Raw genomic sequence first — 72089 nt, forward strand, 5'->3', positions numbered from 1 at the left:
ATTTAAATCTGATTTTCTGGTGTGGCTTTTTCAATTTTCCCGGCTCTAATTGAGAATAGGCTTTGAACTAGCGTGCATGGGCCCACCCGATTTTGTGGTAAAAAAATGCATCAGCAAAGTAAATTCTGCTCCCCTGATCAGCGTTGTTTGTTATCCAAGGTTTAAAGTATCCCACGTTATCATACGATATTAACAATACGTATTCATATTTGACCCAACTAATACGATACCATGCGATATGTATCCATATTTGACCCAACTAATACGATACATTTCGATACGTCTTCCATTAAATTACACTAAAATACATTAGCCCAAGCGATACAATATTCGATACAGGACGATACGTCTCTTAAAATCACCTAACCGATACGATACTCGATACCGATACTTTAAACCCTAGTGCTATCTAATGACTAGTAAGGAAAAACCATTCACCAAGTTTTGGATCTTCTATTATGATGGATAAAGATCCGTGCTTCCTTCACATTTCTGCGTCAAACATTACGAGAGATGATTCAGTTTCGACTTTTCTTATTAGAATCTAAAGATATGCCCCTCCTAATGTGTTGTGGGGAGGTGTGAGAAGAGCATGAACTTCTACCCTACTAAGTAAATAATATAAAATAAAAGTAAATGTAAAATGTTGGATTTTTTTTTTTTTAGGGGTGGGGGGGGGGGGCAAGATAAAATGTCCTATGTATTTATAAGTGAAAATAAAAAAGAATTAAGTCAGATTGTTACAAAGACATTAATTTGAAAGAAAAAACTAAAAAAAAAAACTGAACCTAGGGTTTCCATATTTATCCCTACTCAATCAAGAATCATCATCTTAAGTCAATTTACCATTGAAGAAGATATTTCTTTTCCTTGTTGTTAGGTTTGCCAATACATTTGTCTTTCGTACCCAATTCGGTTTCCATGTGATATGCTTCACATGTGACTATAGAGAGTACTATAGAATTTACTATTTTTGTATTGAAATCAAAGTAGCGGAAAAGAAGCTTTAGGTTCATGGCTCTCTCCATCCTAATCATTACCGCTAAAATCTTTGCCTCATAGTTGGTACACAACCCTAGATGCATATGAAAGTGATCTACAACTAGACCTGATACGGAAGATTCCTATTCGATCGGGTCTGACGCGGATGTGGCTCCACATGCTAGTTAGTCAGGACATATGCCGACCACCCCGACCAAGGCGTACCGTATGCTGGACTAATATAGCAACCGTTCTCAATGGGAAATGTCAACTCAATCACTGATTGAGCATGACCAACGACATGGAGGCATAATTTTAGGAGAAACAACAGCCTTCGTCGGGTAAGCTTACCAAGTACGTAAAAGGTAATACCTTACAGTATAAAAAGAGGGACATACCCCTGCGGTAAGGATCGAAGACATTCTGAGCATTATCTTGTGTTGCTTTTACATAAGAATTCTTCTTGCTCATCATCTGACTTAGCCATCGAAGGCGGCTACCCGGCACACGAGCCGGCCCGCATCTAACCTTTCTTGCAAGACTCATCGTCCTGAATACGAGAGGAGTCTCAGTCAATCTAGAAGTTTAACTGAGACGCATCAAGACCTGTAAATGGATAACCCAAATCCACCTCCGAATTCACTTTCATATTCGTTTAAAAGTGTCCATACTCGAAAATTTTCTTACCGGAAAATATCCGTCCGTTAAGCAGCTAAATTCAGATTCGGATAATTGCTTATCGGATCGGAAAATATCCGGATAGAGTAAAATATTCAACATAATTTTATTTGAAAATAGATGATAATCATATTTGGAAACCAGCAATCGGTCCGATCCGTTTACAAGTCTATCTACAACTGTATCATCACGAATCAAACCTCCTGCACCTCCCTTCCCTGGGTTCCAATAGAGTAACCATCAATATTCAATTTATGCAAACCCCTTCGCAAGTCGATTCTAGAATACCTCCTCCACCCAGGCTACCTCTGCACCGCGACCCCTGTGCCTAACCTTTTGTTTCCAATAAGATCTACTTGAAGCATCCATGCCACTTTACATGGGCTCAATTGTAGTCCTCTCTTGGTGTCCCACCCCAACCATTCAATCGGTCTAGGTTACCCAAAGACAAATTGGTCTAAACTTTCCCTCAAACCTTGTAAGTTATGTTTCATCCATATTGTACATATGACCATAACTAAACATCTCAGCCATACCTTCTTTAACATCATGTTCCTACTCTTATCACTCAACCATTTAATCCATTCCTCCAATGTATCTTTCTCCACCCACCCCATATCAAGCAATGCAAACTCTTTTGTCATTATACACGTGTAAAATGTTATTTCAATCAAAATATATAAATTAATCATAATAAATTTGTTTTTTTGGTAATATTTACTTTGGTGAATTGAATAAATGAAATCGAAAAGATTTAAGGGCATTTTGGTCATAAATATGACTAAACTAACGAAAATTATTTGAATATTAGTAGTGTATCCTTAGTTTATCTTTTTTCCGATACTACAATGGAGGCAAATGCAAAATGTTAATTTTTTTTTTTGGATCAATCATAACTTAGGCCGACTTAAGGGGATCTAAATGAAAATTGCTCTTTATTTTTTCTAAGTTTTTCCTATATGCTGCGTTTGTTTGCAAAGGTGGGTTGGAAAAAAATGGGTGGAAAAAAAAAAACATGTGGGTCCCATCTATAATGGGGTGAGGGAGAAGAAAAGGAAAGGAAAGGGTTTTGTGAAAAAGTGATAGTGGTGGGCCTCACTTTTTACTTTTCCCGACTTTCCCACAAAGTCCCACAAAATATATGGGGTTTTAAAATGGCTTGGGGTGGAAAAGTTGAGCTGCCACATCAGCAGACAAGTTTATTTGATTCAAGGAAACTTGTCTCTTACTTTTCCACCCCAAGCAACCAAACAATATACCATTTTGGGATTTAAGGGAAAAGTAAGAAATCTACACTATTTTCAAGAATTTTCCCACCCCACCTTTATTTCAGCAAACAAACGCAGCCCGAGTGAGAGACACCCAAGTAAGGGAAGTGGTGTTGATCCATTCATTTGCCTCCCCCTCTTTTGGTAACAATCGATTCATTTTCAACTCTATAGATATATTTTACTTAGGAGCATTAAAAGAGGGGAAAAAGACTAATGAGTTGGGATAATCTGCCTCGGAGGATAGAAGATTGTGCTCTCTTTACATTTTTTTGCCACATGTTTAAGACAAGGGTTTATGTATAGTCTATTTTGTCAATGCTTAGATGTAAATCGTCCTCCTAAATATATAGTGAAATGATGTAAATAAGCATAATCACCTAGAAGATCCAACTCCAGTTAACAATGTGTGTGGGGAGGGAGGGGTGGGTTGGTTGGAAAATTGTTGCAAGGTAGTTATGACTTATAACTACCTACCATAAATAGAGTCGGGATCATCTCCCCGTCGGGGTCTCCCTGATGGCTTCCCGACCACAAAAACAGTGGGGCCCACGAGTGAAACACTTTTTGAATTTTTCTTTTACCTATGGGCCCCACTCTGTTTTTGTGGTTGGGAAGCCGTCGGGGAGATGATCCCGACTCCCATAAATACGATAGGTGGGGCGTTAGAGGAGAGGGTCGTGCTTCAGTGCTGCGCATTAAATGCGCAGCACGGTGAAGCGCACGGTCGAGATCGAAATCAAGGTCGAGATAAATGCGCAGCATGCAAGTCACACTATAGAGGAGATGGGTTTCAAATACAAAACACTCAAGAAAAAAAAATGTCCTCACACACTTTTAACTAAAATAAAGGAATGGCTTTTATGATTATAAACCCAATAATATGCATGAAAGTTTAACATGTTCTCTCTAACAAGTGAGCTCAACGATTAACTTTGTAGAACAACTAAAGAAGAAATTAGACCAATGGTGGAGATGGAAAAAAAGAAGAGAATAATCTATTTGGAAAGAAGAAATGAGAAAAAGAGAGCTAGAGGTATAAGAAAATCAAGTATACATAGAATGCTCAATGGTAAATTTTGTGAACAAACAAACTCATTGGTTGATCGATCGGTTAATTGGTTTCTTTCTTTGAGTCTATTTTTATCAATTTGTTCAAAGGGTAGCAATTTCGTTGCTGACATCTAGCAATAAGGCATTGTCTGTTGTTTGAATAACAAAATCATGTTCCGTTACACAAAGTCTCAAAGGCATTACTTGTTCACACTTGCTTTCAGTATATTCTCTTACTGTCAAGGTCAAGGAGAAACCTTATATTTGAGCAAATTCTAGCGTTAATTAATAAGATAAATTGTTTGTTAAAACGGTTCATTCTTTTGTTCTTTAAGTTATGAAAAACCTGTGAGAAAAATGGCTTTGGAATTGTTTTTGTGGAGTCCGTAAGACATGTTTTGTCCGAAGAAAATAAACTTGATAAAACGGTTTTGATGACGAAGGTTTCTATAGACCACCCTAACCCCCAACCCTACTAGTATACTCCCTCCCTCTACCTTGTGTACTCATTTGAAAACAATATTTTTCAGTTTGTGGGTCCTATTAAGTAGACATGTATACAGATCGGATTCAACTCGGATATATTATAATCCAAATCCGATTAACAAAACTGCTATCCGATCCGATGGAAATTTAAAGAAGGCATCCGAATCCGAAACTTTTCTAGATATTTGATAATAATCCAATCCGATATTGATTAGTGATTGTTATTTAATTTTTTTATTTATTTATTTCCGATTATCGATTATCGGTTTCTGAATCCGATTATCAACATTTTTTAAAAGAAAATAATACTTAATACTTTACTTTAACATGATAATTTTCGATTTTTAATTACTTGGTTATCGAGGTTTCCGAATTCGATTATCATCAATTTTTAGAGAAAAAATGTTGAATACTTTATTGTATCCGGATATTAGCAGATTTAATAAGCAATTATCCGAATCGGACAGATACAAATATTTTGCAGTAAGAAAACTTTCGGATACGGACACCCTTTATGAATACGAATGAGAATTCGGAGGCAAATTTCAACTATCCATTTACAGGTCTACCATTAAGAATATTTATTGGACAAATTTATCAAACACCTCATTCCAAACGGAGAACGGTTTCTTAGCACAGAAATATGTACAGACAGATTTCATACAACAACAAGAACTAATCTTTCAGAACGGAAAACGTTTAGCAAAGGCATTTGGAACAGCTGGCCTATTTTTGTGTTTTTCAAAAACTGGACCGGAGGAAAACGTTGACGTTTCTAACTTTCTTCTATTCTGTTTGAGTCCAGTGGAAGAACAGAGGGTGAAAAAGATTGACTTGTTCCCAACAATCCAATACAAAGCTCTCTCTCTTGTCTGAATCTTCCCTGCAAATTGGTTCTTCTGAAACTGGATTCCATTATCCAACCTACGCAAGCACAGACACAAAGCTCGTCCACCAGGTAACTTTGATGCCCTTTCTCTTTACTATATGTTCAGTTGGCTTTTCTCTCTCTCTATGTAACGAACAGTGGGTGGTAACCTGCAAATCCCTTGACTGATGCTTGTCTGTCACTATCGTTGTATCTCTGTAACCCTAAAATTCCACCTAACTTCCCATCTTTTCCTTTAGGGTCTTCCTTCAATCAAATCGGATACTGGAACAAAGAAACTACGTAAACATTTTCCCCCTTTTCCCTCTTCTTCACCTTTTTGGCCTTCTTCGATCAAATCTTGATTGCCAAAGATTACCTCTATTTTTTTTTCTTCTTTACTTGATTCTTGTATTTCTGTATTTCATTTTTGGGATTGATTCTTCTTGGCTCGTCTCGAATTGGGTGCGATTTTGAATCAAAAAAATTCCAAGGGATCAGGGATTTATAGTCTGTAACGTGCAAATTTAGGGTTTTGAGTTCTTGTTGTCCTCAATGTTTCTTTGATTATTGTCTGAATTTATTTGGCTCTTTTCCGTGGACCTGCATTGGGCTTTTGAAGGCCATTACTGATCCTTCATTTTGTAGTCTTACCATTAGGAGTCACGCATTTGATATTTTGGTATTAAAATATGGTTCGTTTGACAACTGTGTTTGTTAGAGTTGGTGAATTGTTACTTTGACATTGTTCCCTCTGAAGAATTCTTTTTCCTGTTATTGTTGCTATGCCAATTGTGTTCTCTTGTGTCAGAATTTTCTGGAGCTTATCTTTATCATCAGTAACCCTTATGATTGTTTTCAGAGTTGCATACTGTTATAATTTTTTGATTATCTAAATTGTGCCTGGAAAGTTGTCTTATTTGTGTCAACTTGATGCTGATCACTTTATGATAGCGTGTTTGTTGAATAACTCTGTTGAACTGTCATAACAAACCTGGTTTTATGCCACTAGAAAGTTCACAGGATTAGCTTCATTTCAGCTTTTTCTCTGTGTACATATTTATGATTTTCAAGTTGATGAGGCTTCAGTACTCCATTGCTGCTGGCAGCATGTGGTTGCTCTTTTGCTTTATACTTTTTAAATTCGTTAAGTTACTTTATATATTTGAGACTTTAATGTGTTTGCTTTTGGTTATCATCCCCAAAGAAGAATAACAGAAAGATCGAACTCAAGGAAGGATTTGTTTATTGTATGCCATCCCATTGTTTGTAATTGATTTTTTCTCTATCCCCCTCTTATGTTATGTTTTATATCCCCCCAATTTTTAATAGGTTATTAAAAGTTAATGTCAAAGTCTGGTTTGTTATCAGTTTTGGCTTTTTGAGTTATGACTATTCAACTGCTTGCACCTGTTACATAGTTTGGAATTGCAGAATTCAGCTACTTTGAAGAATTAAGTGCATTTCTGTTAACTTGATTGAAAAAAAGAAAAGAAAAAGGAAGTACTTAGCTGAGTGAAGTTTTACTGTGTCCTGTTAAATGTCCTGATCTTAGATTTTAGCTTCACTAGATATTCCTTGGTGCTTCGTCCTTTCCTTCTTTTTTGAGAGAAGTATCTTCCAAAATTGATTAATATGTTTCTTGTGTTTGGAACATGAAATGAGATCAGTGCCATGTGTATTCTACAACTAATCATTGCCATGTGTAATTATTTCAATGCGATGCTGATCACACTGTGATAATATGTTTGTTGAGCTTATTTATTTTGTGCTGAATGTATTTAGCTTAAATGAATTTATGAATTTGTCAATCGTTGATTCTTGTCAATCTACTAGAGGTCTAGTTATATTTTAAATGTTTGGTTGTTAGCAGAATGACATCTTCTTCAGTCCCGAATGAGGCAGAAAAATGGTCTCGAAGAGAGAAAAGTTCTATTGGTAATATTAATGGTTGACCAAGTAAAAATTGGAAATAAGATATAACAATAAAAGATGTAATTTTCATCTACCCCCTTTTTAGATATCATAATGTAATGTACCTTCCCCATTTTGAGGAAACATCAACAACCTTGTCCCAACTAAATGGGGTCGGTTACATGGATTCTTGCCTTCCAATCAATTCTGTTTGAGGCCATGCCAGATACAAGGCCTAAGCTATGCATATCCTTTCTCACCACTTCTCTTAAGGTTATCTTAGGTCTATCCCTAGCTCTTCTAGTTCCTTTAATTTGAATTATATCACTTCTTTGTACAAAGGCATTTATAGGTCTCCGTTGAACATGGCCGTGCCACTTCAAACGACTTTCCCGAAGCTTATCACTTATGGGAGCAACTCCTAGACCAACTCTAATATGATCATTCCTAGTTTTGCCACTCATCCATCTTAGCATCCTCATTTATGCTACACCGAGTTTATCTATATGATTCTTTTTAATTGCCTAACATTTTGCACTGTACATCATAGCTGGTTGAATGACAGTCCCATAGAATTTTCCTTTAAGCTTTAATGGAATACGACGATCACACAAGACCCCAAACACACCTCTCCACTTCATCCACCCTATTTTAATTCTTTGGGAAACATCATCCTATATGTCACCTCTTTTATTTAGGATTGAACCTGGGTACCTAAAAGAATCACTTTGAGGAATCTCCTTCTTGTCAAGTTTCACCACCTCATCGTCTGTCCGATCATGACTAAAGAAAAGACTTACCCTTGTTATATCATTTCATATAACCCGTTCAATTGACTGTGCTACCCTTACATTCCTCCTCTTCTTCTCCTTCTCCCTCCGGCTTCTTAAATCGTCACTACCTCTGAACAGTTATGGTTCCTGCTGATGCTGCACCCTGTAAAGCATCAAAAGTTTGTGCTTGCTTTTTCCTTTTCTTGTTCTAATCACGAAGAGCAAAACCAACGCAGGTTTGCACCTTCTTCTAGCACCAAATCACTGCAATGGTCATTGCCATTACACAAGACCTAAAGGAATGATACAGCTTACTCCTGGTCAATGGGATTACCAGTACTGAATGTGGTAGAAAGCACACTAACAAGGTCTTGAATGGAGTTGATAACTTTCTTTTCTGGATTGTTTTGTGTCAAATTTACAAGGATGGCAATCCATTTTTTGGTCCACAAGGAAAGCATGAAGCCCTTCAAGGATGCCAGCTGAGAAGAGGATGGGAATGTTAGAGGGGTAAATGGAGAGATTGTAAAAGCAATAAAGGGCATCAAGCATGTACTGCGGTTCAGATTCATTTTGCAGGAGACGTACCTAGAAGGGAATTGCTTGGTTTGAATCAATGATTGGCATCACTTCCTCAACGCATGAGAGGTTGAGGTTGAGAGCTGTTGTAGATCGGTATGACATTGACTTGAGGTGATTGTCAGATAACATACTTATTTTGTTCCCGAAAAGAATGGAATCCTTGAAAAAAATAATAATGGAAAAGTGGGTTTGTCATTGAAGAGAGTCTCAAGGAAGAAGTAGGCTCCCTTTTTCTTTTCACAATTTAAGGCTTGGCATAAAGGGTAGAGGGCTAGACTTACCCATTGTTGAGGGTAGTTCAGGGACTAGGTGAGATATATAACCTGCTGATGTCATCACTTAATAGGAATCAACTAACAGAGTTGGTTAATTTTATACTAGAGCATAGAAGTGGGTGGTATCTGATAGTCTCAAAATGAGGTAGCTCATTATATTAGGCTATTTAGAAAGCACATTGATGAATTTTTGTAATTATAATTATTACTAATAAACATAATTTTTTTGGGTAAACTAACAAACATAATGACATTTATGTAACTATTTTATAGAAAGAAGAGTGATTTTGTGAAATGTCTGCCAAATACTGTTTTTCTTCCTCTTTTGTTCATGGATTAGAATTATTACAGTTTATCAAACATATTTCTTTTCCACAGGACTAGTCTCTTCACAGCATGGAATAAAAAAAGAACAGTTCCGTGAAAAAAGCATTCTCCTAGAATGGAAGCATTACCAAACAGGCCCTTGATGGCATGTGTATGATACACATAAATACAACAATTTCCTATTTTAACTAATAAAAGGGCTCCTATTCGCACTAGCACTCAATAAAGCAAAACCACTGTCCTCTGAGTATCCTATTTTAACTCAAACTCTTAACGACTAATCCTGTTTGCTAAATTTATTCTTTATGAGCTTATAAATTAGGTCCATTATGTTTAACACAAAAAATAAAGGCCCAACCTATAAGATAACTTCCCAAAGGTCAATTTCAGCCCATTGGACTGTCGTGGTGACTTATGGGACTTTTGGTCTGGGATATAGGCTTCCATATGGGATGCATCATGCAAGTGTAATAAAATTGCATCGGTTCCCTCTCGGTTGAAAATAACCATAGCTATAATGGAGCCTAGGTGATTCAAAGTGTTGGAGAGGGTGAAAAAGCAATGTGACACTAATAAGCCCCTAGTATTTCAGGTGCACACCTGCAGACATAGTAAAAGGTACAGGGAATCATCCAAGTCAGTCCATGTAGAAGAACATCCAGCTGAAGAGAAAAGGGGACATATGTTTAGAAGAGATTGGGGGATGGCCATACACCCATGCACATAAGAGCAGGATTCACGGTTCAAGATCTCGGGAGATCTTGCCGAGATCTTGCTTTTGTGAGGTCTGGAAATGAGATTATGGCGAGTCTCACAAAATGCAAAATCTCAACTAAGATCTTGGATCCAAGATCTCAAATTAAATCCATTTTTCGAGTGAGACAGGTCGAGATCGACCTCTCTCACCTTCTCTTGCTTTCCAACTCGCCGAGACCATAGAAACCTTATTTTTTGTTGGATTGATGTTAGAGATTGATCTGCAGCAGGGTTAAGCACATCTGCATTAAGAAAGGAAGATCAATAATCCTAAGGCTTAAAATGATATAAGGCTTCTATAGCCCCAAGGGCTACCTCCTGCACCTTTGTTGGGGCGGCCCCCCCGGACCCCCACCAGCTCCTCAGGGAGCGGGACCCCCGTGTGCGTCAAGGGGAAGGTCGTTGGCAACAGAATGTAAAGCATGATCACACTTAACACTTTTGTTATGATTTATGATGGTTGAATTATTGTATTCTTGAGAGTCGAGAATGTGATGTTCTATTGTACTCACATGAATGGAATTTTGTTGGTATTTAAGTTTTTTGATATATCTTATCACTTGCTTTTCATTTATATGTGCTAATGATTTATTATTTCATGTTTTATAACCTTGCATGTTCATTCCTGCAACATTTTGGTTTCAAACTTAGGGTTGAGTTAGAACTCATATTTAGGGTTGTTTTCTCACAAGTCTAAGGCCACTAGTGTGTTTAGAAAGCTTAAAATAGGCTTAATACCTACTTTGATACCAACTTAACCCTTAACCCCTTGAGATGGGCCCTAGAGTTCACTTGAGTTGGCCGAGGAAAAGATGCTTGATCTCGAGCGAGATCTCGCTCTCTCAAGGGTGAGATTTCCCTCGAGAGCGAGATTTTGAACCTTGGCAGGGTTTGATAATGTTTAGAGAAAGGTGGGACATGTGGAGGAAGGATATTGGTGGGGGGGGGGGGAGAGAGGTCATTACAAGAAGGCATTGCTTTTTTTGGAGCTAAGGGGGAAGGGAAGATTTATTGAGGTTTGCACAAGTTGGACTTGCAGCAGGGAGTGTTAGTCTCTAGGGTAGGTTGTAGGAAAGAGGTGTTACTGAGTTGGAGTTGTATTCATTGATTTATTGTATCACATTGACTTGAATATTATGAGAGTTATTTCCTCTTCCATTGAGGTGTTCTGTGTTTGTGTGTATTGAGCTGCTTTGTGTTAGTGCGTATGCTGCTGTCTAAGTAATTCGCTATTGAATGTATTGGGTAGTCAACAAATTGGTATTAGAGTGTGTTTTAACCTAAGGAATGATTAGAAGTTGAATAGAGAATTGTGTAGATGAACTTGAGTCCATTTTGCAGGAGCTTCAGGGGTAGATGTTAGCTCTCAACTTTAAGTTGGGTTCCCTAGCTCGGCATATAGAGAAAGAGGAGCAGAGTAATAACGAATTCAAAATGAGTTGAAGACTTACATGTTAAGAGGGAAGGCTATGGAGGTAGAGTCATGATCATCGGATGTCATGGTGGGAAGGAGACCTGCAGCCTCCAACCCTTGTCAGGGGACAATGCATAAGAGGACCATCTAGGTCTTGATGGCAAAATAGGAGGGCGGCACAGTTTCTACCCATGACATTTGGAGATGATCGGATGGGGTGGATTGCTAGGGCAGAGAGGTACTTCACCCTCAATGGACTCGGTGTGTAGGAGATTAGGTAGCCACCATTACTCGAACGACATGATATTAGGGAGGATGCAATTCAAGGAATTGAATGAACCCATCTCAAACTTGGGTAGCGCTCAAAGAGGAGTTGATCCAGCATTTTGGCTCACCTCAGATGAAGACTCCTCAAAAGGAACTGATAGGGCTGAGGTAGACCGGTTTGGTTATAGAATACAAAAAATGCTTTGAGGTGTTGACACCAGCTATAGGTGCCCGAGATGTGGAGGATGTGGAGTGGCTCATGGGGAGTTTTCATGGATGGACTTGGGGAAGATGTTCGCATAGACGTGAGGCTGTTCTCACCCTCAACTTTGGGCCAAATGATATGGTTGGTCCATTTAGTGGAGGCTAAGAACTGGGCTATGAGAGGGTAGAAGAAGCCCATCAGAAACCAACCCAATCTCTAGGCTAGCAAAGGGGTCCAATGTTTTGTCAATATTGGGTACCTAACCTACCTGAAACCGGGTATGGACCAATGGGGGATGCTAGAACAAGGACTAATATAGGAGCCTTGACATGCCAAATCCATATCGAACTGAGGACTAGCTTTTGGACCCCTGTAACTTGCTCAAATGGGGACAAACCCCAAACCTAGTAGTGACAACAAGTCACGGTGGTTGACGCCGAAGGTGATCAGACCAAAAATGGACAAAGGGCTTGGTTTCAATTGTAATGCCCCCTATACCTGATTGCATCAATGCCCCTTTAGGCAACTTCGTGTGCGACTGATGCTCGAAGACAAAAAAGACCTTGTGGTAAAGGCAAATGGAGTTGCAGAGGAGATGCCAGAAGAAGCTGAGCTATTGAATAACTCATTGTTAAGGCTTGATTCACCTAGCCGATAAAGTTGAGAGGTAGAATCAATGGTAGTGAAGTGGTGATTTTGGTGGACCATGGTGCAACCAACACCTTCATGGCTTAGAACTTGTGGAACCTCTTGGTTTTAAGGTACAAGGGAAGGAGTTTCAGGTGATTTTTTTGAGCAATGTATAGAGTATGTGGCAGACAAGGGTTGTGCCTTCATGTTTCGATTACCATTGACGGAGTAACCTTTGTGTAGAACCTCCTCTTGTTCAAGCTTGGTAGTGTTAATGTCATCCTAGGTGTGGAGTGCCTATCAAGACTTGGGGAAGTCAGGAGCAACTGGTAACTCCAAATTATGAGCTTTGATTGGCTAGAGAACATGTGAAGATTTGTAGAGACCTTCCCTTACTATGACTTGAGACAACCATGAGGTGGTTGTGGCAATCGATGCAAGCCAGCAATGGGGGAATTTGGCTAAAACCATTAACCATAGACTTGAGTGTCGCAGGAGAACCCGAAAACTCATAGGTGAAGGAGTTGGAATTCGAGCAACTATTTGTTGAGCCAATAGGGTTGCCCCCTTAGAGATCCCAGATCCCACGATCACTCCATCCACTTAGTGGATGGCAGCTCCCCGCGGAACGTATGACCTTACCACTACTCCCACTCTTTGAACAATGAAGTTAAAAGACTGGTAGGGGAGCTGTTGGCAGCAGGGCTGATATGGCCAATATTAGCCTATACTTGATCCCGGTTATGCTTGTACAAAAGGATGGCAGGGGTAATGTTGCGCAAACTATCAGGCTCTCAACATGCTAACCATACCTAATAAATTTCCCATACCCGCAATTGACGAGCTAGTGGATGAGATGAGTGGAGCCGCGGTATTCAGCAAGCTTGACTTGAAGTTAGGCTACCATTAGATTTGGGTAGCGGAGAGGGATTTGAAGAAGACAACCTTTTGGACTCTCAATGGGCACTGCAAGCAAGGTTTAAAGTATCGCGTATTGCGTATCGCGTATGTATTGGTTGAGTTATTTTAAGAGACATCTCGGTTTGTATTGTATTGTATCGAAGATACGTATCAATGGGTGAATAATATAATATAAATGATCACAATATCTATGAAAATAAACTAATTTAAATAGAAAACAATAGACTATCTTGAGAAATAAGGAAAATGGCCATAAGAATAAAAAATCATCTTTTAATTGAGAGATTGAAATGTCCAACCCATTATCTTGTAACTGCTAGTCATATGGCTTACAGATTGCCTTGAAGCAGTTCATGCCTTCAAAGATTCAAGGTTTCACCAATTTTTAAATTACTACAAAAGGGGTCTTGAAATACAAGACAAATTACATCATTGATCCATTTAAAACAATAAAAAATCGCTTAATGTAGGATAACTATGCGTGGACTAACACATATTTTGATATTAGATCCTTATTTTCCAGATGTGTGCACAAAAGACCATCGTTATCGTAGTCTTTGACAATAACACATTTTTCAGTTTGAACATTTAGTTCCCCTAAGTTTTGGGGGTGTGCAAATCTAGGAAATTTCTCCCCATGTACAAGATTCAGTGTCAATAGGCAAGTTGGCCTACTATCTACACAAATAGTAAGAAACACAAGAGTTTGCAACTCATTTCCACCTATGCAACTTGTCATGAAACTTGCCTTTTTCCCTCTTTTAAGATGGATCGATACTTATTGGTATTTATTATATCGCAATGTATCAGTGTGTGTCGCATCGTATCGGCATGTATCGGCCGATACATTGAGAGATGCGAGAGACGATTTGAAAAAACAAAAGTTTAGATACATATAAGCCTATATCGTATCGCAGGCTTGCGATACCGATACGATACGATATGGGCTGATACTTTAAACCTTGACTGCGAGTTTCTTATATTGTCCTTTGGGCTTTCGAATGCACCTTCCCACATTCCAAGCAATCATCAATGAGGTATTTAGTGACCACTTGAGAAGATTTGTGTTAGTATTTTTTGACAATATTTTGGTATTTAGTAAGTCAATGAAGAACAATTGGTACCCCCATGGTCCACAATATTTTGTTGGCACAACATTTCGGTGAACCAAAAGAAATGCCTATTTCTAGTAGCCAAGCTAGAGTACTTCGGCTATACAATAATGGTTAATAGAGTGACAGTGGATTGGCAAAAAATCCAATGCATGATTGATTGGTCCCAACCAATAAATTTTTGAGCATTCAGGGGACTTTTGGGCTTTGGGTACTACAGAAGATCCATTAAGGATTACCTGAAGGTTGCAACCGTGCTCATAAATCTGTTGAGAAGAATGTTTCCCATGGTTTGAGATCTCGTGAGGTCTCGCTTTTTTCAAATGGCGAGATGAGATGATGGGCAAGATGAGATCTCGCCTATCTCGCTAGATCTTTCCCAAATCTCGCCATATCTTGTTGGATCTCTCAACTCTCACCGTTTTTTTTGGGGATTTTAGCTGGGTTTTCACTCACACCTACATTTAGCACATCTACAACCCCAAAGGAAGATCAGTCATTCTATGTTTGTCTTATGAACTTATTAGTTATGACTTACGAATAATGACTTATATATAACTTCTAATGGTTTTATAATTTTATTATTCTATTTTCGAGAGTTGAGATTGTGTCATATGGATGGAATTCTGATGACATTTATTTGATGTATTTGATACATTTGCTTTTCATTTATATGCCTTAAAGGTTCTATATTACATATTATATAACCTTACATTTCCCAATCCTGCAGCATTTCAATTTCACACTTAGGGTCAACTAAGAACTTATACTTACGGTGTTTTTCTCACAAATCCAAGGCCACCAATGTGTTCAGAAGGCCTAAAATTAGGCTAAGTACCAAGTTTGAGCCCGACTTGGACCTTAAAACCCACCGAGATGGGCCATTGAGTTGGCCAAAAAAAAAAAAGACCATATCTCGATCGAGATCTTAAGGGGCTAGATCCTTGGCAAGAGCGAGTTCTTGAACCATGTGCTTTCCTTTGGGATGAAATAACTACCAAGCGTTTTTAGCTTTGAAGGTTGTATGACCACGTTACCTGTATTAGTGGTGTTTGACTTCTCCAAGGAGTTTGATGTGGAGATGGATGCATCAAGATTAGGATTAGGTGCTATCCTTATGCAAGAGGGACACCACACCTATTAAAGTCAGGTGTTATCCACTTGTGTCCAAGCTAAGTCAGTGCATGAGAAAGAGTTGATAGCGATTGTTCTAGCTATCCAAAAATGGTGTTATTACCTGATCGGGCGACACTTCAAGTTTAGGATGGACTGAAGAAGCTTGAAGTACTTATTGGACCAACAGGAGCGTGGTGGAGGACCTACCTCCTTCTACTTCTTTCTTCTGTCTCCCATCAGTAGGAGTCCCCTGCCGATGTATTCCTGCAAAAGATCATGAAGCCTTATCTTGCGTTTTTGTTTAGGGATTTCTCTTTTGGTTAAATTGGATATGCTATCTCCCACCCTCTGATGTCAGCCTTCCTTCCTGTTTACCACCGGAAAAGTATATAAGTTGCCTTAATGAGCTTTGAGTTGCCTTACGGGCCCTCGCCCGCTGCTTCTAACTATGATAGTGTGGCGTTTGATTTTTCACTTTCGGAACGCCTTACCTTGATTTCAAGGATAAGGCTGTGATGAGCCGAGCGAAGGTTGTTGAGTTGGACGCTCAGGGAAAGGTGACGAAGAAAAAAATACTGATTCAAAGAGAGTGGGCATCACTAGTAAAAGACTAGGACGAAGGCGCACTCTCTCTAAGAGCAATAGGACTGTGATTCCTCATTCCAAAAAGAAAAGGAGGCAGGAAGAGCCCGAGAAGAAGGGAAAAAGCAAGAAGGAAAGAAAGCCTGTCAATCGAGTAGGTGCTTTTGGATCATCTCTTGGGATTTTGGGTTGTTTTACTCTCTTTCAAACAGTAGACTTTTCAACCATTTTTGCTCGTGCTAGTGCCCCCATAAATTCTTGGATTTCTTGCAATATGAGATTGAAAGCAAAAGTAGATAGTGAAACTGTTGGGGTATAATTTTGAGATAATCTGTTGACTAGGCAGTGAGAACCATAGAAGAACGAAATGCCTGCAATTTTGAAAACCGAAGAAATTCCAATTTTTTCGGAAAAGTTATAGGTTTCGACCAAAGTTTTGGAAATTTCGACCATTTCGGAGGTTTAGTCCAAAATTTCGACCATCTTGACTGAAATTTTGACCATTTCAACATTCCAACTTGTTTTCCCTCAATTTTTGTTGATTTATCTTCCATTTTCACCTAATTTCCACGACTCCTTTGCCTTTAAGCACCTCTTTCGCTCATCTTTTGCCTCCAAACACCTCCAAAGCCACAACAGCTACAAAAGAAACTTAGACAACAATAGAATGTGAAGCATGAGCCATACCCAACAGTTCCAACTTCCCTTTTTTTTTTTTGTTTTATTTTGTTCATGTCTTCAATGATCTTGTATTGCCTTGAAATTAATATATGTTTAGCCTAGGACTATGATCTATGATTATGTTTTGCTAAATTTATTTTTTTATTATTTGCTACCATTTTTTTCATTTTCTGATTTTAATAATTATTTTCTAAATTATGTATGTTTTCAAAAATACATGTATATATGATATATGGGCTTCAACTTAGTATATGTGAGACACCATCACTTGATCTAGTTGGTCATTTTATTTTATTGACTTGTTATATATATAACCATTCTATCAAACAATTCATGTATGCTGATGATTCTATGCCTGTATGTAATATAGTTTGTACTTGTTGGAACCAGTCATTTGTTAGTATACTTGAATGATACATTTTTAGTGGTTTTTTTTTTTTTTGTTTTGGCAAAACATTAGTTCTATTGTATTTATTATGCTTTAAATAACTAGGAGGCAATAAATCAAATGAGATGGACGTCATATAAGGTCTGAAACCTAGGGTCGAAATTAAAAAAAAAACCATATGTTTCGACCGAAATTCCAGCCTTTTCTTGGGTCGAAATCTTGGTTTTGACTGAAATTTGTTACTTGGTGAGAACAAGGCTGCAGATGCTCTTTTTAGGTAGTTGGATAGTGATACAACTCTCTTCTCTATCGGTGGCGATGTGGCAAGGCAATGACGGGTTGGACGAAGAGATCTAGGTTCCGGGTCACCGTAGAGGGTGATTTAGGCCTACTCAATGGCTCAAAAGCATTCCCTAATTATTAGTTGAGGAATGGGACTCGGTTTTTTCAGAAACAGACTCGTCATACTTGGAGACTCCTAATTAATTTTAAAGCTGCTGTCCGAGTTCCATTCTACCGCTTTTGGGTGCCACTCAAGATTCCTATGCACCTAGAAACGTCTTTCAGGGGGTGCTCTATTAGCTCGGGACGAAAACTGCAGTCTCAAAATTTGTGGCCAGCTGTGACACCTGCCAGCACAATAAACATTGGTCCATAAAACCTGCGAGGCTCCTCCAGCTTTGACCCATTCTGGATCGTATTTGGGAGGATATCTGTATGGACTTCATTAAGGGTTTGCCTAAGACCAGAGGTGGGGATATCGTGTTGGTGGTGATCAATCGACTCTCTGAGTATGGGGCGTGTCATGTTGATGATTTACCCATACTCGACGAAGGAGGTGGCAATGGTTTTCAGCAGGGAGGTGATATGAACACATGGGATTCTTAGGTCTATTGTTTCAGATAAGGATTGAGTTTTCATCAGCAATTTTTGGATGGAACTCTTTAAACTGGTAGGCACTCACCTAAAGTTCAACAACACCTTTAACCACTAACAGATCAACAGACAGAGGTGGTCAATCGATGTTTGGGGATTTATTTCAGATGTATTTCTGTTTGTTAGTCAAGGGATTAGAGCAATTGGCTTGCATGGGCGGAAAATTTGTATAACACCACTTACCACTCAGCAACGAAAATGACCTCATTTCGAGTAGTGTATGGTTGAGAACCACGGGGCGCTATTGAGGTTAGGGGGAGGCCATTTCTAGGTCGATGAGGCTGACGTGTTTCTCCAAGAATGCGACCAGTTGTTAGACGAGCTCAAGACCGCAAGTGCCCTTCATTTGATCAACACTGATGTGAGGTGAGCTACCAAGTAGGGGAGGAGGTCTTCCCTTACAACATCAGTTTAGGCAATTAGCTAAATGACCTAATGAGAAGCTCAGTCATCATTACCATGGACCATATCCAATCAGTGAACAAGTAGGGCCAGTTGCCTTTCTTACCTAGATTATTGGCTTATGTGGTATAATGTAGGATCTAAACCCGTGAGGACAAGCACTTCCATGTTGCAGTCCATTTGCGTGGATACCCTTGGAATGGAACTCGAATCCTCTTAGATGAAAGAAGGGGTTTCCATAGACCTAGACATTGTCGAGACAGAAAGGAGAAAAGTTCCAACACCAATTTGCAGGGATTTTACCAGAAGGTGACGAAGGTTATCTCCCACTTCTAGATGAAAACCCATCTGGTTGATTGGGCCAATTTGCCAGTTGATACACTTACGTTTGTATGAAATTAACTTAGATTACCCCATTTACCTCTCCTAGTTACTGTCCAAGACCCAACCGATGCCCCTTATTCCAATTATAGACATTTAAGAGAAAAGAGAAGGAGAAAACCAGACCTTGCTGAAAATCCACTGAAGGCTGCCAAAAAACATTGAGAAACACCAGATTCAGGTAGCTCTTGCCATCCTCTACCGGCTCATCCCATTTTATAAGAATTGGAGATTCCAAGCTAGAGAATCTATTGATCTGAGCTAGATTTAGGGGGAAACCATGGAGAATTTGCAAACAGTGATTAGATCTATGATCTCCTCATCAAATGGGGGTGGAATTGACCCAAGGTAGTTGGGATTTGAAAAAGATGAGTCCCTATTCACTTGTAGACCCTGCTTCTTCTAGAATTGATGGTTTACCATTCAATTTCGTAAATTATTGGTCAATTGTACTATCATATGTGTTCATAAACTTGAAATTTAGTTGTGTGAATCAAGGGAAGCTCCATTGAAGTTCAGGGTCAAAAGCCTCAAATTCTTGAAGTCAATTTGATAGCGGCAGTGATCAGCTGATTCACCAGTTGATAGCCAATTGACTGGCTGACAACAAGCTTGTTGACCGGTCATGTTGGCAGCAACATCAAGAGTTGGGGATGAGGGTGAGAATTATGCTGGGCTCCTACATGTATGTTAACTCTTATATAATGTGTCTAGGGGTAGAACAACGCAATTGGGGAGGGCTTATGACGAATCATACCTTGAACCAACTAGTTGAGCTTCACACTTAAGGTGAGGGGATTTATGTCATGAATACATTTATGATGGATCATGGTAATGGATGAGAATGAATGCGGAATTGGGTATGAATATGTGAATTATGGCATCTTGAGAATTTCATGAATGGCCGCATGGGAATGGATATGAGCATGTTTCATTGTATAGCATCATGTTAAGAATGCATGGTTGGGTAACCCTTCCAACAAGGGTGATGGTGTTGGGCAACCTGTGGCATGGATGATGGGGTACTATATGATGTGATGTGCTTGGGGTGTCATCTTATGTGTTTCTTGAAGCGATGGCCAAATCCATGAGGGGCCATAAGGTAACATGGGTATACCATTCACTAGGTTATTTGGGGCTTTCCAAAGTGAAGTTGAATTTGTGAGGGGGTCTCAAGGTACTCTAGTAGGGTCATCGAGGGTTTTAGCTGAAAGCAAAGGTCGAATTTGTGTGGGCTAGTGTTCCATATATCAAGTAGCATGTTGAGTAGTTGGCCAATGAATGGTTAGCATTCTCCTGATGTCACGACCTTTACCAACAGGTCATAGGTCTTAGGTGATCCGTGGTAATTGAGTGGTGGGTGTTGTTGAGAGGACACTCACATGGGTTTCCCAAGTGAAGGTTGAATTTGTGAGGGGCCCCAAGACAACATGAGGATACCATTAACTGAGCTGTGGCATTGTACACCCCAAAGCAAAGGCCGAATCATGAGGGATATCTGACAGTTTAGTAGGGTTATCAGGGGGGTGACTAGCCCTAAAGCGAAGGCTGATTCCATGATGGTTGGCTTGCAATGAGATAGATGTGACAGGTAATTAGTAGACTTGCATCGATATAGTTGTAACTGCATTTTTGTGACATATAGGTTATGGACATCTCATTCATCTATGCTGTTCTTGTTTCTTCCCTTCATGAGTTCTGTAGAACTTGCATTCTTGGAAATCTCTCTTTTTAGTTGATAGTGTAGGCATAGATGCCCCTGCAGAGCAGGTTATGGGATGGATGGATATGGTGAGGGTGAGACCATCGGACATGATAACATGGAGCATGAGGTGTCCTATGTGTATGTGCCTTTTCTCAAAAGACTTGAGATGGCGGGACTGATATGTTATTTCTCTTATATTTGATACACTTTATTGTGGATATACATGGGTATGTAATTTGGTAATTTGGGATTGAGATGACTATTATACGGATATTTTAGACTTCTCTTTAGCAAGGTTTAAAGTGTCGGCATTGAGTGTCGTATTGCTCAGGTGATTTTAAAAGAGATATTGTCTCGTATTGAGTGTTGTATTGTACTGGCCAATGTATTTCAGTGCAATCCAATAGAGAGACGTATTGATATGTATCATATCGATTGTATCCAATATGGATACGTATTTGCTAGTATCATTTCATATTGTAGGATACTTTAAACCTTGCTCTTTTGTATTATTTACCTCCTATAGATAATTCATGCTTTTCATTAGTTATGTGCCTTCAATTCTTGCTTCATGGTTTGACTTGTATGGTTCTGGTATAGCATCGATGATCCAGATGGGAATCCGATGGGGGGTGGCAGCGGATCACACTATTGGAACTGGCTCGTTTAGGGTGGGTGTGACTAACCTACAAGCTTCTTCTATCACCCATGTCCATGGTGCACCCGGTTTTCCATGTTTCTCAGCTGAAGAAAGTGATTGGACCCCATGTAACCTGTCAGCCACTCCCCTTCTTCCTAGTGGAGGAGTGCAAGCTGAAGCTTATTCCGGAGGAGTTAGTCACTTGTTACTCACCACAAGGGGCTCTTGAGGTCTTTACTCAGTGGAGGAACTTACCCTCCTGCAAAAACACATGGGAAGCTTATGCTGAAATAAGGTCCCAGTTTCTGGAATTCCACTGAGGACAAGCTGAAACTATAGGAGGGAATTTTGATAAGCCCCTAATATCCCAGGTGTACACTCACAGAAATAGGAGGAACTACAGGGAATCCACACCAGTGCATGTGGAAGAACATTCTAGCTAAAAGGAAAATGGGACACATGTGGAAACTGGGACCTTATGCTGAAATAAGGTCCCAGTTTCTGGAATTCCACTGAGGACAAGCTGAAACTATAGGAGGGAATTTTGATAAGCCCCTAATATCCCAGGTGTACACTCACAGAAATAGGAGGAACTACAGGGAATCCACACCAGTGCATGTGGAAGAACATTCTAGCTAAAAGGAAAATGGGACACATGTTTAAAAGAGATTGGGGGATGCCCACACCCATGCACATAGTAGCAAGGTCTTATCTGTTCTGAGAAAGGTGGGACACGTGGAGGAAGGGGAATGGAGGGGAGAGAGAGATCATTAGAGGAAGGCACTGTTTTATTGGTGGCATCTATGCAGTATCCGAGCCATCCCAGTCCAAGAACAAGTCCAAGACCAAGTGGAGGGTCAAGGAACTCCCTAGGGTTGCTGCCCAGTGGCTTAGTTCTAATTTAATTTGCAATCCTTCAGTGTACTTGATTGCTCAGTGGCAGAATTGTGATTCTGTCCACTTGAGGGGCATATTTGGTATGTAGTTTTTTTTAAAACTAGTTTAAGTCAGTCCTTGTACACGTCTAATTATGAAGGCCTATTAGTAATAGAAGTCCCTTAGAATAAGCTTGGAAATACAAGTCCAATTGGGAATTCCAGCCCCTGGTTTATATGGATGGACCTTCCACTCGATGGGGAGAGATCAGATTTGGATGAATGAATGCAAGCTTCCTTTCTAGCACTCATGTGTGTTTTTGTTTTGGTTCTGTCAATGAGTTTAAAGATCCAAGCCAAGGAAGTTTCTAAGGGAAATTGAGCTTATGAATCTTGACTGTGGCTGTATAGGAACATGATTTTAACATGAGGCATCACGTTTACATAATTTTGGTGGGATTTTGGATTCTATCAAGCTTAATTAGAGGTTTTAGAGGCCTAGCTGAAACTGGGACTTAGGAGCTTCAGTTGTTACAGCAAGCATTCATTCACTTTCCCTCTTTCCTTCTTTTTTCTCTCTCCTTGCTCCTTCCCTTTCCCATAATTCTTCTCTATGTTCTTTTCTCTAATTCCCCTCTTGTCCGCTTTCCTTTTTCTCTATTTCTATTGTGGTCTCGCGTACATAGCAGTCCCATTTTCCGATCTCCTTACACATTAGCATGACATAGGTTCCTAGCCTTGCCACCTAGTACCATGTGTTAAGGTCATTTGATCATTATATTTGATTTCAACTCCTAAACCATTTTATTTATGTTTTCTTTAGCTTTCACTTTTAGTATGCCACCTATCAATCCAGGTTAAGTAATAGTCTCTTGCCAAGACACAAGGCTAGTGACTCGTATACTAAGACAAGCTTATGGGCCTTAATAATTTAACCTATGGGCCCTTAGCTAATTCCGTTGATTTATATAATGGGTCCATAAAACCATATATATATATATACAATGAGAAGTATCAATGTTTTCATGTGTATGCATTGTTTAGATATGTGGATCCAATTTCGTCTACATATATAGTCCGGCATGTATGAATCAAGGAGATTAGTTTGTGTTAGGTTTTAGTAAAAAATAATGTGCTATTGTGTTTATTTGCCTCAAATTAGGCTATACACAAAAAATCAGACCCCAAAACCACCTAAAACCCACCGAAACATGCGAGCTAATGTTACATGTTTTGCCAAAATTTCGGTCGCAATTCCTGTATCTAGTTGAGACGAGACAAAATTTTGAACTAGGATTCCATTGTAGGCCTTTCATCATCTTGTTCCTTTTGAGCTTGGGCCCATCTGAAATTATTGTTCATGGATGGGTTTTTGGCTAATTGAATTATAGTCCATCAAAGATATGGGCTTCAATTTTGGGTCAAAGTGGTACAGATTCAGTTGGACCATCTTGAGTCGTCTCATAAATCCTTTAGGGATATCATCCAGTAAAATAAATTTATTCAAAAAGGCAGGTTAGCATAGTATTAAATAATAAAATAAAAGATGTGGGGCATTACAAAATCAACTAGCCGGACGTTGCACTTTCAACCTCAGTTAGTGATTGGATAGTGCTGCATGCTGCGAGTTACTTTTTGGAGAAACCTTTCATAACTCATCAACCAGCAACTAGAAAAGGCAAACTTTGAAGAGTTATTATAACCTAGGAAACATACCCTCGACTAGGGTACTTTCCATCCTCATTAGATGCATTACCTATCTCTTATTTGTTTCCATAAGAGTTAGGCCTAGTGTTTGGGTGATCTATTATTTTCCTATTGCTGGAAATTGTGCATAACATACAGTTAGTTTGGGAAGATCCTGCCACGGAATGACTTCCTAGTTTTCTAGTTGGGAACTGGTTTTACATTGAAGGAGATTCAATATCTTTATTCATATATCTGGTATATACTTGTGTGGCCATAGTTGTCAAGGTGTTTTCTTGATGTTCAGGTGGATTTTGGGCCCAATTTGACTGCTGCCTTGCACCTATTTATGCCAAATATCATTTGACACTTAAAGATATTTGTCATAAATAGGCAAACATTCCCTATTTGAATCCAATAAAAATGATTAATAAATTAAATTTTAAAAGGGTAATAGTAAACTGTTTCCAGGGGTTGCACAGGGCCTAGGGTTACTATCCCCAGACACCTCTAATTGAACCAGGGGTATTTTGGTCATTTATGTAAAAATTGTGGAGTCCTAGGCCAGGGTCCCATTGAGTCCAGATTGTTATGAGGACCCTAGATGTAGTTTTATTTTCTTATTTGAGTCGTTATTTTGTATTGAAGAGTCCTTGTCTAAGTGTGATTCCTAGGTTGTGTTGGAATTCCTTAGTTTCATTCTAATTCTTGTTAGGACTCCATATCTATTCTTAGATTCCAAATTGAATACTTCTAGAGTAAGATATGATAAGAGTCCTTGTTTAAGCTAGACTTTAGTCAAGTTAGAGTTAGAGTTAGAATTAGAGTGTTAGTTTGAAATCAAGTTGGTTTCCTAAGTCGAGTCCTAGTGTGTTTTATTTTTTAAAGGTTATAAATAAAGCCTCCATCCTCTGTAATTTCAAGTTGAATTTGATTAATAAAATTGAGATTTGAGTTTGGAGGAAGAGAAGTCGTGGGTTTCCTTTGGGGAAGCCTGCGGCAGCCTTAAAGTGAGTGAATACAGCCATTGCCTTCAGGCTCCAGCAATAGTTCGACAACTTGAGCAGCCTTCTTCCATTCCCAAGTAAGTACAGCACACCCCCACCCCTTTTCAGCCCCCCTCTCCCCTAGCCCACACAAGCACCCCCAGCCCTCCCCCCTTCCTTGCGACTGCAGCCCTCTCCCTCCCTGCTAAATCCTTAGATCCCCAATCCTCTTACATTCCCTTTACTAGTTACTACTAGTTGGATCGCACCCTTCCCCACACCTTATCCCTACCCTGAGATCCTCTGTTAGGTTCTTGAATTCCGGCACTTCATCTTCAACCCCTGGAAACCCCAAACCCTAATTTCACTAGAAACCTTTTAACTCCCAAAATCCTCAACCAAACTTCAAACCCTTTTAGGATTACCATCTCCAGCTCCTACTCTGCCTCCCCAAACCCAAAACCTAGTTGAGTTTCCTAAGAATCCTATCCCAAGTAGGATACTTCAAACCATGCCCAAACCCACTAGGACTAACCTGAAATTATAAAACAATAACAACAGCCCCTTCCCTACCCTAACTGAAACTATAAAGCCTCATTCCCTAAGCCTGACTGTAGAATCTATTTCTGGAATTACATTACAGCAGCCGAAGCCCTAAAACCCTTCAACTCAGTCCTAAAACCCCTTAAACCTAACCTAAACTCAATGCCAGGTCTGAAACTACAATCTCAGCATAGTATTGAGCCTAAACCCCAAATTCCTTGAAATAAAACCTAGCCAAGACCTTCTAGGCCTAATCCTAGCCCTTGTAAACCCAAAGTTCTTCAAAAGTCTTCAGTCAAAGGCACCTACATCTCTAGAAGACTGCTGGTTCTTAAGAGAGAGGGTCGTGAAGTAAACCCTGTTCTAGGGCAACTTTCGACCGGACTAAACCCTAGAATTTGGTTCACATCACAACTGCTTATCAAGAACAATTTGATTTTTGTTGTACGTGAACTTTAAACTTTATAATGCTGGAGTTTTCCTCAAATCATAAAAGTTCCATAAACCTTAATATGATGTTGCTAAAATCCAGAAGAATGTGGTAAATTATCATTTGTTTTGATATTTCAAAAAATATTTTCATTTAGGGCAATTTTGACATCATTCAGGCATATCAAATGAAGTTTGACCAGACCATAATTTCAATCTTGGATTTGTTGGAAAGCTGGTTTTGTGTTCTACCTATTACAAAAATATAGTGTAAAGTTATTTAGCAGTAAAACTTCATGAATGACTCTAACCTAGTGCAGTTTAATTACTTAATAGATAATATCATGTTTTCTAAGAACATATAATCTTAATGTGAGACTAGGTATACAAGGACAAGGACCAATTCCTAGAACAGTATAAGCCAAATGGTTGTTTTGATTGCTTTAAACTTCCAATTGTTTGCTTCTTCTGTTCAGCTGTGTTCTAGTTCTATGTTGATTTTTGATGACTTTATTTGGCTTAATATTGATTTTTGATGACTTGTGACTTAAAGCTGATTCTTTTTTGGCTTGATAGTGGGTTAAAGTTGATATTCTATGACTTGATATGGCTTAAATGTTGATTCTTGATCATATATGATATGATAGCATACTAAATAATGTTAGAGAAGAGGGGAAGTAAAAAATAGTTACTTGGTCACCTATCTGCTCAGGCAGTACTGCACTGCCTTGTGAGGTGTACACCACCATGATTTATTCCTCATATAAAGAAAGATCTTTCTTATTTGTGTTTTTTTTCCCAATTATTTTATTTGGTTTTTATACTTTTCTCGTATTCTCGTTGAAAGAATTTTAGTAATAATAATAATAATAAAAATAAAAAAGAAACGTCCAATAGAAACCTTGTTGGTTCTTCATCTACAATGTGTGCAACCTTCTTCATATCTTCTCCCTGTACTCCTTAAACATTGAGTTGGGTTTGATGTGCAGGAAATTCTAACGGACTTGTGTAAGGTGGGACAATAAAAGTAATGGAATGCATCAATTGCAAACATACCCAGTTGTTTTGATATTTCACTACAGCAAGAGAGGTATTTTATTGAGCTAGATGCATTACTCGAGCCTTTGTATTCTTACTTAGGCTGCTTTTGATTTTCTATTATGAATCTATGATCTTAATTATTTTCAATTTCTTTTCTTTTTGACTTTCATTCTCTAAACTCTCAATGAAGGCATACTTGAGAATTTTTAGTCAACAGCTTGCGAAGAAGCTCAGTAACCAGAAGACTGTTGGCTGTTAGCCATGGTTCCCTGAGACTATTGAAGGGAAGGATAGACAAATGGCATTTCATTCTGATGAACATAGTGAGGATTACCTTTTCAAGATTGTTTTGATTGGTGATTCAGCTGTGGGAAAATCGAACTTGCTTGCAAGATTTGCCAGAAATGAATTCCACTCAAACTCAAAATCAACTATTGGGGTTGAGTTCCAAACCCAGAAGATGGTCATTGATGGGAAAGAAGTCAAGGCACAGATTTGGGACACAGCAGGTCAGGAGCGGTTCAGGGCCGTGACTTCTGCATATTATAGAGGTGCTGTTGGAGCGCTTTTGGTGTATGACATCAGTAGACGGCAGACATTTGATAGCATCAGTCGTTGGCTTAACGAATTGCAAAGTAAGGACTATTTCTTAATATACTAATGTTTTGGCTCATATCTGTATATGGTTACATGTCTTCCCTACTTGAACTAGTATCTGTTTTCTGACACTGTGCCTCTGTTGGGAGTGTCTGTAACTATCCAGTATTTCCCATTTCAGTTGTAAATTCATAGAAACAATCATCCTTTTGTGTGTGTTTTTTTTTGGGGGGGGGGGGGGGGGGGGGGGTGGGGGAGGGAACTCTTAATTGGAGTGTATTTTCGTCGATCAGATCACTCAAAACTTTTAATATGCGAGAATGATATCCCGATTCTGATTTAGAGGCTTCGCTTTCTCATTTGAACCATTAAACTTTTCTTGTTGATTCATAAGAAAACCTTGCTACTTCCTGCCCTTTGTTTTCCTCTCCCTCTCACCAAGCTCCTACAGCCTCTCTGCATCTGGATCCAGCAAACTACAGGGATGTAGCTAATTCACTAGGAGAATCATTACTTGCTATAGCAATGTTCCTCCCAACACCCCAACCAAAACAAAAAGTACAGTGGAAAAATTATTGTACTCAAGCCTTCCTTGTCATAGTTTCTGCTTAGATCCATGATCAGGGTCACTTATGTATTTGACTTTCAATCTAGGGATATTTAGTGTTACCATTGGGGGAGGCGGAGGAATTTACTGCAGTAAGTCATGATGGCATATTTGGACAGTAAACCAAGGATCTTCTGTAAGCAAGCATTCTTTTCTTTCTCCAAGTAGGATTTTTTTTGGGGGGTGGGGGGTTGGTGTTTCTTTTTCTATATCTGAAGTGAAAAAAAAAATCCATGTCTTCCATATTTTTTAAAGCAGAACAATGTTTTAAAACCCGTCAAGGGGATCAACAAAATTGTCTCAAGGTTGGTTTTACCTGGTTGGCCTGGGTCTACCTGAGTCAAAAACAGTGTGTAGATACTTGTATGCTATTTTAAATTACTGATTTATGACTGTATTGCCTCTAATAGAAAGACAACTAATATTTCTTGAATGTTTCTTATTAAATTCAATTTAATTACCCTAAAAGTTTGGGGTTTCAATTCAATTTATAATTAGATTGAGGTAGATTTTTAAGACGTTCAAACTGAACAATTCTAATGTAAAAGTTGAATGGTTTGGGATGGATCTTGGTCCATAAAAGGAACTGAGACTTAGTTATGCTAGGGTGATGGTCCAACTGGTTCAACCGTCAGGTTCAGTCTGGATTTTTTCAAAACATAAGAAAGGCGAAAAAGTAATCAACAAAAATAATAATTTAAACACGAAAGGGGAAAACGTAGTGGGACGTGGTGGGGAAAAATTCAATGGAAGGAGAATTTCCCAATTGAGAGTGCAGAGAAGTAGAAATGCTTTCCATAAATCCTGATTGATATTTTATTTGTTTGTTTTCTCATATTTTATTATTTGATTAATTATTATTTTATACTTCTGTTTTTTGTGAAAACTCTTTTCTTCGTCAGGGGGTGTGGGTTAGGGGTCATGCGTACATGTTTTGTGGTCCAGGTACCAGGGACTGACCCTTATGGTTTGTTCTGAGTGTTGGCATATCATGATTGATAATCCAGTTTGGTCTCAGTGATGTGTTTGTAAAATAATCTTTGTGCTTCCTGATGAATGTGTGCTTAAGCCTCATCCCTCTATTAGTGAACTGAGATTGGTTCTTCCTGTGACAGCTCACTCCGACATGAATGTGATCATCATACTTGTTGGCAACAAGTCTGATCTCAAGGATGCTAGGGAGGTAACAACAGCAGAAGGCAAGGACTTGGCAGAGGCTCAGGGTTTGTTCTTCTTGGAAACTTCGGCCCTTGATTCTTCCAATGTCACTCTTGCCTTCCAGACTGTTGTCAAAGAGATCTATAACATTTTGAGCCGCAAAGTTATTCTGAGTCAAGAATACAAGAAACAGGAGCCAGCCTGGAGACCGAATGGGAAGACTGTGGTTTTGAAAGGAGATTCAGTTCAAGATTCAGATGGCAAGCCCAGTGGTTGGGGGTGGTGCTGCTTTTCCAACTAAAGTGTACAAACATGTAAGCTGTGATCTTGTTTCCTTTCGTCTTGCTCCCACTTCAGATTTCATATTCACACTCAATTTTGTTGAAAAAGATAGGCTTATAAAGTAAAAGAATGGGAAGGAAAAGAAGTACTTAGATCTTCAATAGACGATCTTTTTTTTTTTTATTTTTATTTTTTATAAAGATGGTCTATAAATGAAAAGAAATGTTACAAGTCTATAACGTGTGCTAGTCCAAGTGCCCATTGTTTTTAAGCGAGGATGTCCTTGATCTAAAAGATGGGTAGATTTTTCTTTTGGGTACTAATAAAGATGCATGTAATTTGTGCCTCAGGAAATGCTCCATTTGGGTTCTCCTCATAATTTGTGTATATTCAGAGAAGGGTGTTATAAAATGGTTCCTTTACTCCCTCTGTGTTTTATGGTTCTCATCTGATTCATTTTAAGTTCTATAATTTTTCATTTGGTAGCATCTGACTTAAGTTTTTAAGTTGGTGACTGTTGCTTGAGAGGTATCTAATATGGTACAGATTTTTCTCAACCAGAAGCCTTGTCACCCTGAACAAAGTATGGAAGAGGTTTGTAATTCTCGATCTGCCCCCATTGAGCATGAAAAGGGGAATGAAGAAGCACTGGAGAAAAGGCTGGAAACGGCATTCATAGTTGCCTGAAAAATGGTTATTACTGAGGCCAAATGGTCACCAGAAATATGAAGTGACAATCATGAGTGCTGATATTATGAATATTGAACAATTGAACTCGGATTTGAAAATAACAGCACTGAAGGTCTAATTTGGAGAAGGATTGTGCACTCCACAAATCGCCTAATGTCTCACCAATCACGAATGCAACGGCATTAAGGGCGTAATAATCAATGCAGAACCTCTAATGTACCATTCTTTTTCGAGCTCACCATTCTAAAAATGGTAGTTCAATAGGGTTGGTTAAAAGAGTGGCCGTCAGGTTAGTTCATAGTTGGACAAGTAATGGAAGGTTATGGAGTTAGTTCAACTCTTGCCGGCAGCAGGAATCGGGATCAGCTCCCCGTCGGGGGAGCACAGATGGCTTCCCAACCACAAAAGCTAGTGGGTCTCATTGGTGAAAAAACACATTTTGAAAAAAGAAAAACGTATTTTTTCACCTGTGGGACCCTCCGGTTTTTGTGGTTGGGAAGCCAGTGCTCTCCCCGATGAGGAGATGATCCCAATTCTCCGGTAGCATATATAATATTCCCATCCCAATTTCCCTATATAGAAAGTGCATTTGTTACAAAAAAAGAAATAAAAAAGAAAAAAAGAAAAAAGTGCTAGGGAGCATCTTTAGCGATCGGGGAGAATTTGAGAAGTCCATTGCCTAGGAGTAGAACATCCCTGCTATCTTCGACCTTCCATTTGATACCACATTAAATGATTTCACGGATTCTGTGCTTTGGATTGCTGAACATGTACTGCACGCTTGGAGTATCTGTTTGATCACCAAGGTAAATTCCACCAGCCCAAAACGCTATGTTTAGTGGTCCTTATGTCTCAAGTTTAAATCATCTCTACTCCACCATCTCTACTCCACAGTTATATGCTCTTCAACCTAAACTTGTAGATTATACTAGGCAATGTATTTATGCTAATGAAACCCGTACTTACAATTGTAGTTCACATATGTCGAACTCGAAAGTCCAAACATTATCGTAATTGAAAGCATGAGTGCACCACTAGTGCATCCCCTTTCATTTACCACCAAAAAGAAAATACATTTCTGCCTCTTCAAGCCTATCCTATATCAACACATGTCAAAAAGCTTCGAGCAAACTGTGATGCAATCACGCCCCAAACTCGGCCGTGACACCAAGAGACACCGATACCACAGTGAACTTTGGCGTGGACAGACCCAAGCACTGGATTAGAGCTACCTTCGATTAACAATATCTTGATCTTATAATCAATGAGATCAAAGGGGGAAAAAATTCTGTGACAAGGTACCGTCAGGATGGACAAAAATAACCTCTTCAATGTCAAAACTTTCGATTCTTTAAGTTAATATAATCCTCCCTGCTAGCTTACTAGTAATTCAATATAAAGGTTAATCCTCAGATATCAACAAACAAAAAAACTTTGGTTTTCACTGGACCTCCTCAATTTTCTCTGGAGTAATACCCCATCTTCAATCTTGAACGGCACTAGTTGTTACCATCAGAAATAGGTACGTCGATGCCAGAAAGCTTTGGTTTTCACTGGACCACCTCAATTTCTCTGGCTACTACTGCAGGCCTCAGGAATTCATCTTCCTCCTTTGGAGGGTGTATGGTAACAAGGTCTGGTAGTGGAGTCATTGGACCCTGCTTACCCTTGGGATCCCAATCCAACATGATCTTCACCTTGATTCCAAGTACACCCTGCATTGATCACCCATGTTAGGTTAGGAACAAGTGCTGCACCAAAACTGTTTCTTTGGGTACATAACATTCATCAAGATGGGATTAACCCAGAACCAAGGAATTGTCCTGTTCAGAATACATAATTTAAGTATTCAAGTAGCTGACTTGCCTGTCTGAGCAAAACATGCCTAACCGCCGAGTCGATGTATTCATTAACTGGCTGACCAGAAGAGATCATGTAACCATCTTTGAATTTCATTGATTTGGCACGCTGGGCCCTGAGCTTTCCACTCACAATGACCTGCAAAGAACACCACATCAAGATTAGACCAAAGAATATTCCAGAGCACTGCAGTTATTTGACAACTGCAGAAAACATGATGACGACCGATGGTTCCATGATGACCATCAACACTCACCTCGCACCCCTTAGCACCACTTTCCATGATGAAGCGAAGTACACCATAGCACGCCCTGAAAAACCAAAGAAACGTGATGCTAGTCAGAGAAACCACAAACTGAAATGGCTACAGACAGCAATAACATTTACAGGCATTTGTTTCCAACTATATTAATGCTAAGCCTGAGAAAATTAATACTACAATACAAAATCTAAAATATTAACCCATCCTTGCACCCTGCAATAATTTGATATTTATAATTTGAGACAATTCAGCTGAGAAAAATAACACACCACCTAAAACTAAAGGATCTGTCGTTAGATTATTAATAGCAAAACAAATTAATCAATTCCATTCGATCAAGATCAACCAATCCACCGATGATAAACTGATATTGGCCACGGCATTGACAATAAAAATACAGATTAAACAATCCATCCATTCCCCTCAATAAATATATGGTGGTCAAGATTGCAATGATTGGATTCATGAAACAGATTGATGTTTTGCACATACAAAAGTATCTACTGAAAACACTATCGAAGAGGGCAACCAACAGAAGTAGACCATTCAATGATTCATTATCCTCGCATTATTGTCCATTAAAAGTAGCTTTGCTTGCAATAAAATGTCAAACATATGCCAAGGGCAAATGGACAAATGGAGTACCCAGTTTTCCCTAAAAATTGTCTGCAAAGTAACATAGCTAGTCTATCACTGTTGGTTTGTTTGTAACAAAGTATCCATAACAGAAAAGATGGGATCTCCCATCCAACTAAGTAAATAGAAAGTAGTCAATCAAATATGAGGCATTCTTTTAGAATTTCTAATACAGGATGATGAAATGTGAGATGGAATTAGTAGGTAAACAGCAAAATAAGCCATTCATCTGTGGATCCATCTCTGCGGTTGTCTGGCCGCTGCTGCAAGAACAGCTTTTCTCTATGCACTTAGCTCAAGATCCACTATACCAATTAGTGAGCCTTATGATGTAAGTGCAAAAAGGAAGTAAATTGAGGCTGGCATACATGCATAATAAAGTAGATTTACAGCAGCTACAGAACTATGACAAAGACAATGTATATACTTCACAACTTGACAATCCAACCTAGATCACCAAATTGCAAGGAACCTTACGCATACTATACTAAGTAGGGTTTCCCTTTAGTTTCAGGTCAAAATGATCAGACAAAATATGCAGTCAATTGTACACTCTCAGTTTGCACTATCACGACTAATTTCTTTCCTTCATGAACTTGGGCCTTAAAAAAAAGTATGCAATGTGAGATGAAATTAGTAGGCAAGTGACATTTTCAATCACTTATCTGTGGATTCATCTCTATGGTTGTCTGGCCACTGCTGATAAACAGCTTTTCGTCTATGCACCTTAGCTTGAGGCCACACTATTGAATTAGAGAGGCCTAACAGTATGGACTTTTGAGTGCATGGAACATAAATATAACATGAAAACACTAAATAGGAGTGATATGATAATGGAGGCTCCGAGTCAAGCAACCGAGAGTGCTCCATTTCTTTCTCCAAGTGATGATTCTGCTGTATGAGGCACAAAGAAAACACGAACCTGCGCCTTATGAAAAGCAAGAGATGTAAGATGAAATCAATAGCAAGTGACATTTTCAATCATTCATCTGTGGTTTCATTTCTATGGTTGTCTGGCCATTGCTGATAAACAGCTTTTAGACCATGCACCCTAGCTCAAGGTCCCCCTACTTCTAGAGAGGCTTGACAAAATAAACTGTATGCATGCATCATAAATAGAACATGAGAACCTTAATCTTGAAATCACACGTAAAACAAGAATGATACAATAATGGAAGCTCCATGATGAGGTATGATGTGTTTTATTCCTTCCCTACAGTGATAAGTGAAATGTAACAGGTAGACAACGGAACATCAAGAGCAGGAGGAAAGTAAGAGATGTGAGATGAAATTAGTAGGCAAGTGACACTTTAAACCACTCATCTGTGGATTCATCTCTATGGTTGTCTGGCCACTGCTGATAAACAGCTTTCAGTCTATGCACCCTAGCTTGAGGCCACACTATTAGAATTAGTGAGGCCTAGAAAATAGAGTTTGAGTGCGTGAAACACATATAGAACATTAAAACCTTAATCTTTATGTGTGGAATGATACAATAATGGAAGCTCCATGATGAGGTATCATGAGTGTTCAATTTCTTTCCTACAGTGATAAGTGAAATGTAACAGGTAGACAACAGAACATCAAGAGCAGGTGGAAAGTAAAAGATGTGAGATGAAATTAGTAGGCAAGTGACACTTTAAACCACTCATCTGTGGATTCATCTCTATGGTTGTCTGGCCACTGCTGATAAACAGCTTTCAGTCTATGCACCCTAGCTTGAGGCCACACTATTAGAATTAAGAAGGCCTAGAAAAATAGAGTTTGAGTGCGTGAAACATATATAGAACATTAAGAACTTAATCTTGAAACATGACATCATGGAACAGTAGTGATATGATAGGTTACAGTGTTGTGCTACTATGGGTGCTCGTCTCTTCCCCCACGGTAGCAACTGTAATATAAAAGGTACACAGATAACATGAACTTTGTGTCCTATGAAATGTACAAGATGTGAAATGAAATCAGTAGGCAAGTGACAATTTAAATCACTCATCTGTGGATTCATCACTATGGTTGTCTGGCCACTGCTGATATACAGCTTTTAGTCTATGCACCCCAACTTGAGGCCACACTATTAGAATTAAAGAGGCCTAACAAAACAGAGTTTAAGTGCATGCAACATAAATTGAACATCAAACCTAAAACTAGAAACATGACACCAAGAAACAATAGTGATATGATAAAAAAGGTTATTGTGATGCTCCATTTCTTTCTGAGTAAAATTTGTAACATAAAAGGTACACGGAACATAAACTTGTGCCCCATGCAATGTAAGAGATGTGAGATGATATTAGTAGGCAAGTGATATTTTCAATCACTCATCTGTGGAATCATCACTGTGGTTGTCTGGCCACTGCTGACATACAGCTTTTAGTCTATGCACCCAAGTTCAAGACCACACCATTGGAACCAGAGAGGCCTAACAACATAGAACTTGAATGCGTACAACATAAAAAGAACAAGAAACCCTTAATCTTAAAAACATTAAACACCATGAAACAAGAATGTTTCATTCTGGCCACTGCTGACAACAGCATTTACTCTACACACCTTGCTCAAGATCATCCCACTGCTGGAACTAGAAAGTCTGACAGAAGACATGAAAATAGACATTAATTGCACATGACACAAGTGCAATAACAAACCCCTGATCCCTTGCGCTGACACTTTAAAATTTAAGAAAATATATTGACTGCCTTCTAAATGATACTGAATGGACCCTCATTCACTTGCTTTTGCAGTGTATTCTCTTAAAGTTGAGATTACAACCTTGAGATGAATAATAACCAATCTGAGATCTGATATGTGAGAGGAAAACAACCCGAGGTCCAACGTAAATAAAGGAAACAGTCAGAATCTGCAGCCATTTACAGATGGGTTCATCGGTTCATCCCTATAGTTTTAAGTCTGTTGCTGATAAATAACTTTTACTGTAAGAACCCTCAACAAGGTGAGACCATGTAATTAGAAGCGCACAAATGTTAAAAGATCCAATAAATTCGAACTAATATAAATGACCACAAAACACAGATAAATGTTAAAAGATCCAATGAATTCGAGCAAATATAAATGACCACAAAACACAGAGCAAAACTAAAATCAGCCGAGAGTCATATCAATAGACACAGCATATATCAGGACAAGACAAGAAGTAGGTAAAACTACCAATTCGCAAATTTCATTACATCACAAGTCAACGTTAGTTTACCAGTTACTGATAGAGCAAACAAAGAACCAGAGAACTAACACGAATACAATTACCTTCTGACAGCAAGACCACCAAGCAGCTTGTACCGCAGAGACTCTGCTTGAGCAATGGCGCAAAGTCCTCTGTTGTTCACTTTCTCTGCATAAAGCTCTACACTGTTCTCCGGGAACTTGAATCTTTTCTGTACAACAGATGTCAATTCCCTGATTCTCCTACCCTTCTCACCTGCAAAAGTATAATAGATCACATAACAGAGAATATATGATAAACAGAAAAAACCCAATGAACGACCCATGATCTGAATGCATCTCCACTTCAATCTCACTAAAAGGAAACTGATTCACACCAAGAACGTTCTGAGTCCTGGTGGCTCGGATAATAATCTCAGTCCGCATCGGGGTAACGCGAACTTCAACACCAGAGTATCCATCCTCAGCAAGCTCTCTAGTGAGAACTTCGTTGAGTTCAGCGAAGAAAACTCCGTCCGCAACGAACTAAAATACAAATTTGGTATAAGACTTCTTGTTTACATTTGCCGGAAATTAAAGATCTGAAGAACATGAAGTGGATAAAGGGTTTCGAAATGTACTGTTAGGGTTTGTGCAAACCTTTCGTTTCTTGCTCATTTGAGTCGCCATTGTCGAATATGATCCTGATGTTAGGAACAGGCAGTAGCTATCTCCGGCTTCAAGCGGCGCTGTAGAGCGTTGGTAGCTATTTTTGCCTGATTGCTAGAGCTTCCAGCGTAACCCTAGAAATCCAAGAACGTCTGTAACATTTTTATATGTAAGAAGATGTTACGACTTATACCATATGATATTGGTAGACTATATGGATAGTCTAGCATCAGCATATATGAATCAAATGATGGAATTAATTACTGATATCCCCCTTATATTATAGCTTAATAATTCATCTATCCCAGCTTTTTTTGAAGTTAATGTTAAGAATAATTTATATGCGCCAAATGCAGAGTTGCTCTAGTAGTAAGACGCACGTCTCTTAGTGAAGAGGTTGTGAGTTCAACTCTCGTCAAAGCGTCTCTCCTGAGGATGTAGTCGAGGTGCGTGCGCGCAAGCTGGTCTGGGTGAACCTCAGCTCCAAACACCCCCTGCAACCAAAAAAATTAAATAAAAAACACACCTTGTATCTACAGTGGATTCAAGTATAAAAGAAAGACAATAGATTCAAGCATAAAAGAGAGACAAGAGACGATGTTATACGTGGTTCGATCAAGTGACCTATGTCCAAGGATGAGTCCAGAGGATTTAAGATAATATGCAGCTAGATCAATGTAAAGTTGGGTACAAAAAGACTCTCAAATAACACATACAACAACTTTACATAAAAAAATCCTCAAAAGATCAACTAAGGAGTCATGGCATCGCAACCAAATACCACATGAACAATATCACCTAGAACATGTATAGCAGCAGCACATCCACGTACAACATGAAGCTAATACCGAAGGCAAGAACACCATTAAATCACAGAGTAAACCAACTCAAACTAGAGACCAAGAGAATCGGAGAGGAATCACAACTCAGACAGAGATACCAATCTTTTGAATCTTGATTAAACATCTGGAGATAATATATATAATACAATGCGATCTCACATTCACATGTTTAGTATGTTTATGAAACATGTTATTCTTAATATAAAGTAGAACACATATAACCAAAATCAAGTTCTCTAAGGATGCCTTTTCAGCCAAAGGGTTTCTTTAATAACCTCGCACAAAGCAATGTACTCAGCCTCAATGGTTGAGAAAGCAACCGCATACTGAAGAGAAGACTTCTAACTTACCAAATTACCACCAATGGTAAACATATAATCAACTAAAGATCTTCTCTTATTAAGATCAACAATAAAATCAAAGTCACAATAACTCACAATATTCAGCTTTTCACCACAAGTATTATTATATAACAATTTGTAACTAATTAAAATTTGCAAATATCTCAAGATCCAAATTAGTAGTCCAATGAACATACATGACCTACTCATAAATCTACAAACCAGCCCAACATCATAGGCTAAATCAGGTCTAAAATAGACCATAGCATATATAAGTGAACATACACAAGTTTGACAGGACATTTCAGTTACAACAATATCATAACATAATTTTAACTTAAAATGAGCATCCAAAAGAGTATCAATAGCTCAACAATTAACATTTCCAAAGCTATCATATACAAATAACCTACTTGAGACAAGGTAAGAAAACCCTTAGATCTATTTTTAAATATGTTAACACCAATAATCTTTCTTGCAGCCTCTAGGTCCTTCATTTCAAATTTTGATTTAAGAATATTCTTCAACGTACAAATCTGAAATTTATCTTTGCATACAATAAGATATCATTAACATATGTATGTTAGAACCAAGAGACCAGAGAAACAAATATATAAAATATTCTTTATGCGAAAAACACACCCCAAAAAAAACCAAACCCCCCCAGAGGGTGAGTTGAGGTACGAACTGACCCTTAAGGTATTTGAACGCCCCTTTATGCTGGGTTCCACGACCCCCCCCCCCCCCCCCCCCCCCCCAAGTCCCATCATAGACAACTTAATATTATTTATATAATATTAAGGTGCCCCATGGCTGGTAGACTAGGGTCTACGGACCACTACCGCAACCACGCCCGACTGGTCCCCGGCATACGCTGATCCACACATAGCTCTCACCAAGATACACCCCACTTAGGAGCATATACGATTATATAATCAATAATCATCGCCCATCCGATGTGGGACTAAACGCATATGGTAATCTAAATCACCTAATATACATCCAGAAGAGTCCTATAGAAACAAGAGTCCTAAAACAAAACTAGGGAGATAGAGTTTTAATGATTTTGAAACTTATCTAAATAGTATATTATATTATATTATATATTTTTTAAAACAAAATCCAACAATGTATAATAAGAGATATATGAAAGTATGATGTCTAAATTCACAATAATGCACACAATGATCATAATAGCTTATTTTGAACTTATTCTTAAGCATAAATTCATCAAATCTTTTATACCATTTTCAGAGGACTGTTTTAACTCATACAAGGTTCTCAATAGCAAACAAACCTTATTTTCATCACATTTTCTTACAAAACCCTCAGGTTGGTTCATGAAAATTTGCTCTTCAAGTCTTCCATTCAAGAAGGTAGTCCTGGACATCCATTTCTTCCAACTCAAGATCACATATAGCAATAAGAGACAAGAGAACCTGAATAGAAGTGTGCTTAACCACAGGTGAAAACACCTCATTATAATCAACACCTTCAGTTTGAGAGTAACCCTTAGCCATCAACCTAATCTTAAGCCTAGGTCATTCTACTCTAGTAATTCTATACTTAAGCTTATAAATCCATTTACAACCTGTAACTTTTTTGCCCTTGGGTTTGTCAACAAGCTTCCAAGTCTCCCTTTTAACCAAAAAATCCATCTTTTCCTTCATGGTAGCTAACCACTAACCACTCACCACTCTTATGGCTATCTGGGGCTTCTTTATAGGTTTTAGGTTCGCTAGCTTCTATTTGATCAACACCATTAAAGGCAAAGAAACCAAGTTCGAACTTAAAACCACACTTTCACTTATATTAACAAACCTAGAAGGTTTCCTAATCTCTCTTCTAGCCTTATCCCTAGCCAATAGATAATTATGTAGGGGTCCCTCTTCACCAACCTCTTGTTTAACACATAAAGTACAATTAGGTGACCCCAAATCATCCTTAAAATCAATAGGCTCATAGGTATCAAGCTCAACATTATGCTATCCTCAAATTCCACCTCAATGAGGCTACCATCAAGATCTTGGGTAATAGACTCCCTACTTGAGGACCTAGGCTTAATAAACTTTAGTTCATTAAACCTAACGTCTTTGCTCATAATCACTTTCTTATGCTCAAAGACACTACGACCTATAACCTTTAACACCTTGATGATACCCTAAGAACAAACACTTGCTATCCCTTGGCTCTAACTTACCCTTACTTTGGTAGACATAAGCAACACACCTAAAATGTTTTTGGAACACTATAATCACATTTAGCCTAAGGCTACCTACTTTCGAGAGTTTCAAAGCCTATAGAAGAACAATGAGACTTATTAATAACATGACAAGCTGTGTTAATAACATTAGCCCAAAATCTTTTACCTAGGCTAGACTTAATGAGCATGCACCTAACCCTACCCATGAAGTCCTATTCATTCTTTGAGCCACTCTATTTTGTTGGGGAGTGTATGTGCAAGTCTTATGCCTAATAATCAGGGGCAGACCTACTAAGGGGCCGGCCCACCCTGGATTTTTCAAAATTTTAATTAATTCCCTTAAATTTTGGATTTTTTATATTAATTTTCTTAATTTTTTCACTTTTTTTTTCTCTTGTCACATGTGAAATGTCACTATTTGCCCCCCCTCCAAATATTGAGAACAACTTTTAAATGTAAAATAATAGGTATAAAAGTCATCTTTAGTTAAAAACTAACTCCTCAATTCCTATTTATTCTCCCCACTTCTCTCTCACATCTTTTCTTCCTATTTATTCTCATATCTTTCCATAAACGTGGATTAAAGAAATTTTTGAAAAAAAAATCTTATTAGATATTCAAAATGTCATTTATAATTAGAAACTAACTCCTCAATTCCTATATTCTCTCATACCTCCTCTTTTTTTTTTCCTATTTATTCTCTTATGTTTCTTTCTTCCTATTTATTCTTCCCTTTTTATAAGCGTGGGTTAAAGAAAATTTGGGAAAAAAATCTTTCCCATAATTAGGTTTTCTTTTTATTTTTCAATTTATTTATTGTTTCTCTTTTTTTTTTTTATTTTTTTTTATATATTTTTATTTGATTTTATATTCTTTGTTTCTTTATTTTGTCTACAATTTTTGCTATTTGATTTTATATTATAAATAAAATGTCTATAGTTAGTAAGTTAACTAAGTACCATTGGTTGCATATGACATTTTAGGGTTGAAGCCATGTATATTTTTTTTTGTACTGATGCTTTAATTTATCTATATCTTGTTGAAAAAAACTATCATTATCAATAATTTACCTATTTTTATCAAATATGTGTGGGCCCCACAAAATATATGTGAGTTTATTCCTTAATATAATAAAATAATTCATACATGGGACCCTTAATGGGTCTTAAGGACCCATACAATATGTGTAGCGAAAAACCATTGGTGCTTTCCCAATCTGGACTTTCATTCTTTGCCCCCAATATTGAATCCTGGTTCCGCCCCTATTAAAATTGTCATATTTTTTATAAAATTCAAGAAACTTATCAAATACAAAAGATTTATCTCTAATAAAATATAACAAAAAATCTCTAGAATAATTATCAATAATGGGCAATTAACATTAAGCACCTCGAGGGATGGGGGAACATTAAGAGAACCCCATAAACCATAATGTATATATTTAAACATATGAGAGGTCTTATAAGTAGAATGTGAAAACTTAGCTTTATGAAACTTACCCATGGCACATATGTTACGAAATCTTAAAGTTATAGATTTATAGTAACAATTTCTATACAAATAACCTAGGCATTTATTACTTATATGACCTAGTCTTCTACGGCATAACTCCACTTCTCTTAGCTCTTCACTAGTAATAAAGACAGCACCTAGAACCACATTCTCATTGAGAAAATAAAAGCTCTTTCTCAATTCAGTAGTCAAAACCACATTATTACCCTTATAACCCTAAGACCACCATCCTTAGAACAATAGTGAAACCCCTTTGAAAATTGACTCAAAGAAAACAAGTTTCTTCTCAAACCAAGGACACGTCTAACTTTTCTAAGTCTTTTACATTCTCATCATTCAACCTAATTTTAATAGAACCAATACCCTCAACCTCACAAGCTTAATCATTTTCCATAAGGACCTTGCCACTCTTAATGGGCTTAAAGGTCACAGACCACTCTTTTCTTGGAGTCATATGGAAAGTACAACCTGAGTCAAAGATCCAATTTTCTAGGTCAGCCATAGAAAAAACTATTAGTAAATCACTAGTAACATCAGCTACATTAGTAGTCTCACTTCTCTCACCATTATTTTCTTTTGTTTTCTCATTATTTCCCAACAATTCTTCCTAATATGCCCCTCTTTCTTACAATAATAACATACATTGCCCTTGGTTTTGTTGTTATTATTATTCAGATTTTTGTGATTAGTTTGGTTATTATTGTTGTTATTCTTCTTTTTCTCATTAATGAATTTCATTTTATTCTTCATCTTGTTCTTATTTTCAAAATTTTTGTAAAGCTCTTCACTAGCAACCTTATTCTTCTTTTTGGATTTTACTTCTATATCCCTAATCTTAAGAGCTTCTATCACACCATCAAGTGTCACAGATCTCTACCATATTTTATAATCCTCTTTATACTAGCATTCATTTTAGGCAAAAAAAAAAAAAAAAAAAAAAAAAAAATCAATAATAGGACATCAAGGGTATTATCAGTAAGCTTTTCATCAAGATTAGCTAAATCACATGATAATTTATAAAAATCCTCTACATTATTAGATAAAGACTTAGAAGTATCCATTTTTAAATTAAATAATTGTTTTTTCAACAAGGTAATACTAGGCAGAGATGGGATCTTATACAATTCTTCAAGTTTAGATCAAACCTTATCAGTTTCAGTACAATCTCTTACTCTTCTCATTACATTATTTTTCAAATGTAAAATTAGGGTACTATAGCACAACTCCATTGTTCAGTCTTTTCTTCGTTAGTTATAAAGGATGAGATTTTATCAATACATTTTAAAGCCTTATGACAGTGATTTTGCACAAGAATTGTATGCATTATATTTTTCCAAATAGCAAAGTCACATTTGCCTTCAAACTTCTCAAGCTCATTAGGTAGGAGCCAGGACAAAAAAAAAAAAAAAAAAAGAAATGAGAATTGATTTTAGACAATAACAAAGCAAGAAAAAGATGGCCGGAGATTTCAAATGTCTAGATAGATCATCTATGGGCAAAAAAAAGGGGAGAGGACACAAAACAAGACGGCGGATTTGGAAGGCAAATGATACCTTGAAACCGGTTCCCGACCCAACGCCGTTAGTGTAAGGACTTAGTCATGAATCTAGAGATTTTACAACCAAACGGGTATAATTCCAATTCATGAATCCAGATTTGAAATCTAAGAACAGGCCCAATAAAAGAATCTATAAGTTATATTAACACATAGTGCAATTTTAGATTAGAACAAAACAAATACAGTATCATAATCAAATGTAAACTATAATTAAATTCAAAATTAGTTAATAGCAAAAGCCCCAAATTTTTAGACAGTTCTAGATAACCGATTATAAGAAACCTCAAGAACAAATAGGTCTGATCAGATTCAAATCAAGAAGTATAAAATTGGTGCAATGGATAATCAATTGAAACCAAATTAACAAGGTTTTACTATAAAAACCACAAACATAACATCAATTTGACAAACCCTAACCGAATAAGGTAATAGAGAATTGGAAGTTTTGAGAAACAAGAATCAAATAAGAAATAGAGAGTATAATATTGACATATTATTCAAGGAATTATCAAAGAAAGAAACGGTTGAGAGAAACAAGTACATATAGGTACCAAACAACCAACAATCATGACTACCAAAGCTCTGGCGCCAACACGTTAGGAATAACCTCATATGCACAACAGATTCAAGCATAAAAGAGAGAGACAAGAGACAACGATATACTTGATTCGATCAAGTGACTTACTTCCAAAGATGAGTCCCAGAGGATTCAAGATAATATGCACAACTAGATCAATGTAAAGTTGGGTACAAAGAGACCCTCAAATAACATGTTCAATCTCTCTATAGAAGGAACCCTCAAGAGATCAATCAAGAAGACATAACATCACAACTGAATATCACATGAACAATCTCACTTGGAACGTGCATAGTAGCAACACATCCTACAAAGCATAAAGCCAACATCGAAGGCTAGAACACCATCGAATCACAGAGAAAACTAATCACAAAGCCTCAAACCAAAAAGCAAGAGAACTAGAGAGGAATCACAACTCAGAAAGAAAGAAAACCCAACACTTACCATATGCAACCCAAAACCCAAAACAAGGGTTTAAATATACAACACTATAAATGACTGAAATGCTCCTCTAAACGAACATAAACTATAAGTGAACCACTTGAACATAGAATGATCAATATTCCCTTGTTAAGAGAGAGACATATTCCAACAGTTACTAGGACTCCCCTCACTTCTAACGGCATTGAGAGACTGTAGAGATTGGATGTCTAATATGTTCATTTTGCTCTTTGTTAGAATTAGGAAGCCAAAAGATTCATTTAGAAGAACCATATATAATACTAAATTTGTCCTTCTAGATGTTTTCGATTTTAAAAAATCATAAGGAGATGACAAAAGGGGTAAATAAGTAATAATAAACATTAGAATTATTAAGATATCATATGAAAAATTAACCAGTGAAAGGGAGCACCACTAATTTTTGAAAAGTTTAAAGTTCTATTAATAATTTTTAAAATATAGAATATGAAGTATAGTATAAGGAGACATTAGTAATTATCTTAAAAAAAGGGGAAAAAAAGAGAGGCACTTCTCCGTGACCTTATGAAGTTGTAACCTTTAACTAGAAAAAGAAAATATTGTAATCCATTCTTTAAAAAAAAAAAAAAAAAACCTCTTTAATGAATACTGCATTAGTTGAAAAGCATCAAATATGGTAAAACCATAGATTTATCCTTCATTGAGAGGTGAGCCTAGACACAGTTTTGTTGGACCACAGTTGTAGTCTGAGTTCAACGCATTAAAATAGACTCTTAACAAAAAATTATTACAATAAAATTGTGGGAAAATTGGAAACAAAATCATTTGTTGTGCATAGCAGTATAATTTTATACCAAATAGAAGGCTCTGGTTAAAGGTAAATTAAAAAAAAAAAAAAATTCAATAGTTTTTTAGTTCTTTCTGTTTTTTCAGCCACTTATTTGGCGTATTAGTGCATCGTTGTGCACATCAGAGAGATGCACAATAGATAGAGGTACACAACAGATGATATTTTTCCAAGAAAATTACCCCTTAGACTTTGCTTGTGTGAAAATTACTATGATAAGATTGTGTGGGAAAATTACCCCTGAGACTTGGCTTGTTCGAAAATCTTGAGCACCAGGTTTTCTCTGGTCATTTGATTCAAAATGTTTCGATCCATGCAACCAAGTAATATTCATTTCTCCAATATTTTAACTAAAACTCTTAAAGAAGCCATAAGTAGAAAACTCAATTTTCATTTTTCAATGGTAATTCCCTAATTCTCTTCCCACACTGATAAACAAAAGCCCAATCAAATTAAAATTAGTCTTGGCCCAGGATAAGATCTCAGGTTCAAGCCAATGGGCTGAGATGGCTTCAGTCCAAGCCCAGTTTGGCTTGGGCTTCGAGTACAACTGTGACTTGAAAAATATTTAGAGTTCCAACTAGCAAGAATGAAATATTTACCATATAGACAAGAAAAACAAAAGGAAAAACGGGTTTACTACTGTTGCCTCTTGTTTTATAGTACTGATTGAACCTTGTTCCATATTAAATTATCATTATCTCTATCAGTCTATAACATCCATTTTGCCTATTATTAATGTCCATTATTTTTTCATCTATTTTGTTATTCTCTTAAGGGCCTGTTTGGTTACATGAGTCTGGAGATTTCAAATATCTAGAGATTTCAAATGAAAGAGGGGGAAGGCCCAAAAACAACCAGTTTGAGGCAAAGAGCTTAAACCGGTTCCCCCAACCCGCCGGGAAGGGACTAGAGAATCATGAATCTGAGTTCACCAGGATTCATGAATCCAAAGATTTGAAATCTATGGAGTTATAATTTATAAAATTAGATGTTTGGTTGTGGAATGAGATTTGTGGATTCATCCTAAAAAACTATTTGATCGATGTGATTTTTGTGAATGTGCAAATGTATAGCTTTTTTGAAATCTCTGGATTTCACCCTCTACCCATAAATCTACAGATTCACACATGGTATTAGATCAGTTGAAGGAGCCGAAGGTAGTAAATGAGAATGAAGAACAACAAGGTATAGACCATTGCTACTCTAGCCTTGGAAGAGAGTCCGATTGGTCATAGAGACCGTTGATTTTCACTTTGTGAAGGAGCATATTGTTGATAAGGGAATTATCAATGTTATTAGAATTGACAAAGACAACAAATCTGATGAAATTTGATAATATCCCAAATCCAGTACTCCAAACCTTTTTTGAATGGTATGCAAATATGGCAGCCAATCAATAGATGATTGTAATAGAACAAAATATAATATCTGTAAGTGCTATTAGTTCATTTAATGAATATTTCCTTTATAAAAAAAAAAAAAAAAAAAAAAAAAAAGAGTTTGGTGGTCCGATTTATCTCCACTATTGACCAAGTTGGCGACGTCTTTATCAACCCTTTGTCTCATATTTGGTTCTCTTTGCGGGGACAAGCTCCCTATCAAGGACGTGCTTCGCTTGTGGGGGGCGTGTTGAGGATACATAGCCCATAGTATTGGTGTATTTATTGGTGTATCTTGTATATGCTCATAACTAAAATACTGTACTGTAATTCATTTTATTCAATCACCATCGTATTTCTCACAGACACTAACCCTATAGGGCAAATGTTCCTTACACAATGTTTTTTTATTTCTTGAAGGACAAGTGAGTCCCTAGAAAAATTTATGGTTTATCCCAACGAGGTGATTCATCAGCCTTTCACAATGTCAGTCTCTGAACCCACAGCCTACCCTTTCTTGTAGAAACACTGTGGGCAGGTCTTCTACAGTTCTACGCATTGAAAAGTTTGTTCAAGTCTTTAATGTTACTCTCACCCAACCACGTTTAAAAGATCTCAAACCTGATCTGAAGTTGAACACATTAAAAGAGTTTCAAAATTCACTCTGGAAGCAATCTGCAATCTGCAATCTGCGATCTCCACTCTCTCCAATGGCTTCAAACCAAAAAGTTGCAGTAGAAGATTTCCAAGCTTTGCCACCACTAAGCCCAGTTTCACAGATCATCAATAGTCCTATATTATCTCTAACAGTTATTGCAGTTCTTGAGCTTGAAGATCCATTCGACAAGTCTCAAACAGTAAAGCTACTTAGAGATGTGCTGGTTCCAACCAACCATAGGTTCTCATCCATCATTGTCACAGACAAGAAAGGTGTGCAAAGATGGAAGAAAGTTGATGAGCTTAAGATTGAAGAACACATAATCATCCCTACTTTCTCAACTGGGTTATCATCAATGGATGATTACAGTGTTCATTTCAACAACTACTTGTCTGAGATAGCTATGGAACCACTACCAGAAGCTAGACCTCCGTGGGAAGTTCATCTTCTCATGTACCCAACAAGAAACAGTACTGGGTCTATTGTGTTCAAGCTGAACCATGCACTAGGAGATGGTTATGCTATGATGGGTACAGTAATGTCTTGCCTTAAAAGGGTTGATGATCCTTCAAAGCTCATTTCTCTGCCTTTGCCATCAGCAAGAGTGGCTGGACAGATGAAGAGCAAATGGACAAGAATGGCAAGGTTTGCTTATAGGTGCTTTAACACTGTTTCTGATTTCACTAAAGGGATGTTGCAGGGCTCAGTTTTGGAAGATGATACGACCATAATCCGGTCAGCAATGCCACGAGTGGAGTCCCCGCAGATAGAGATATCATCAGTTAGCTTTTCTGTGGATCAGATACGTTCTATCAAGGCCAAAGTTGAAGCAGTAAGTTCTCAAACTCTCTTCATTGTTTCTATGCATGCTTGTTCAAATAGTACTAGACCGGAATCTCCCAATAAGTGCCTATTTCTGTTATTGTATTCAGTGTAGTATTCTAAACTCTAAAGTGCGTCCTACCCTTGGATTAGAATATTTTGTGTGGTTGCATCCTATAACTCAATGGGAGATTAGCCCCTCCGAATTCAAACTCTCCCCATTTGTGTCTGTTTGCTTTGATAAAGAATACTAATTCCTCTGTAGTAGTTGACATTTAAGGAGAAACATGGGTAATTTAATAGAAAGTTATGAGGGAAGGTATTTTTCATTGCATTTTACTGAAATCATGGCAACAGTGAAGGTACATATTTATAACCTGTTTTGATCATTATGGAGGCACATGAAAATTCAGTGGAGCAACTTTTGAGAAGAGAAAAATTGCCAATAAATTCCTATTTTTTTAGATCTGGCTTCCTTTTTTCTGGTTTTGTGATAGATGATGAGGTTTTGCAGTTATGAGTCTCGATTGATTTGTTCTTATACAAGGACATCCAAGTCTCTCAAGAAACCATCCATACGAAATTTATGGAATTTACTGTGCAGGAAATTTACTCCAATATGAGTTTTCTTGATAGATTTCATGTTCCTAAAGTTTCTTGAATGTGCTTTACAAAAATATGATCTAGACTTTTTCTAAGATAAAGATTTTTGCACTCATAAATGTGATGTATTCTAAACAAAGAAAAGATTTTTGCAAGATTTGAAAAAATAATAATTTAATTTGAGGTTCATCCGAATCAGCTTATACACACCACCTTGACTACATCTTCCTAATAACTTTTAAATATACAATTCAAATATAAGAGTTTCGTCCTTAACCCCAAAGAGTTTTGAACCTTTGAACTCATTATGTGAAATAAATCTTTTTCTCTTATTAAATATACGGATTCTTCCTCTGATCTTATTAAACAAATTATTTCTATTTGCCATTGCCTTTAACATATAAGATGTGAGTATAAATAGATAATCTCCAGAAAAGAGCTGTTACCTTTCTTAAAGATCTGGCTAGAGAGGGAGAAGAAGTTCATTATCATGCAATATAGATTGTACAACGTGAATAGTTCTGAATTGTGCATTGGATTAGTCTCCTCTAATTTCAATTCAATCATTTAAGATTGCACTAGGTCAAGGAATTTTTTTTATTGACAGTTCTGAAGGTCTTTCGTATCTCTATTTAATGCGATTTAAGCAAGTAGGGCTCCTCAAACTGAATTCCATTTGGTCACCTCTGCTGCAAACTAGAACATAAATGTAACGATTACCTAACCTCTGAAGTAGGCTCCATTCCAATGAAGGCGAGTAGTAAATTTGACAGGTACATCTACAGCAGTTTCTACAACTGAACAAGTATCAAGTAGTCTTTATGTAAGTGTTAACTGTGTTAAATGAAAGGTATAAATGTCAGTCTGTACCCTTGTAGGGCCAAAATAAACTTGAGGGGAAAGGTCGACTCATGTGTGACTGCCCCATCACATGTCAATAAAAATTAGGGTTGTCAATAAAACTCTGTAGGCCTCAGTCAAAGACTCCAAACCTACCTTCGACCTGACTCAAGTTCCGTCCGACTTCTCAACTCAAAGGTCGGGTTTGGATTACAAAAGAACTATCCTTGGTAGGGTCGGATAGGATTTGGAAGCCAACCTGACCCGACCTTACCCAACCCTATATTAGTTTAGTTGGATTATATACAAATTGAGTTTGAATAACTATTTAACCAAGTATCATCACTAACCAGTTGAAGGGATTAACTTAGTTGGCAAAGAACAATACTTCATGAGTAAAAGGTCAAGAGTTAAAATCTCCTTGCAGCCACTAACCCATGCATGCAGGCCATGCTTAGAAGAACCCTGACAAGGTTTTAGGTTCAGAATTCTTAAGCCCTAGTAGGATTAGGAAGGATTTGGGTTTAGGGTTTAGGTCCTAAGATAAAGTTGGGTTTAGATTGGCCCAACTCAACCAACCCATTGATACTAATAGAAGTTTTATCCTTGAGGATGTTTCTTATGAGCAAGGTTTGAAGTATCAAGATCATACCAATATTGTGTTAGTATCGGTATACCTTTAAATATCTATATTTCCCCCCTATTTTTACAATTTTAATCTCTTTCCACTCTCTTGCTCAGGCATGACCACATTTTCATTCCTTTATTGGTGTTTGCTAGAAAATTGCAAGTTTGCTCGCAATACTAATTTGTTGTGGATATTGAACAGACTGTAAATGATGTTATAATGGGGATGCTCTATTATGCAATCCAACTATACATACAAAGGATGGAACAAAATTCAAGTGGCAGGAGAAGGGTGACTGCACTTTGTGTTCAAAACATGAGAAAGTTCAAAGGGGATGAAACTATTGAAGACTTGGTAAAAGGCAAAGTATGGGGGAACCAGTTTGGGTTATCTATATTATCAGTTCCCTCAATTAGTGATGATATAGCAAATGTGGATCCCCTTGAGTTTATCATCAAAGCTAAGGAGCAGACAAGTAGAAGCAAAAATTCATCAGCTCTTTATTTCTCAACAAAGATGCTGAACATAATGAGTTCCAAGGTTTGTTTGCCACTGTTTTCTAGAAATTGAAATTATCTGACCCTTAAATATAAATTTAGAACTTTACTTGGTAACTTTCAACACTTAATATGTAAATTTAGGACTTTGTTGTGATTAAATGGTACGCCTTGACCTTGGGAGGGTCATATTGTTGTGAAGATCAATGTTTTTTACTATGCAAAATATTCTAGGACACGTTTTGGGACCTAAACACCTTTCATGGCTAGCTGTTTTACAATGTTGGTCATTGTAAACATGCAAATGGGTCCTGTTCAGAATTCCAAGTTCTTTGAAATGACTAGTTTAATTAAGGTTTTGGCTTCTACTTTGGGCTTTTTTTTTTGGGTACAAGGGTATTTTGGTCTTTTGTTTTGAAGGAGAGTGTTCACCTGTTTTATACTTATAGCCTCTCACAAGGATTATTGAAAAATGTTTATGTTGTACTCTTTTCTTCTTCTTCCTCATAATGAAACACCATCTCTGCTCAGTGGTGCATGGATGTAAAGTGTACTACGTAAATCTAGTGTTGTATGTGCTTTTGCTTTGCATATGAAACCCTAGATGAATCCAAGACCACCGGTTAAAAAGGACTAAAGCTTGTGATTGATGTTGCAGGCAGCAACTCAGTTCATCCATTCTACCCTTAAGAACACAAGTCTAGTGGTTTCCAATGTGCCTGGTCCAATGCAGAAGGTGGCACTTCTTGACCATGCACTCAAAAGCATCTACTTTACTGTGGTTGGTACTCCTCAGGTACAATTTAAGTTGACAATCCATGCAAATTTGATTCATTTAATTGGAATTATATTTTCTCTTTATATTTTAGCTAATTACTTGTATCCTTAATCACTATCTGTGAATCACAGAGTCTATTTTTCACTGTCATGAGTTATAATGGAGAGCTTAGATTGGTGGCAAGAACTGAGAAGGGATTTATTGATAGCAAATTACTTCTTTCCTTTATAAAGGAAGCCTTTGAGAAGTTTTATGCAGCAACTCGTGGAAAGGATGCCATGATAGCAGCAAAATTCAAATAATGGATTCTCTCTCGAGAGTGTTGAGAAGAATCAATTAACTGAAGAAACGTGGTCAGATGCATTCTCCCTCTGCTTGTATGCCCTTGCAGAACTCGTAGCTATATTGGAGATGTCTGATCACTTTGGTATCTGTTTTATTTATATTTATATGACATGTTTCTAGGGTTTCAGGTGTTTGGTATTGTTTATGCTTATTATTTTTATTCAAAACAAGCTAGAACAGTATAGCAGCTATGCACTAATGGTAGAAGATGCCTTTTACCATGAAAGTTCACATGATGTGAATCCCATGGTGGATTTTACGTGGTTGGATCTCGTAGCTCTTCTTTTTCTTTCTATAATATATTCTAGAATTAGCTAAAGTTCAACTTTCTGATCATAAACAAAAACATGGACGGCACAAAAGCATCACAGGTTGATCAGCATGAAAGAGAATTACCTTATACAGGTGTGATAGCACAGTCCGATAAGGGACCTGCTATAGGATTAGGATACTCATCGAAACATAATCTGAGAGGTGGAAAAGATTATCTGAAGAGAAGATGAAAAGCATGGATGGTGTTGCGATGTAGATTCTGGATTTAATTGAAATTGCTTCAGTGCTATGCAATTATTGTGCAGCACCACTCGTTTAACCTAGCTCAATATATATGAAGAAAGCAAACTAGTAAGTAATTTCTTGCATCATTATCTCAGAGCTAAGTGCAAAATTTAAAATTTACTGTTGGAATCTTGGTGCTACCCAGTGACGAGATAAAGAATAAAAGGCAACAAAAGAGAGAAGACAAAGTCATTTGATGACGGAGTTCTTCCAATATGCCCTACGTCTCTAGGGTTTAGTGAAGCCCAATATCTTGATGATGGATAGACAAGATTACAACGAAAAGGAACAAAACTTGCAACTGAACATAGAACTCATCAAGAAGATCAAAAGCACCATGAAATCCACACTAGAAGTTCTCGAAAAAACACCATCACTGGAGGAGAAAGAGGAGCAAATTTGTAAATTGCAAAGCTCTCAGCAACTTTAAACCACAAATAAACCATTGAATGGCTCAGGTGAACATGACCAAATGAACCACACAAAACCCATATGCAAATCCCTTGTCGGGCCCAATAAAAACACGGGGCTAGTTGAAGGGGACCAAATCAGAGAGTAGAAAAGATCCCAATGGTTCAATAGAACCAAACACAAATGGGCCAAATTATAGGTAACCCAATTCAATTCTCCCCCTTAAGTTATAACAACAAGACTATCCAACCACAGCAAATTAATTAGGCTCCACGACATAAGCACCTACAAAGATGTAAATACAAGACAAATAGTACCAAAAGAAACAAATTAACAGTGCCATGCAGCTAAACCCAAAACTAAACAATATGCATGAACACACAACTAAACAGTACACTTGTGAATGAACATGTAGCAATAACATCAGCTTAAAGATGCATAAATCTATACCAAAATCTGGACAACAACAATATACACAGCATGGCGTATATCTAAAAGGAAAACCATGCAAAAGAGCTTCAAAAAATTGGGCAGCATGTCCCTAAAAATGTAACATATACATGACTTGGAAAATGCACAAAATAATACTAGACGCCACCACAAATTACAAATAAAAGGTAACAAAGAATAGACAACTGCATAATGTATCAACACATCAGGTAGACTTATTCACAACAAATCAAGACAATGCAAAAATTTGGAAAGAAGAAAATTTTAGTACCATAATCTGCAAGATTATACTCGGTGCTAATTTTCGCTGTATCAAGCACACCATTAACTACTTTCTCTTCAAGGAAAAAAATACTTAATATTAATGTGTTTAGTTCTATCGTAATAAATTGGGATTTTAAACAATAATATAGCACCTTAGTTATCAATAAAGACAATAGTACCAAAAACAAAAGTTATCAATAAAGACAAGAGGCTCACATTTCAAAATATCATATTCACACAATAAACCACGCTGCCAAATTGACTCCAAACACTCAGATGCAGCAACAAGCTTAGTCTTAATAGGGATAGATAAAGCTACTTCAAACTGTTGTTACATCTTCCAACTAATGCAATTACCAGACAACATAAATAATAAGTAGATAAACATTTTATGTTATCTCTGTTACTAGCATAATTAGATCAATATATCCTTCTAAGGTAAGCTTATGAGGTAACCTCCTAATAAGTCCAAAGTCAACATAACCTCTCAAGTATCTTAATAACTACTTGAGACCAAGCTAATGTTCTTTTCCAGGATTGGCGATAAATCTACTCAAAATACCTGCAACATGAGCAATGTTAGGTCTAGTACATATCATAAGATACATAAAAGAATCTAAGAAACTAAAGAAGGATAATTTAGACATCTCAATTTTTTCATAATTAGTTTTAGGACAATGATCGTTGGAAAGTTTGAAATGTGTAGCTAAAGAGATTTTAACTGACTTAGATTCCAACATTTTAAACTTTTCAATGATCCTCATCAAATAAGATCTTTGACAAATATAGTAAATCCCTCCCCCTCATCCCTATAGACCCCAATCCATAAATTTTTTTTAGTAGATCCAAGTTCTTTCATTTCAAATTCTGATTTTAATTTGCATTTAATATCATTAGTAAATATCACATTAGCATATGCAATCAATATGTCATCCACATGTAATAGCAAATACAGAGGCACAAAATCAGAAATGATGAAATAGAGGCAACTGTCAACTGACTCCTACTAAAACCAATGCTCATTACGTTGGAGTCAAATCTTTTGTTTCATTGCCTAGGGCTTGCTGGAGACCATAAATGGATTTCTTTAACTGGCAAGCCTTATTTTCAATCCCTATTGCTAAAATGCCTAGAAGGGCCTACATATAAATCCTTTCTTCTAAATTGCCATAAAGAAAGACAATTTTAACATTCAATTCCTCTAAAAGCATTTTGGACTGAGCAACCAAGGGTAGCAACACCCTTCTAATCTTATATTTAACATGTGAAAATATCTCATTGTAATCAATCCTTTCTCCCTTCGCAACAAGTCTAGCTTTATATTTTATAGAGTTATTAATTCTATCATCCTTGATTTTAAAGATTCACTTACAAGGCAATATAATTTATGGTCTCTAGCTCCATCAACCAGGTCCCACACTTGATTTTGACTCATCTTCAATGGCTTTTAACCATGATTCTTTATCTTTGGAACCTAAGGTGTCTTCAAAGGAATTGGGTTCGATAGACCCTCCTCAAAAGTTTCATCCTCAGCCTCAAGAGCAAAATTTACTAAATACCTCCTAAGTGGTCTAATTTGTCTTCTAACACTATCTCTGGCCAGCTGATAACTACTCAAATATGGGATCTCACCATCCCCACCAGTATCAATCACAAAAGAAGGCACATGACTACCATTAGACTCATAGTCCTTAGCCCTAGGTTCATCATCACTAGAGCTAGGCTGAGGAGAAGGCAAGGGTGAAACAGATCCTGGGCTATCTCTAGCCTGAAAAGGTTCCTCGGGAACCACATCCTACTCTAAGTCAAACTAGGTAAAGTCAGTAAGTCTCTGGTCAGGGCGGTTAAGATGGGTATTGCCTATGGCCAAGCAAGGGAATACTGTCTCTCTAAACAAGACATCCCTACTAATAAGGGTCTTCACACTAGGAATTAATCTGTCCCACAACTTCTAACCTTTTACACCCTCACGGTATCCAAAAAAATGCACCTCCTACTCCAAGGTTCCAACTTACCAATGCTTTGAAGAGCAAAGGCTGGTTTCCCCCCACCACATCTTCTCAAGAGCTTGGAACCTATAGTCAGAGAAGGGCATCTATTAATGAGGTGAACAGTTGTGACCACAACATCACCCTAAGATCCCTTAGGAAACATAGAGTAATTAACATGCATCTAGTTTTATTTAAAATTGTTCTATTCATTCTTTCAGCAATGCAATTTTGTTGAGGGGTAAATCTAACAGTCTTATGTCTCTCAATACCCTCATCTTTATAGAACCCATCAAACAATTCATTCACAAATTCCAACCCATTGTCTATCCTAAGAGTCTCAATTTATTTCCACCTTAAGTTTTCAATCAGCACACACCACTCTTTAAATTTTGATCTTTAATAAAAAAACCTAGGTCAACCTAGAGTAATCATCAACTAGGGATAAGAATTAAGAATTACCTCCATAAAACTTGACAGGTTGTGATCCCCAGAAATCAACATGTATATAATCTAATATGGCACTAAATGTGTGGGCCCAACTCTAAAACTCAACTTATGTTGTTTGCCTAGGATAAATACTCACAAAACTTCAGGTTTTTCACCCTATCCTCACCAAACAAGCCTTGTTTCCTAAGCATTTGTTAGCCCCTATTACTAATATGACCTAATTTTGCATGCTTGATACTAGTGCAAACTGACTTCCTAGACGAACAACATGCATTTGAGATATCCTCTAAGTACATACTCCCATCTAAAATATACAAGTTAGACTAAACCATACCCCTCAGGTAGACATGTGATCCCCTACCTATGGTAAGGACCCTTGACAACCTTAGTGTCAAATCCAGCTTTGTCCAAGCTGCTAATAGAGATTACGTTTCTATTAAGATTATGGATATATCTAACATCATACAAAGTGAAATGGAATCATCATGTGTGTCTAACCTAATAGTGCCAATACCCATAACATCACACACGTCATTATTACTCATCAACACTCCATGAACTTCAGTTAGGAAAGTAAACCAATCAATATTAGGACACATATGGGAAACCAGAATCAAGAATTCACTCATCATGCCTATCAACATAAAAAACAGTCAACACTTTTGACATTCTTTTTTACAAGAAACGTTTCTTAGGTGTGGAATCAAATTTATTACTTTGCTGATTATTCCTGTTATTATTATTATATTTGCCCTTATTCTTGGGTTTCCCTTGTTTGTTAAACCATTTACCATTTACAAACAAGTTCTCCCCACCCCCTTGGCCTTATTCAAGGCTAACAACTCAGATTACCTATTCCTTAGTGCCTTAATACGTTGGTCAAGGGTAACATTTTGACAGACATATTTTATAAAATTTCTAACAACAAGATAATCATGATGTAAGGAATTTAATAAAATGATGGATAGGTTCTGATCATCTAATTTACTCTTCTCTCCAATGCTGGCCAAATCTTTAACAAGTTTCTTGAATGTGTGAAGATTATGATCTAAACTAACAAAAGGATCCATCTTAAACCATATAATCTTTCTTCCAGATAGACTTTGTTGCCTACATTATTTTTCTAGTAAATCTAGTCAAAGTTGGTCCATGTACATCTTCAGAGTAGTATTATCATCCTTATTAAGGCATTTAATCACACTATCAATACTGTTTTAGAGCATGCACTGAATGACATTCTTCGTAACCTCAGTCCTCAAAGCAGGGTCTATGCTCTCAAAGAAAACATCAGGTTATCAATAGCTCTTAACAACCTTTGTTGGGCCATAAGTGCTCTCACTTTTCTTGTCCATATGGTAAATTCTCTGGTCCCATCAAATTTATCTATATCTGTCCTTCAGCTCCCCATTGGAGCCCTAAAGTAAGGATTCTTGGGGTTTTCACCCCACATCTACAACAAAACTAGGGTAGGGATACTTGGGGTTTCTCTTCATTTACCATCATGTTTTTCCTTAACTTATCATCATTCATCATCATTACCAGGGTATCTACTTTCAACTTGTGAACCACCCCACCAACACCCCTCCCCTCAAAAGAAAAAATCAACTGTGCATAGGAAGATGAAAGATTATATATAGTGAGCGAATTAAGGGTATTTTTGCTTGCAAACTAGGTGCCAGTTTTTAGGCGCTGAGTAGAATAATTTCACCTTTCTCTAAGGGCATAGCCAGTGGGTTCTTAGTCTAGCATGGCCTGGGGAAGATTAGACGTATGCATGCTTACCTAGTGAACTTGTGACCTGGGTAGAGAGATTCTTTCAAAGGCTTGAACTAATGGAATACTAGGAATGTAGGTCTATTTAGAGGGATTGATGCTTCCATAATACATATAATGACTACCTTCTCTCAACTCTGTGCAAATATACAACTTCATAATATGGAGTTTCAAAGGACTCGTAGGGAACCTTATCAAAGGCCAAGTCACATTTCATTACTGAAGAACTTGCTCTCTTTCAAATCTTTGTAGATGGATCATGTGATAGTACTTCACGAAAAAGAGGTAGAGATTGCATTTTGTGGGATTATAATGGCGGTTTTGTGCTGCTCAAAGAAAATGTGAACATAGTTCTTGGGCAACTATAGTTGAACTTGAAGCCATTAGAGATGACATTTTTCCTGGCAGTTCTTTAGGAGCTATCAATTTGCATATCCATTCGATTTGCTTACTTGTGATTTTCTCTCTAAGGTCTCCAATCCTCTTTAGATTGGATGGGTTCAATTTAGTTAAGGATATTTTGTGATTTTTTTAGCAGAGTTTTGTTTAGTTATATTCCTAGGGTTGGCGGTTTTGCTGATTTTCTTGCTAAATGTGCTTGCAGATTTTCCTTAAACAGAACTTGTTGGGCATACACCTACCACCTTTGTTATTGTGGATTCTTCTTATTTGTATAGGTCTTTTGACCTAAATTTTTTCATTTAATATGAACCTTGCGAAAGCATACACATATATGTATAATTTCTTTTTTGGCAAAAAAAGAAAAAGAAAAAAAGGAAGCTTGTGACCTCAATTAGCGAGCATTTGACCCACATGCCAAACATTTTTTTCTTCTTTCCTTTTCTCGGGGTCTGAAGGGGTGTAAACAGACCGGATTCTGATCGGATAGTGTTAATATCATATCCGCATCCTATTATATTCGGACGGATTCGGATAATATCCTATCAGTTTTCGGACGGATTCAATCGGACTCTGATGATAATCTAATAGTTATTTCATTAAGTAGATTCTTCTAAATGGGTCTCAATACATATTGAATACAAGTTTCGACTACTTGTTTACATCCTTACCATTTTATTTGTGAGGGTTAGGTTTAAAATTTAAGAATTTAGCAACTTTGTAGCTATTTTAGTAGAAAATCTAGAAAAATAGTCACATGTTACAGGTGAATTTCTTATAAAAATAAGAAAAATAAATCTAAATAAGTAACTTAATCGGATAATTTTAATAATCAGTAAGAAATGGGTATACCATATCCACATCCTATTAGTAATCGGACGCAGTTGGATAACCTTAAATGGATGTGAATAGGAATTCGGAGGCGGATTTCGGTTATCCAATTACACCTTGGTCTGAAGCCAAGCAGTTTGGTCATTCAAAATTCATACAAGAAAAGAAAAAAATAAACAGTGAAACAAACTGTCAATAAACACTTATATTAGGATCGATCATCGTCTCACTCCCCTACAACCCCCCAACCCTCCTCCCCTTCTGCCACTTCAGGACACCTCCTCCCCTCTTCTATCCCTCCCTGCCCATGCTCAACCCACCCATCCACTCCCCAGGTCTCCTCTCTTTGCCTCTTCCACCCAGCATCTTTTTACTGGCAGGCTTGTCCCTCTGCAATATTCCCCCCTCATTGGTTGTCGTGGAGCTCAAGACTCAAGTCTCCGGGGAAGAAGAAAAAGAAAACTAGGAAACACTAATTTTGTCCCTGAGTTTTGTTAGCGTTGGTCTCAGCCTTTTGCTTTGGTTCTTTTCCTGTTTGTGTTTGTTTGGCTTTTGGTTTTGGCCATTGCCTTGTTTCTTCTAATTTGCTTTGCTTAGGCATCGTTGGTTCGTTAAGGCTTTCCTTTACTCTTCCCTTTCCCCCTTTCTTTCCTTTGGTGATCAATTCTTTATTCATAAAAAGAAAAGAAGATGGTATTGTATTTCAGCATCTGCAGTCATGCATGGTCAATAGGAAAATTCTGATTTGGAAGAGATTTTGAAATCAACTGCACTTTGTTCAAGCCCTAGTGACACATTAGATGAACATTCATCTACTTGTTGCAAACTGAGTACTATTTTAAAATGAAAAAAACATCTTCAGGTTCCCATGCTTTAAGGCCAAAAGAACTATAACAGACACCAAGTTACCTTAATCTGATTCATCTGATAGTAGCTCTTCATCTTCGGGTTCTGAACCACTTTCAGATACTTCTGGCTGATGATCTCTCATTCGCCAAGGATCAAAGTCAGTTGGAACTGAAGCCGACGCATCAGGAACATAGTGTAGTTCATCAACTGCTGGTGAAGACCCTGTTGATGACATTTCATCATCACCATCACCATCATCTGCATCATCATCGTCATCATTATCGTCATCTGCATCATCATCTTCTGATTCTTCTTCATTTCTTTCAGGGTTTACTTGCGGAACTCTGCGGTTTCTTCTTCTGACATTTTCCAACCCTAGCTGCACAATATCTCCAAATATTTTACCGCAAACATCATTCATAATTTTGGTTATCCCATGCAAAGCTGTTAACCTGTTATGGAAGAAGAACTGAAGAGAAATATCTCGATTCATGAAGCCTCTTGTTAACGGGAGATCACCATTAGGGTTAACAGGAGGAGGATGATAAGCATTTTCAATGCAATTTATGCACTTCTCTGCTTCATCAAGAAGCGAATTCACCACTTGTTCTTCTTGTCTTACCATCTCCAAGATGATGGTTGGGTAGCCAACCTCCTCGACCCATATCCATAATGAAATAGCCTTCATTACCAGAATGGGATCTCGTCCAAGACACACTAAACGCTTGAAAGCTTCACGATCAATGAAATAATTCCACTTGAGATGATCACTAACATGACCAGGAAGGTTGATCAAGAAGTGGATTAATACTGAACGATCCGTCATTTGGTACCATATGAGTTCGCCAGGCGAGTTTGGTGGTGAAGCCATGGATGGATGGATAAGGAGAGAGATGAATAGATGGGTGAAGAACAGCTATAGGCTTGTCGAGGAAGCGATGGTAACCGTAATCGTTGTTTCAGGAAAATTTGAAGAGTTCCTCTCTAGGGTTACGACTGTGCGGTCAACTGGTACGGTTGGTGTCGTTTGGTAAGAGGTCACAGGGAAGAAGAGACTGATTCTCAGATTGTCAATACAGTCGACATTGGCCTATAGATTTTGCCCTAAAAATCTACACAAGTCGGACAATTTACCCTACCTCCCTACCTACTTTCCCTTCTTTCTCACATGTCTCATGCAACAAAAGATAATCTTTCTCTCTCTCTATTTTTGGTAGTAAAATATACTTTATGAAAGCTACCGTATATTCTGGGTTGTCCAGGGGAGAGGTATGTGTTGAGTCACATTTCTTCACCATACATAAAACCTCCAAGTACTGATAAATTGAATGAGAGATGAGATTCTAGCGAGTCCCACATGAGCTCCACCCTTATTTTGTGGTGAACCGTAAGGGAATCATGTATATACCTCTCTCCTCATAGAGAGGTCATCCGAATTCTACTGCGGGTGGGAGAAATATCAGAAAGCCTGGGATCGGAATGGGCTCAAACAATCGGACGTGGAGACGATTCAGCCTTTCTTTCATAGCATCCGCATAACCATTAGATGCCCTAGGTACAAAAGTCAAATTACTGGAATGAATAGAAGAAGAGAGGTGTAAAATGTCTTCTAGTATTTAGCAAAACACCAATTGGCAGCGATCCAGAGTAATTTATCAACTAAGACACCATAGCTTGGTTATCTGAATGGACAACCAAGGTGTTTTATCCACGGTTGATAGCAGCATCCATCATTGATTTTCCCTCTGGAGTGAGTAGCCCATAGTGAATGAAAATAGCTCCCTGCAAACTTAAAACTCGCTAAAACTCTGAGAGAAGATCGGTTCCTCCATTAAGCTGGCGACCATCGAACCAGAAGACATCGAAGACTTGACTTGCCAAGTTTTTAAACTCGAAAGAGCCGCTGCGAATCACCTTCTTCGGTCTCTCTCTCTCTCTACACTTTAGACAAATTAAGCATGCATATACACTAGTTTTGCAACCTAATTCTAATTTTCACCATGGTATTGTTAATTTTTGCTGCTTGATTTGTTTCTGTCAAGCCCTAAAAAGGGATGTTCTAATAATTCTCGCTGTTGTATCTTGCTACTGTTAACCTCATGCTTGTCGTATTTTTCTTGATGTGTGACCCTTTGTGGAATGTGAGGGGCATTGACAGTTCTCTTACTTTGTCTTGTATCTCATTTTCTGTCAAGAAATACATGCTTGATCTTTGTTTTTGTGTGAAACTCACTATATCAATCAATCCTCACTCCCACATGTCGTTGCCTTGTCCAGTTTCAATGTGGTGGCCTTTTAAACCCAGCATGGGAAATTGAAGGAACAGAGGTGGATACTGGGTCTTGGTAGAAAAAAAATTATTTCAACCCACAATTGTTATGCAACCAATAATTTTTGTTATCTTTGGCCTGAAACGGAGGAACATAATATTATTGCATTTATTTTTATCTATGCCCACTGCATCCTGAGGAACGAATAGGATCTTGACCCTCGATGCTGGCTTTCTTACAAAGCCTATTCCACTCTTTCATAATAACTAGCAAAATTTTTACGTAGTTTTTATTGTTATTTTTATTTAATAATTTAAATGTATATACGTTTTCATTTTGAGGATGTAGTATTTTTTTTTCAGAATATTTGTGAAATTTGTTTAAAATAATGAATGGAACTTGGTTTTTCCCTTTCGTAGAGTTATTATGGAAATTTTAGAACTTGGTTTTTCCCTTTCGTAGAGTTATTATGGAATATTTAGTCTAATATGTGTAGTAAAATTATATATATATATATTATTTGTATAAAATGATTCCATAGTGTGAATTATGTATATATTGCAAAAATGGGGTTTGTTTTGAGTGAGGAAGAGTTAGGATGGAAGTTGAAAATTTTTAGTTATCAATTATTCATTGAAAATAGGTATAGTTTTTCACATCCATATTCTAGAGGTAAATTAACTCTACAACTATTAGATGATGCAAATAGCTTGATTTCTTGTACATGCAACTGTGTAATAAATTGCTTTTCTTCCAAAAAAAAAAAAAGAATTTAAATAGTATTTTCTAAAGAAAATAAGGGAAAGGAAATAATAATAATAATTTATAAAATAATATAGAGGGATTAGCAGAAACTCTCTTTTGTTTGTTCACAAATAGAGAAATTTATCTTATCTTCAAGCAATTCAGTGGAAGAACACATTTTGTTTTAAAGAAGTAAATTTAATAGTAAAAATATTTTAGCAAGGACGGAAATAAATGATACAGAACTAGTGGCCAAGATCAGTGCATACGAACTAGTGGCCAAGATCGATTATTTATCATACAGAACGACAGATCTAGGGATTCGGACAAGAATTTATTTGTTAGTTAGATTCTTTTACCAGATAGCTAGTTTAAAGGGTCGAAGTGTTTGCTATATGTTGTTGCAGTTGCATTATTTCTTTTTTCCTTTTTTGTTTCTAATTTAACTGACCACCAATCCAAAAGAAACCTACTGAATGAGATAGTTTCCTTTGGAACATAGAGTTGTTAATCACAACCTGATGCGTCTCTCTCTCTATTTGGTTGTTCCTCTTGATTCTTGACCTTAGAAAATAAAAAGTAGGAAAAGAAGTGAATAATAAACCTACAAAATGAATTGTTTTCCTTTGGAACATAGAGTTGTTCGAATCTGATGCTGTGTATGTGTGCCTATTTGGTTGTTGCTAAACTGATCGGATAGCAAATGTTGAATGGTGATTAAGTCTTTTGAGATTATAGTTTTTTTCTTCTTTTCTTAACTTAAATGATATGTTAGCCAAAAATATTGTTTGGATAAGGGGATAACCATGTCTGTATTCAATTAGTTTCGAGTAGAATTGAATTATATGCATATTTGAAAACAAATTTCTGTTATCCATGGACATCCTTTTATAATGAAAAATTGATTGGTTACTTGTTATATTTGAGTTCGGTGTTTAGGAGAAATATTAACAATTCTGTTTGTGGGTGACAGATTAAAAATTTGTAATAATGTATTTATGTTACTCTACTATCCCTTGGTAATAAAAGCAGTATACCAGCTTTGATAATGTACTTCCAGATTATGTTTCTTTTTTCAGTTTCTTGTTTCAAGGATGTACTTCCATAATTTGCTACTTTTTTTTTTCTTCTTCAGTTTTGAGGTTACCAACAACCCAAACGGCCTAACAACTGAGCTTCTCCACACACAAGAAAGAAACCCATGATAATTTTTGGAATTGTACAGCAGCCCAACAACTTAACCAACCACATACAGAATAAATATCCTCTTCTGAGAGCCTGCCCTAATGATCTATCTCTATCTCTGTGGTTGTTTTCAGTAGTGACTAGCTCCAACAATGGAATTTGTGGGTTCAACAATGGACAGCTTTGAAGCCATTGAAGAAACAAGCGACCACTTGCAGGCAAGAATGGGGAGAGGCCGCCGGAAATATGATGAAAACACCCAGTTTAAGTCGAAGAACCTTGAAGCTGAGAGGAGGAGGAGGAAGAAGCTCAGTGAAAGGCTCATGTCTCTACGTGCAGTAGTTCCAATTATCACAAATGCAATCACCTGACCTCTCCTTTTTATTCTTTCCTGAACTCCTTTTCATTTCTTTATTTCTCAAATATCAAAACCTTTTGGAATTTCAGATGAATAAAGCAACAATCCTCAGTGATGCAATTACTTACATTGAAGGGTTACAAGAAGAGGTGAAGGGTCTCAGTGAGCAGCTGCAAGAGATGGAAACAATGTCTGAAGAGAATATGGGAAGCATGGATGATACTGCACAAGTGACTGAGAAATGCAAGATAGAGGTAATCAATTTCATCTCCACTGAAGGAAATGGTCTTTCAGACCAGAATTATTAATACCCATTAACCTTTAGTGTTAGGAAAGTGTTCATATATTGTATTTTGCGGCAACTGCTACTCAAAATTGTCATTGCTATACAGGAAGATGTTCAGGTCACTGCTTTAAATGGGAATAAGCTATTGATTAAAATAATTTGTGAGCACAAGAAGGGGCTGTTCCAAGCAGTTATGGAGGCATTGGATTCTGTTGGTTTTGAAGTCCTTGACACCAACCTTACCACCTCCAAAGGGGTAATTCTGATCTCATTTTCTGTTCAGGTAGGTGAGATAAGAGAAATCAATAACAAAATAACTGTTACTGAAAGGTATTGAAATCTTTTAGGATGATTAGTATTCTGCGCCGTACCATCACATTATAGTACAAAAGGATCATATTGGCACAGTAATATAAATCACCATGAATGCTTTATATGTTGTACATGAGAACTTATAGTTGTATTTTGCTTGGGGGTGTGGTTCTTATTTCAAAAATTACAAAGCTTAAATTTTATTTATTGTTATTTCTTTCGTGCCCTGCCCTGCACTAACTGTATTACTCATCCATGCAAAAACTTCTGAATTTTATTATTTTATGTTGATTTTCCAGGGGACTCATGTTGATAAGCTTGTAATTGAGCAGCTGAAGGAGTATTTCTTGGAGATGGTCAGAGGATTCTATAATCAATTGGGTATGTGTTATATATAAACATATTTTTTGAATCAATCATTTTACTACTTCAGTATCATAATCTCTCTACTAATTTTCCTAGTTTTCTCTCTCGCTTTCTTTTTTTTGAAGGGTTTAATTAAGATAGAAGCATTTTCTACAAAATTAAGCTGGTCTGGAACAAGTGATACTTTCCAAATGAAGATGCAGTAATTTCATTCCAAATGGAGATAAGATGACTGGGGTCTTAAAATATCTTAACCCCAGAAGAATATGGTGGACATTTATGCTGTTATCTATTTTTTAATTCAGAATGGAAACATTATCATAGGCATCATATTACATGTGAATCAAAATTGGAGAAAATAAATTTTCTTCACATGATAGAACAAACAATATAAGTAATTTCTTGCCCCTTAATATATATAAATTGGAACATCTGTTTGTTTTTTTTGGGGGTAAAAGAACATCCTATTTGTTGTACGTAGCATTCAACATTTAACATTTATCATCAGTGAATGATTACGATAATTCGGTTGTCCATGTCATTGATTCAACTTTACGACAGTCTCATCAAGAAGAATGATTTAATTTAGAGACATTCTTTAATCTGCCAAATTCACGCACATATTGACATGGGTAGATAAGAAAAATTGCCCTTCCCCGGCCTTGAGGTCATATCCATCATACAAGGTAAACAAGTATATTGTATTACTTATCTCTTAATGAGAAGTTATTTAATGCACGGTTAAGATTTAATTGACAAATATAATGGTCGGATTTGAGTGATGGTTCTGCCAAGCTAATCTCACGGCTGTTCAGCCACATTTATGCCCTATTTTATCTTTAAAAATTGTTCTCAATATTGAGGGGGGCCAAATAGTGATATTTCACATGCGAGAAAATAAAAAACTGGAAAAATAGAGAAAATAAATATAAAATCTTAGGGTTACAACCACTGTACAAAATGTCGGCGACATATCGCCGACACACGGCGATATGTCGCCATGTCGCTCGGGGGCGATACGACACCCCCCAGCGACACCGACATCGCGAGAAGTCGGTCGATAAATCGCCGACTTCTGGGGATAAAAGGGCGAAATTCGGGCGAATTTCGCCCGAATTTCGTTCGAATTTTTTTTTAATTTCTCTCTCTTCTCTCTCTTCTCCAGAGCTTCTCTCTCTCATTTTTCGCACTTTTCACTATATTTTCGTCCGATCTTCGACATCTACGGGTACATCTTGCTTCCTTGTTGCCCGATATCACGTTGTTTACGTCGATCGAGAGCCGTTTTCGCACAGATCTGAGAGTTTTTTCGTCAAACAGGTAACCATTCTTATCCAAGTAATTTTTCACAAAATGCATGCTATATGATGTTGGATGATTTTGAAATTAATATATGTTGAATACCATGTGACGATCTACGATTTCACGGAGTCGGAATTTTTTTCCGCAAAGTATTTAATTTTTTTATTTTTGTGGGTAAAAAATGATATTTTGATTATCTTGTATGATTACTTTTTAAGTGATACAGTGGTTGTATGATGATAGAAAAAACATATGTGGAACTCCGTGAGCCGATCTATGGACTCACGGAGTCGAAATATTTTTTGACCCAAAAATAAGTTATTTTATTTTTCAAAAAATATCCTGATATTAATAAAAATATCAATAATTATGAAAAATGCAAAAAATAGGGGAAAATGGGGGGGGGGGGGAAATGTTTTGAAAATTATGGAATAATTATATAAGTATTTTTCAACTGTTGGTTGTGTTGTCCATGTGGCTTCATCAGTTGGTTTTGATATGGGCAAGCTATTTTTATAATTATATCATACATGCAATATTCATAATTTCATATATGATTGTTTATATGTGTATAAACAATTATAATGATGTTGTTATTTGTTAATGTTATTTGAATGCAACAGTCATCATGTCTGCTAGTGGGAGTCAGAGGGGAACTGGGTCTTCCCGTGGTGGACGAGGACGAGGAGGACGGGTCAATGGTCGGGGACAACTCCGAGAGATCAGGAGAGGAGGGAGGACTGACCGTCAAGCATGGCAATATTGTACGGCTATTGATGGAGACAAAAATAAAACCGAGTGTAATTTTTGTCACAAAAGAATATACTCCGGTGGCATCAGTAGGTTCAAGGGTCACATCACTTTGGGAGTTCAAAGGATGTGACTAAATGCACAGAGGCCCATCCAGATGTAATCAAGTTACTCAGGGATTTACAAAAACAAAAGGGGAAGAAGAAAGATGATCGCAGGAAAGTCAACAGAGCACTAGATGATGCAGTGCGGGGGCCGTCATCATATGTGGATGATTCAGATGATGATAGGGATATTGATCCCGTTGATGTGGACAGAGATCGGGAGGAGAGGGATATGCGGCGGGCCATGGCGAGAGAGCGACGATTGCACCATCGGGGAGCGAGGATATGGCCGGAGCTAGAGCTACAGGAGCTGGTCCATCTAGGCCTACCGGGGCTAGACCTTCGATTCTCGGGGGAGGGGTGGTGTATTTGGCATGTTTGGCGGATCACGAGTCGGCGGGCCCCTCATACATCGAGGTTCGGACCGTTCGGTGCCACTACCACGGCAACCATCCGATTATCCACGCCGTCCGGACCCGACCATGGAGCAAGATCCTGATACATTCGGGGAGAAAAGGGGCCAAGCAGCCCAAGATATCCGGTGCATGGAAAGGTATGGCAAAGAAGGTAAAGAAGGCAATGTCAAAGTGGATTTATTACAATCACATCCCAGACAAACACAAAGACGGGGTCCATACTATACGAATATGATTGATACTATTGCAGCGGCGAAGCCTCGGATATAGTGGTCCCAACCCTACGAGTTGATGACCACCCTCCTTCAAGAGGAGAAGCAAGAGCTGCAGGAGTATATTGATAGTATGAAACCCTTTTGGGATACTTATGGATGCACCATCATGTCCGATGGATGGACCGGCCCGACGAGAAAGTCCATCATCAACTTCATGGTATACTTGTGATTGGAGAACCTGTCTTCTTGAAATCAGTGGATGCTACTTGGTCATACGAAAGACCACGATATATCATGGGTCTCCTGCGAGGATGTGATTGACCAGGTTGGTAGGAAAAATGTGGTGCAAATTGTCACCGACAATGGCTCCAACTATAAGAAGGCCGGTGAAGTGTTGATGGCTTCACCGATTATAACCTTATGTGGACACCTTGTGCTGCACATTCAATTGACCTAATCTTTGAAGGACATTGGAAAAATCAGCATTGTCCACAACACCGTTGAGAGTGCAAGACAGGTAACCAACTTCATCTACAATCATAACGTTGCTTTGGGAATGATGCGGAGATCATGTGGAGGTGAGTTGGTGCGACCTGGTCCGACAAGATTTTGCGACAAATTTCGTCGCCTTGAGCAACATGCAAGATAAGAAGTCGGGCCTCGGATCCATGTTTGCATCGGCAGAGTGGTTTGATTGGGCTGGATCCAAGTAAGATAACTATCTACTATTTCATCTTATAAATTATTATATTTATATTATGAGTTTATGATTATCTTGTATGATATTTATTGTCTATTGACTTAATGAGTTTGTGATAATTCAGCACGACCAATGGGCGCCGCCGCATTGAGACACAATATCATCTGATGATTTCTGGAGATGTGTTACTGTAGTGTTGCAGACCATAGATCCTATAGTAAAGGTCTTGCGTATGGTGGACTCTTCCTTGAGGGGACCCACTATGCCCCACTTGTATGCATCCCTTGAGCGTATGAAGGATGCTATAAAGGTAGCAAACCCTAGAGGACATCGGGCTTTCTTAGATATTGTTGATGCACGATGGACAGCTCATCTGATGCATCCTCTTCATAGGGCCGGTAAGTAAATATTCTGGGTTGTTGATTTGTAGTTGTAGTCTTGTAGACTTGTGGGCTTGTAGCATTGTAGGTATTGGTATTTTGGTAGTTGGTACTAATTTTAAGCTTTTTTAATTATGCAGCATATTTTCTAAACCCTAAGTATCAATATAGTCAACATTTAGGGTTGGACACAAACCTATTGGATGCCTTGATACAGGTAATAACGAAGTTGGAGCCAGATGAGATGGTCCAATCATTTTGCCACAATGAGGTGAGACATTGGGAATTTCAAACGATTAGTGAGTTGTATTAATTGTTTAAATAATTTAGATAACCAATCAATACTAATGATTGTATTATTGCAGATCAAATTGTTTAGAGATGCATTTGGGTCTTTTAGTGGAGCTGGTGCTGTACGGGGCAGAGAAACCATGGATCCAGGTTAGATACTTATATAGTTAGATCCTTAGGGCTTAGATGCATAAATGTTTTGAGTATTTTGACTTTTGAGTTTCTAACTTAATGTTTTTGTGATAATGCAGCTGAATGGTGGTATCTCTATGGCAATAGTTCATCAAACTTGCGAAGATTGGCAGTCAGGATCCTGTCTTAGACTTGCTCTGCCTCTGGATGTGAGAGGAATTGGAGTACATTCAGCATGATCCACTCCCGGAGGAGGAACCGGTTGGGAAGCCAGCGTCTAAATGACCTCGTATTTATTCACTATAATATGAGGTTGAAGCTGCAATATGCCAGGGAGCAGGCTCAAAATGAAAGGCAATACATCAATCTCGATGATATATTTGATGTTGCCGAAGATGACCAAGATCCCCTCACTCAGTGGATGTTGGACAGGGGTGAGCCGGTATTGGACCAACCTGGAGGGAGGCCTGACCCAGAACTAGCTCAAGCTGCAGGGGTTAATGTGGGTGATTATATGGCCACTGAAGAGGGTCAGGCACATGCAGGAGGCAGCTCCCACTGCTGATGAGGATTGGATGATGGCACCAGGCACGGAGGAGCCGCAGGACAACAATCCCGATGACACACTCTCGCCTAGTCAGACTGGTGGAGATGATGATGGTGGTGGTGGTGGTAGTGGTGGTGGTGGTGGTGGTGGTGGTGGAGGAATTGGAGAGCGTATACATGTTCCACTACTAGAGACACAGGAGCCCCCACCCAGATACACTGGGGAGAGTCATTTTGATCATGCCACTCAGGATTATGATCATGGTGGTGATTATCAGCGTGGTCGTCAATATCCTGATACGAGGCCGAGCCACCATCAGAGGGGAGCTGGCCATGACTATGTTAATCCTTGGGATGCGGCGATTGCGTCAATGGGGTCCATGAGCTTGGATGAGTCTGTAGGCTCCACACCAGGTTATTGGCCTACGGGTAATTATGGTGTCCCTCTCCCTCCTTCAGATGGACAGTATGATATGGGAATTAGTAACCCCTCTAGTTCTTCGTATCATGGGAGCTATGGTGTCCCCTCTAGTTCTTCGTATCATGGGAGCTATGGTGTCCCTCTCCCTCTTTCACAATCAGAGTCATTCGTACCAACAAGGGCATCTGATGGCATGCAGTACGTTCCTTGGCCCTATTCTCACTTCCCTCAAATTGGAGTTCTCACGGCAGCGGAAGATGACCGCTATAGAACTGCAGTGAATGATTACTTAGACAATTTTCAATATCGTATGAGATGGGATGAGTATGTGAATTTGTTGGGGGGGCATCAATGGAGACAGTCTGAGTCAGAGGAATTCGATCCACCTAGGCACAGTACTTGGTACTGAGACTGAGAGTTTCAGATTTTATATGGTTGGATGACTTTATGTATTACAGTATTTGTACAATGAATTGTAGACTTTATATGATTTGGTTTTATGAGTTTTTAGGTTTTTAGTTTCGGGGCTTTCGTCCGCGTATAGTAGGACATGGGTCGATTAAGAACATTAGTTTAGGTAATGTTTTAGATCAAAATAACACTACCAATGTGTTTATTAGCCTCAAATTAGGCTACACATCAAATTTCAGGTCAAAATGACCAAAAAAACCCATCGAAACAGGGGTTCGATTTTTCATCGAACCCCTACCAAAAGTCGCCCGACTTTTGGCGAAATTTCAGCCATGTCGCCGTGTCGCCAAGGAGCGACACGGCGACACGGTTCGAAATTTCGAACTATGGTTACAACTATTAAACTTTTACTGCCAGGATTGAGAGACCAAGTAACCTTGTTGAAAGGCAAATGTTATAAGTAAGAGCACATAATACCTTTAAATTGCAAGGGATAAAGCATGAAATTTTAAACTAAACTAAAATGATTTAGTTGCCTTTCTTCATAAGAATGCACTGTCAGAGCATTTTAATGTCTAGTGGCAGAAGCAAAATTCTTTGATGTGTAGGTGGTGGTATTCTAGGATTCCCAGGCAGGTTGGTTTATTGAGAGAGTGAAGGAATACAATTTGTTTCAGTTTGGGTCTGAGTACTTGGGATCAAGTCCTCCTACAAGAGCATAGTAGGACATACCTAAGCCGAATAAAAGGAATCTACCAAAGCTGGTTCCAACATGGTTGATGGCACATGCTCGGCCGAGTTGTGCCATTCAACATTTTTCATGTAGGGAGCTAGGGGTGTAAACGGATTGGATTCGAATCGGATAGTGGCAATACCATATCCGCATCTTATTAAATTCGGACGGATTTGGATAATATTCTATCGGTTTTCGGACGGATTCAATCGGATTCGGATGATAATCGTATAATTATTTTCTTAAGTAAATTCTTCTAAATGGGCATGAATACAAATTGAATACAAGTTTTCGACTATCTGTTGACATTTTTATCATTTTATTTGTGAGGCTAGGTTTGAAATTTAAGAATTTAACAACTTTAGTAGTTATTTTAGTAAAAAATCTAGAATAATAGACACATATCTCAAGTAAAAAATTATAAAAATAAAAAAATAAATTCAAATGAGTAACTTGGATGGATAATAATTGGTAAGAAAGGGGTATACTATATCTGCATCCTATTAGTAATAGGACGGAT

General features: G+C 37.7%; 3 protein-coding genes, 7 non-coding genes and 1 pseudogene across 11 annotated transcripts; 3 read left to right on the forward strand and 8 right to left on the reverse strand.

Annotated features, from left to right (window-relative positions):
• Positions 1-5114: 5114 nt before the first annotated feature.
• RABA5A (RAB GTPase homolog A5A) lies at positions 5115-30344 on the forward strand. Its single transcript, XM_089139455.1, has 4 exons — positions 5115-5424; positions 26850-26950; positions 27092-27536; positions 29221-30344. Exons 3-4 carry the CDS (start codon positions 27200-27202, stop codon positions 29562-29564), a joined length of 681 nt encoding a protein of 226 aa, XP_088995581.1. The 5' UTR covers positions 5115-5424; positions 26850-26950; positions 27092-27199; the 3' UTR covers positions 29565-30344.
• Positions 30345-31539: 1195 nt separating this feature from the next.
• On the reverse strand, positions 31540-36973 carry LOC148999699 (small ribosomal subunit protein uS3x). The gene is made up of 6 exons (XM_089139799.1): positions 36813-36973; positions 36551-36698; positions 36258-36429; positions 32352-32406; positions 32102-32233; positions 31540-31950 (listed from the first exon to the last, which is right to left on the reverse strand). Exons 1-6 carry the CDS (start codon positions 36840-36842, stop codon positions 31786-31788), a joined length of 702 nt encoding a protein of 233 aa, XP_088995925.1. The 5' UTR covers positions 36843-36973; the 3' UTR covers positions 31540-31785.
• On the reverse strand, positions 33176-33334 carry LOC148999700 (small nucleolar RNA snoR143). The gene has a single exon (XR_016170904.1). It is a non-coding gene; the product is annotated as a small nucleolar RNA snoR143 (small nucleolar RNA).
• On the reverse strand, positions 33612-33768 carry LOC148999701 (small nucleolar RNA snoR143). Its single transcript, XR_016170906.1, has one exon. It is a non-coding gene; the product is annotated as a small nucleolar RNA snoR143 (small nucleolar RNA).
• LOC148999702 (small nucleolar RNA snoR143) lies at positions 33937-34099 on the reverse strand. The gene has a single exon (XR_016170911.1). It is a non-coding gene; the product is annotated as a small nucleolar RNA snoR143 (small nucleolar RNA).
• LOC148999703 (small nucleolar RNA snoR143) lies at positions 34270-34429 on the reverse strand. Its single transcript, XR_016170907.1, has one exon. It is a non-coding gene; the product is annotated as a small nucleolar RNA snoR143 (small nucleolar RNA).
• On the reverse strand, positions 34599-34759 carry LOC148999704 (small nucleolar RNA snoR143). The gene has a single exon (XR_016170908.1). It is a non-coding gene; the product is annotated as a small nucleolar RNA snoR143 (small nucleolar RNA).
• LOC148999705 (small nucleolar RNA snoR143) lies at positions 34943-35111 on the reverse strand. The gene has a single exon (XR_016170909.1). It is a non-coding gene; the product is annotated as a small nucleolar RNA snoR143 (small nucleolar RNA).
• On the reverse strand, positions 35272-35432 carry LOC148999706 (small nucleolar RNA snoR143). Its single transcript, XR_016170910.1, has one exon. It is a non-coding gene; the product is annotated as a small nucleolar RNA snoR143 (small nucleolar RNA).
• A 10240-nt stretch (positions 36974-47213) lies between the features above and the next one.
• Positions 47214-51794, forward strand: LOC148999707 (wax ester synthase/diacylglycerol acyltransferase 11-like; annotated as a pseudogene). Its single transcript, XR_016170779.1, has 4 exons — positions 47214-47993; positions 50256-50594; positions 51210-51347; positions 51461-51794. The product of XR_016170779.1 is annotated as a wax ester synthase/diacylglycerol acyltransferase 11-like (transcript).
• Positions 51795-64203: 12409 nt separating this feature from the next.
• Positions 64204-65747, forward strand: LOC148999708 (transcription factor DYT1-like). The gene is made up of 4 exons (XM_089140368.1): positions 64204-64458; positions 64597-64773; positions 65102-65183; positions 65677-65747. The coding sequence occupies exons 1-4, from the start codon at positions 64204-64206 to the stop codon at positions 65745-65747; spliced, it is 585 nt and encodes a 194-aa protein (XP_088996494.1).
• The last annotated feature ends 6342 nt before the right edge of the window (positions 65748-72089 follow it).

This window comes from Hakea prostrata, chromosome 11, assembly GCF_041222555.1.
Source record: "Hakea prostrata isolate BN-2017 chromosome 11, UWA_Hpros_2, whole genome shotgun sequence".
NCBI classification, from domain to species: Eukaryota; Viridiplantae; Streptophyta; class Magnoliopsida; order Proteales; family Proteaceae; genus Hakea; species Hakea prostrata.

Excerpts from the sequence above, each read along its gene's own strand:
- LOC148999708 (XM_089140368.1), top strand. The coding sequence starts at position 64,204 with ATGCAATCACCTGACCTCTCCTTTTTATTCTTTCCTGAACTCCTTTTC. Across the intron at positions 64,774-65,101 it reads TGATCTCATTTTCTGTTCAG|GGGACTCATGTTGATAAGCT; the intron begins GTAGGTGAGATA and ends TTGATTTTCCAG. Across the intron at positions 65,184-65,676 it reads AGGATTCTATAATCAATTGG|TGAATGATTACGATAATTCG; the intron begins GTATGTGTTATA and ends ATTTATCATCAG.
- RABA5A (XM_089139455.1), top strand. The coding sequence starts at position 27,200 with ATGGCATTTCATTCTGATGAACATAGTGAGGATTACCTTTTCAAGATT. Across the intron at positions 27,537-29,220 it reads TTGGCTTAACGAATTGCAAA|CTCACTCCGACATGAATGTG; the intron begins GTAAGGACTATT and ends TTCCTGTGACAG.
- LOC148999699 (XM_089139799.1), bottom strand. The coding sequence starts at position 36,842 with ATGGCGACTCAAATGAGCAAGAAACGAAAG. Across the intron at positions 36,699-36,812 it reads AAATGAGCAAGAAACGAAAG|TTCGTTGCGGACGGAGTTTT; the intron begins GTTTGCACAAAC and ends TTTGTATTTTAG. Across the intron at positions 36,430-36,550 it reads CAGGACTCAGAACGTTCTTG|GTGAGAAGGGTAGGAGAATC; the intron begins GTGTGAATCAGT and ends ATACTTTTGCAG.